Source organism: Dipodomys merriami, unplaced genomic scaffold (assembly GCF_024711535.1).
Source record: "Dipodomys merriami isolate MVZ:Mamm:240054 unplaced genomic scaffold, mDipMer1.0.p SCAF_55, whole genome shotgun sequence".
Lineage (NCBI taxonomy): Eukaryota > Metazoa > Chordata > Mammalia > Rodentia > Heteromyidae > Dipodomys > Dipodomys merriami.
In genome coordinates, this window is record NW_027206124.1 from 6,452,546 (window position 1) to 6,505,473 (window position 52,928).

Below are 52,928 nucleotides of genomic sequence, written 5' to 3' on the forward strand. Positions count from 1 at the left end.
AATGGCATCATGACCTCAAAAAGCATGCCGAGTTCAAGCAGACGACACATTACATGTTGTACATGTTTTTTGTGGTTACAGTAACATATTACCACAAACTTAATTGCTTAACACAAATGTATCACTTAGAAGTCAAAATGAAATGAGTCTATTGGACTAATATCACATTAACAGCTTCTTCCTGAAGCTGAGAGGTTTCCATGACTTTCCCGCCTTTTCCAGGCTCCTTAATCTCGTCTTCAGGCTTCCCCTTTCTGATTCCATGATCACACCGCCTGCTCCGATCATAATCCTTTGGCCTCCCCTTAACTCCTTGTTGGGGTGTGGAGGGGCACTTGACTAACCCAGGATCATCTCCACACCTCAACATCATTCACTCACCCTCCTCGTCTCTTTTATCCCGGATAGATTCATTTGCACTAGGAATTAGGACCTACACAACCGGCAGTGTTTGTTTTGAGGGTTTATTACTTTGTCCTTCAGTGTTCCGTTTACGTAAAGTTTTTTTTTTTTTTGCGGGGGGTGGGGGGTCTGGTCGTGGGGCCTGAACTCTGGGCCTGGGCGCTGTCCCTCAGCTCTTCAGCTCAAGGCTAGCGCTCTACCACTTGAGCCACAGCGCCACTTCCGGCTTTTTTTTTTCTGCTTATGTGGTGCTGAGGAATCAAACCCAGGGCCTCAGGCATGCAAGGCAAGCGCTCTACCACTGAGCCACCTTCCCAGCCCTTACGTAAAGTTTTGAGAAAAGGTAAACGATCGAGGCACAGGATCTCAGTTGTTCTGCGCTGAATGTAGACAGGGATTAAAAACCGATGCCAGGCGGACAGCAGAGCCCGGAGACTCGGGTGACCCACCAGCGCGCCGGAAGTGGGGCTGGGGCTCCCAGTGGTAGGGAAGCTGGCTTTGAGGGGAAGAGGTCGGGGACGGCGCCCAGGCCAGGAGTTCAAGCTCGGAGCAACAACCCCCAAACCCGAAAAGTAAGGCGGTGCACGCCCGGCGCGGGCCCGCCCCGGAGCAGGAGACACCGCCGCGAAGGCTCGCCAGGACCCGGCTTGCAAGCCGGAGGCACGGCGGGCCGGGAGCCTCCCGACGCCCGGCACCGGGCGTGGAGGGCAGGGGGCGGAGCGCGCACGGCGGGCGGGGTCCTCCACGCTCCCCGCCGGGCGGCCCCCGCGCCGGGCGGACGCGGACGCGGAGCGAAGTAGTGGTGCTCGCTGGCTCGAAGGCTGAGGTCTGAGGCCCGGGTCTGAAGTCAGTCCGGGCAGAGTCCGAGACTCAGCTCCATGACGCTTAGAAGCCAGACGTGGAGGGAGGGGCCCGGCGCGGCCACTGTCTCTCGTCAGAACGGCCGAGGGCCCGTGCCGGCCGCGCAGCTCGCGCCCGGGCCCGAGCCCCGAACCTCCCGCGGTACCCGGATCTGTCGCTCCCCGGAAGTCCCGCCCGTGGGCTCGGGCTGCTTCTGGCCCGCGCGTGCGTCTTCTGAACGACACGGTCGGCGCAGGCGCACTCGACGCCGCGCCGCAGCTGGCGCTCCTCCGGCGCTAGGGGGCGCACGCGGCCGTCACGGGGCCGCTTCCGCCAGTGGCGGCCGCTGGCGTGCTCGAGGCGAGTTCAGCGAGCACCCGCGTTCCCCAGCAACGCGCCGCTATCGCGATGGAGGCGCTGGAGAGCGCCCGGCCTCGGCCGGCCGGTGGCGACCCGGACCCTACCGGGCCCGCTTCCTCGGGCCGCGCAGCGCAGGCCCCGGCGGCGCCTTGGGAGCGCTTCTCGGCCTGGCTGGAGTGCGTGTGCGTGGTCACTTTCGACCTGGAGCTGGGCCAGGCGCTGGAGGTGAGCGGACTGGGCCTGCCTCCCCTTCCCCGCCCCTCCCCTCCCCTCCCGGCGCCCCTCCCAGCGCCCGCCCCTCCTCCTCCCCTCCCGGCGCCCCTCCCGGCGCCCTGCCCCGCCCCGCCCCTCCCCTCCCCTCCCGGCGTCCCTCCCCTTCCCTTCCTCCTCCCCTCCCGGCGCCCTGCCCTGCCCCGCCCCGCCCCTCCCCTCCCCTCCCGGCGTCTCTCCCCTTCCCTTCCTCCTCCCCTCCCGGCGCCCTTCCTCGCCCCTCCCCTCCCGGCGCTCCTCCCAGCGCCCCGCCCCTCCCCTCCCGGCGCCCTTCCCGTCCTTCCCCTTCCCAGCCCCTCCCGGCGCCCCGCCTCGCCCCTCCCGGCGCCCCTCCCCTCCCGGCGCCCCGCCTCGCCCCTCCCGGCGCCCCTCCCCTCCCGGCGCCCCGCCTCGCCCCTCCCGGCACCCCTCCCCTTCCCTGCCCCTCCTCCCTTCCCCTCCCCTCCCCTTCTCTGCCCCCCCTCTGGTGCCCCACCCATCTTCCTCCATGCGCGCCCCTGGCACATGCTGCCCTCGAGCTGCCCCTTCCCCCCTGCCCAGCGAGGAGCGTGGACTCTTGGTTAACCCCTCTGTCGGTTATGGGTCTCGAACTCAGACCCGGGCGCCTCCCGGAGCCCCTTTGCACTGACAGCCAGTGCTCTGCCACTTGAGCCACAGTGCCACTTCCTGTTTTCTGGTGTTTTATTGAAGATAAGAGTCTCAGGGACTTTCCTGCCTGGGCTGGCTTTGAACTGCGGTCCTCAGATCTCAGCCTACTGAGTAGCTAGGATGACAAGCTGTTGTCCTCTTTCTTTGCCTGTTCTTCCTCTTCCTTTTTCCTGTTCCCTCCTTCGGAAAGGGAACCCTTCCTCAGGGCTCCTGGAGTGCTCCCCAGGCAAAGAAAGGAAAGGCACCTGGGCAGCAGGACTTGTGTGTCCGAGGCTGTGCCGTGGAGACCGGTGTCTGTCCTCAGTGCTCCATCTAGCCTCCTACGGTCACCCCCACACCTCCACTCCACATCTCATGGGCAAGACAGTCCCTGCAACAAGAATCTTAAAGCCATTGTCTGCTGCAGTTTCCAGTGCCACTCCATGTTCATTGTCCTCCAGCGCTCAGCCTTGATGGCTCTCCTTCTAATCGCTGTCAACCCGGCTTGGTTCCTGTGTTTCCTTTTCTCTCTTGGGCATATGGTCACAAGTTGCATGCAGCTGGGTCTGGCCTGAGGTTTTTAGTATGGTGTTCCCAAGACCTACAGCCTTCAGCCCACTCACCTACAGACATGACTTTTCTTCTTCCAGGTATAGATGAAAACTCCAGTCTGGTGTGTCTCAATCCCAGTACCTGGGAGGGTGACTCTGGGAGGATTGTGAGTTCTAGGACAGCCTGAGCTATATGGGGAGACCATAAAAGAGAAGAAGAAGAGGGAGGGAAAGTTGGGGCAGGGAGAACTACAGGCTTAGAGTTAGAGGCCTGGGCAAGGATAATCTGTGTGTTGTGAAGAACCGTTACCCAAACCAGCTTGACCCACAAAGGGGAGGTCCGCAGTAGGGCTCTAGAGGTAGTTTTCCCCAGTCTGTCAGAGGGACTGCCGAGCGTCTGAGAGGTTATAAATACCCCATTACTATCGTTGGCCCAGGTAAGACCGAAGCCACCGTGGAGAAAGCCAGTGCAGCTTGGTTGGGAGATGTTAAGGCCCCGATGACCTCTGAGATTCCAGGAGAATCCTGAAATCTTCTAGAGAGAAAAGTGTTATTGCAACAAGGACTCCAAGGCTCCTGGCATGGTGCTCCAGTGCTTTGCATAAGACCTCATCCTAAGCCGGGCACCGGTGGCTCATGCCTGTAATCCTACTACTCAGGAGGCTGAGATCTGAAAATTGTGGTTTGATATAAGCCCAAGCAGAAAAGTCCAAGATTCTTATCTCCTATTAACCAACAAAAAGGCAGAAGTAGAGTCATGGCACAAGTAATGTCTGACTGAAAATAGAAGAGCTGGATTTTCATGTTATCTTCCATAGTCAGTCTGCCAGGATAGTACCAATCATAATCTCTGGAATACAGTAGGAACATGAGGAAAGAAGACACAGGGATAATTTAGTGTCTTGGGACCCAGGGGTTGCTAGACCACACCTTAAAATCTATTGTCTAGAAATACTTTTTCTGAGCAAAGGTCACCATGTCTGTCTTACTCATAGGTAACTGAGCGGCCTGGAGCAGTGACATACATATACAGGCTGTCTCAAGTGAGAAACAATAAGACTTTATGGCAGAAAAGCCAGTGAGAATGGAAGACACTGAGTTCAAGCTCCAGTACTGACACAAGAAAACTGAAGCACATCTTTCCCACTCAGTCCAGAGGCTTACATGCCAATCTCCTCTGGAGACACTTCTATATATAACCAGAAGTAGTGCTCTACTAGTTTCCTAAACATTCCTTAATCCAGTCAAGCTGATACTTCAAATTAACTATCATGCCCCCTTAGCCTTGTGAATGTGCTTTTGCATGTTCCACAGATACAAATGTACTTGTGAGGATTTGTTACCAGCCAGATATTGAAAAGCAGAACAAGATGTGATGCTGTGGCTCAAGTGTAGAGTGCTAGCCTTGAGCTGAAGACCTGAGGGCCAGCTCCCAGGCCCAGAGTTCAGGCCCCACAACTGGCAAAAAAAAAAAAAAAAAAAAAAAAAAAAAGAAAAAAGCAGAAGGAACCAGAACAGATATTCCTTTGTTTTTTTGTTTGTTTGTTTGTTTTTGGTTCCAATACTCGGATTTGAACTTAGGGCCTGGGCACTGACTCTTAGCTTTTTCACTCAAGGCTGACACTGTTGCTTGAGCCACTAATCCACTTCTGGCTTTTTGGTGGCTAATTGGAGATAAAAGAGTCCCACAGACTTTCCTCCTCAGATCTTAGCCTTCTGAGTAGCTAGAATTACAGTTGTGAACTACTAGCACTCAGCTGAGTTCCCACCTTAAAAAGGCTTAGCAAGGGCTGGGAAAGTGGCTCAGTGGTAGAGCGCTTGCCTGGCATGCCTGAGGCCCTGGGTTAGATTCCTCAGCACCACATAAGCAAAAAGAAAAAAGCTGGAAGTGGCACTGTGGCTCAAGTGGTAGAGAGCTAGCCTTGAGCTGAAGAGCTGAGGGACAGCGCCCAGGCCCAGAGTTCAGGCCTACGACCGGACCCCCCCCCCAAAAAAAAAAGGCTTAGTAAACTGCTGAAAAGATAAAATAAGACTCAGTAGCTAGCCTAAACTAAAGACAAATCTGCTGTTTCAGTAGAAAAGATTGTTTATCCAGGGCATAACAACCCAGCCTTCCTGAGGGCTCTGCTACTCCAGAAGGCTTGTTTCAGCCTGGCAGAGCCTGCACCCTAGACGTTGGCCAGTCAGTGAGAAGGAAGACCATATGTAAAAACACCAAGTAGGTTCCAGGCACAGCCTCTTCTTGGAAGAGCCAGGCTAGGAGACTATAGGCCTACTGCCTGTTCAGCTTCCTATAGGGAAATCCATTAAGGCTTATGTGCTTAGTTGTCTGTTTAAGCGAGCTGTAAACTCCCCAGGGCTGTAGGGTCTATCCAGCTGATCATTGGGAAGAGAAGAGGTGGGGTAGTCAACAAAAGCAAGTTGTGGCAGAGATGTGAAGACCATCTGGCCAAAGAGGTGGTGGGGAGTTAGGGTTAGCCAAGCAGTCTCTGTGCCCACTCCAGGCTATGAGCTCTCAGACTGCCCTGCTGATGCTATAGAGAATGGAGCTGCCTGGACTGGTAGAGGCAGGGAGGGCCCAGACTGGCCACAGGCTGAGGTGGCAAGACTTGGTCAGGTAGCCATGTGAAAGGAGCTGAGAAACCCACCCAACTGTGCCAGCCTCCCTAGAGATGGGCCATGGAGGCAAAGGAGGAACAGAGTCTCTAATGGAGGGAAAACAGTACATAATAAGAGAGTGGGGACGGGTACCAGTGGCTCACATCTGTAATCCTAGCTACTCAGGAGGCTGAGAGCTGAGGATCACGGTTCGAAGCCAGCCTGGGCAGGAAAGTCTGTGAGACTCTTATCTCCAATAAACCACTAGAAAATCAGAAGTGGCGCTGTGGCTCAAGTGGTAGAGTGGTTGCCTTGAGCTGAAGAGTGCAAGGACAGCGCCCAAGCCCAGAGTTCGAACCCCATGACCCACACACACAAAAAAAAGAGTGGGATGCTGGGTGGGGGCCAGGAGAAGGTGCTTCAGACATGCACCTGTGGCCCCTGCTTGGACACATTCCCCCAATGGTATTACATCAGGAAAACGCAGTATCACCGGGCACTCTGTCTTCCCTTGCAGCTGGTGTACCCAAGTGACTTCCAGCTCACTGACAAGGAGGTAGGTCCTGGCCCTCTTGGGAGTAGATGTACCCCAGGAGTGAGCTGACTCTCACTGGGCTCTGTGTGTTTCAGAAAAGCAGCATCTGCTACCTGTCCTTTCCTGATTCTCATTCAGGTAGGTGACCCCACACTTCCTGGACTGTCTGCGGGCTCTGATGGGCAAGAGGAGGGGAGGTAAAGCCCAGGGCAACGACATCAGTGCCACCACAGATACATAGAGCACTGGTGGGATGGGTCTCCACTCAGCAAAGACACCTGGAGCCCCATGCTAGCGTCCTCTACAGGACTCTTTCCCCCTGACCCCTACAATATCAGGAGAGGCTCCCGGCCCTAATGAAGGTGGTGTCGGGCTGCCTCCTTCCCAGGCTGCCTCATGAAGGTGGTGTCGGGCTGCCTCCTTCCCAGGCTGCCTTGGAGACACTCAGTTCAGTTTTCGAATGCGCCAGTGTGGAGGGCGAAGGAGTCCCTGGCATGCCGATGACAGGAACTACAACAGCAAGGCCCCTGTGGCGCTGCAGGTGAGTGTGGGTGACCTCTCTGGCCTGCCCTTCTACCCTGCTCCTTTGGGCCTTTCAAAGCTCCTAAACCTTGAGTGACAGGAGAGGTGTTGAGGGAGGGCATCCTACGGGGTCACCAATTGTTGAAAGCCCTGCCACTGCTAGTGTTGCACCGGGGAAGTTCACTGTGCATGGGCTTGCCAGTTTCAGAGTCTCTTGGAATTGTTCTTCCTTGGTTGGCTCCCTGACCCCCTCCCTGGCTCGATACCTATAGGGTGAATAATGAGCAGATGCCTGCAGGGCCTTCCCGGCTCCTGCCCTAGCCTCCCTTCCGTATGTCAGTTGTGTCAGGACAGGCTTTTCTTTCTTTTTCTTCTTTTTTTTTTTTTTGGTCAGTCATGGGCTTGAACTCTGGGCCTGGGCACTGTCCCTCAGTTCTTCAGCTAGTGTCTACCACTTGAGCCACAGCACCATTTCCGGTTTTCTGGTGGTTTATTGAAGATAAGAGTCTCATGGACTTGGCTTCCTGGGCTGGCTTTGAACCACAATCCTCAGATCTCAGCCTCCTGAGTAACTAGGATTACAGGTGTGAGCCACTGGTGCCTGGCTAGGACAGGTTTCTAGAGAGGTGTTGCCCACGTTCTGAGGAAAGGACCTTACACCCAACCCTGGGAGGGCCTTCAAGCCTGCAGTGAGGACACGCCCTAGAGCACAGGGGCAGCCGCTCCTGGGTTTCTGCATCTCCAGGCTTCAGTCTTCAGCAGTCCATTTGTCACCACTGGCCCCACGCCTGCAGGTAGGCTTGGGTGGGGCATGCTAATACTGCACTCCTTCCAGAGGGAGACAGCACACTACCTTGGCTACGTGTACTTCAGGCAGGTGAAGGACAGCTCTGTGAAGAGGGGCTACTTCCAGAAGGTGAGGGGCCTGCCACTGTTGGGTGGCTATGGAGAGGTGGGAACTGGCAGGCAGCGGACAGTGGGGTTGGCTAGGAACCCTGCACCTCCAGGAATCCCCACCCTCTGTGGTGTTCTGGGCCACAGAGCCATCTCCACAGTCTCCTTGCAGGCCCTTCCTTGAGAGCCATCTGTTCTAGACCTTGGACAGCCCTCCTCCTCCTCACTGCTCAGTGGCCTCTCATACTATCAGGGTTAGGAAAATTTCAGTTTGGAACTTAGGCACTGAAGGCCAAAAGCTACTTGGCCACTAAGAAGGTCATTCTAGAAACCATAAATTTCCTTCTGAAGGCCCCAGTCTAGCTCCACCCTGTTGTCATCTGGAAGTTTCCCCTACCTTAGGACACAGGCATTGGGCTTTCCCGTCTCATCCTGCTGGAGTCTGAGTTGGCCACTCTGAGGGTTGGTGGGATGTACTGTCTGGGCCAATTGTGTGTAAGTGTGCCATCAGAGGCACTCTAGGACCTTGAGTGGCAGAGGGTAACATCTGGAGCTTCATACTCTAACTGGACTTGTGTTAACACAGTCTTTGGTGTTGGTGTCCCGCTTGCCCTTTGTCCGGCTGTTCCAGTCACTGCTAAACCTGGTTGCTCCTGAGTACTTCGAGAAGCTAGCACCCTGTCTGGAAGCAGGTGAGCTACTGTTCACGTGGTCATTGTAGTGTTAATACACAGCTTCTCTTTGAGGAGGGCTCCTGACTTTGGCCACTTGTATCCACAGTTTGTAATGAGATTGACCAATGGCCAGCCCCTGTTCCTGGGCAGACCCTGAATCTACCTGTCATGGGAGTTGTCATACAGGTAAGAGCCAGCTGAGGAACTAGTACTACTTGGAAAGTGCTCAGACACACTCTGCTCCCCTAGCAGCTGCATTTCTTCCTCCCAGGTGCGCATCCCTTCTAAGGTGGATGGTCCAGAATCCAGTCCTCCAAAGCAGTGTGACCAAGAGGTGGGTGATGGGGCAGAGGGAGCCGGACTCTGCCTGAGTGCTGCTCCTGGGCTGTATGGTACCTCCCCATCTCCCCTGCTCAAGACAGGCAGACAGAAAGGCAGAGCGGCAGTGCCTGTAAGCTGCAGAACCTGTGCTGCGTGGAGGGGAACGGCATGGGGCATGGGGCATGGGGTATGGGTATAAGGTTTTCCTCAGGTGCAAACTTCAACCTCCATCTTGATCTACTCTCCTTCCATCTGACAGAACCTCCTGCCAGCCCCCACGGTCCTTGCCAGTGTGCATGAACTGGACCTGTTCAGGTAAGCCCTGTGTGGTGTTCATGCTACTTTGGAGAAACCAACCAAAGGCTAGGTGTCTGTGTGTCATGCGGGATGGGGCTGCCAAGAGAGGAGCCCATCATGTGGAGTAACTCTTGGGTCAGTCCTTTGAGAGGCAGTTCTGCAGAGAGGAAATCCAGGCACAGTGTCAGAGTAGGAGGGAATTACTACACATGAAGAGACATTTGCTGCCTGAGCTGTCCCTCTCTGCCTCTTCGAGGGAGCCTGGGCCTTGAGCTTCTCGTGTCCCATGATGGGCCCCACAAGCCAGAGCCGTAGTTTGTGGGGGAGCTTTCAGGAGAACATCAAGGGTCTGGGTGGGAAGCCCCTGTCAGGGTTTTGGGGCTGCAGCATAATTGCCAGCCCTCACAGTCGAGGTCCAGGAAAACCCCGTTCTCAGGGCTTTAGGTGGTCTGTTGGAGACAGGATGGCTGATGAGTGTCCTGCTGCCGGAAGCGTCAGCCCTGCCTGAGTTCCCACTGCCCTGGCCACTCTAGGTGCTTCCAGCCTGTGCTGGCCCACGTGCAGATGCTGTGGGAGCTCATGCTTCTTGGGGAGCCCCTAGTGGTTCTGGCACCCTCACCTGACATGTCTTCAGAGCTGGTGCTGGCCCTAACAAGGTATGCACCTCACCGCTGGCCCATCCTGGCTGGACTGGCTGCCCCACCCTAACCTGTCCCTGCCTCCCTACAGCTGCCTGCAACCCCTCAAGTTCTGCTGTGACTTCCGCCCCTACTTCACCGTCCATGACAGCGAGTTCAAGGAGCTCACAACACGCACACAGGCCCCGTAAGTGCACAGCCTCCCCACCCACCCTCCCACACCAACTCCCAGCCTCTCTGCTTCTTCTCTCTCTCTTTCTCTCTCTCTCTCTCTCTAGACCAAACGTGGTCCTGGGAGTCACAAACCCTTTCTTTATCAAAACACTCCAGCACTGGCCCCATGTCCTCCGCATCGGGGAGCCCAAGATGTCAGGTGAGGGGTCCGGGTACCCTTGAAGCCTTACCTGACTTGGAGTTTTGTGGGGGGGCCTGAGCCCTATGATCTATGACCTCCTAGCTATAGACAGGACCAGAGCCATGGCACTGAGGCCTGGCCACTGGGTATGTTTCACAGGGGACCTTCCTAAGCAGATCAAGCTGAAAAAGCCCTCAAGACTCAAGACCCTGGACACCAAGCCAGGTCCATGCTCTTCTAGGGCTGAAGCCCTCTCTGCTGTGGAGAAGCCCATCTTGCACTTGGTGGATCGGTCACCTGGCAGGGACAGCCAGCCTTCCTGACCCCTCCTCCTCCTACTCAGAGCCCCCCACCCCCCACCCAGGAGTAGAATAGGGATTGTTGTCTGTTTTTTCTGTCAGTCGTGGGGCCTGAACTCTGGGCCTGGGTGCTGTCCCTCAGCTCTTCAGCTCAAGACTAGCACTCTACCACTTGAGCCACAGCGCCACTTCTGGCTTTTTTCTTTTTGCTTATGTGGTGCTGAGGAATCGAACCCAGGGCCTCAGGCATGCAAGGCAAGCGCTCTACCACTGAGCCACCTTCCCAGCCCCAGACTGTTGTCTTTAGCAGGCACATTGAATCTGGGGTTGGGCCGAGGTATAGGCTTGGCCAAAGGAGTGGAGCTTAGACAGCTATCCTCACCTGTCAGTAGAGCTGTGAGACTGGGGAGGCAGGCCTGGGGGGCTGCTACAGCTCTGACCTCCCGACAGGTCTTTACACCTCGTTCACGGCCCACCTCCACCGGGACAAGGCACTGCTCAAACGGTTGCTCAAGGTACAGTCTGTTGGGGCCTGGCCCTGGGCATGTGGTGCCATCCATTGGCTGTGCTCATCCTCTGCCTCTTCCTGCAGGGGGTTCATAAGAAACGTCCTTGGGATGCACAGAGCGCCCTGCTGAGGCAGCGCCTCCTGGAGCTCACTCAGAGCTTCATCATTCCCCTGGTAAGGCCTGGCAGGGCATCGTGTCAGCAGAGGCCGGGGGGGGGGGGGGAGGGAAGGGGGGGCGCAGTCAGTGTCAGCAGCAGCAGGGACAGTAGGGGCCCAGGCCCAGGTCCAGGTCCAGGCTTATCCTCCTCCCTGCCCACAGGAGCACTACATGACCAGTCTCATGCCACTGCAGAAGAACATCACACCCTGGAAGGTGGAGTCTTTCGGGGTCTGAGGGCAGATTCCCTCCCTATCACGGGGGGAGGGGGGAAGGGGGGCGGCGGAGGGGGGCTGTGATACGGAGCCATAGAGCTTTTACCAGGTGTCCCTTATAGGGTATAAAACAGATAGGGGCTCTGACAGAACCCATGGAGGGGTTTGGTACCTCCTACCTGGGTCAAACCTCCAGAGATTTGTCCCGTGAGGGGTGGGCAGGGATCATTAGACACATCCTGTGTGGAAGGACCTAGTTGGATGAGGGACAAAGCCTTCAACTGTGTTCCCAAGCACTAGGATTCACCTAGCCTCTCTGGCCTTTGTAGACTCCCCCCCAGATCCGTCCCTTCCGCCAGGATGAATTCCTGCGTAGTCTGGAGCATGCTGGACCCCAGCTCACCTGCATCCTCAAGGGCGACTGGCTAGGCCTGTACAGGTGGGGAGATGGCGGGTGCAGACTCTGAGGCTGCTCCTTGGCCTACTGGGTCGATTATAGCTGCCTCTCACTACTTACAGACGGTTTTTTAAGTCACCCCATTTTGATGGCTGGTACCGGCAGCGGCACAAAGAGATGGCTCAGAAGCTGGAAGCCTTGCATCTGGAGGCAATTTGTGAGGCGGTGAGGGAGGACAAGAGGGGGATGGGCATTGGCCAAGGGTAGGGAGGGTATCTGAGTGTGGAGAACCCAGAAATGTCCTCAGAAAAGGACAAACACTGGCTCATGCCTGTAACCCTAGCTACTCAGGAGTATTATGGCTAAGGCCTTCCTGGGTAAATTAATCGTGAGACTATGGGGCATGGAATTATGTGCCTGTTATCCTAGCTATTCAGAATGTTTGAGTAGGAGGATCACTCTCCAGGCCCACCCAGCCAAAACACAAGACCTGACTTGAAAATTAATGGGAGGGGGGCTGGGAAGGTGGCTCAGTGGTAGAGCACTTGCCTTGCATGCCTGTGGCCCTGGGTTCGATTCCTCAGCACCATATAAGCAAAAAGAAAAAAGCCGGAAGTGGCTCTGTGGTTCAAGTGGTAGAGCACTAGCCTTGAGCTGAAGAGCTAAGGGACAGCGCCCAGGCCCAGAGTTCAGGCCCCAGGACCGACAGGAAAAAAAAAAAAGAAAAAAGGTCAATGGGATGGGGAGCATGATTCAAATGCCTGGCCCCTCCCACTTTCCCTGCAGAACATCGAGTCCTGGATGAAGGACAAGTCGGAGGTGGAGGTTGTGGACCTGGTCTTGAAACTTAGGGAGAAGCTGGTGAGAGGCCTCCCCATCCTACCCACCCAACACCCACCTGCCCCTGCTTTAGCACAGTGCCCCTGACGGCCATTGCCCCTCCAGGTGCGGGCACAGTGCCACCAGCTCCCTGTGAAGGAGGTAACACTACAGCGGGCACAGCTGTACATCAAGACTGTCATCTGCTCCCTGCCCAAGGACCTGCAGGCTGTACTATGCCCTCCCTAGGATTCAATCCCAAGGACATGGGCTGGCCAGGCCTCCCTGTCCCCTGTGGGGTGGGCTTCTGCCAAGTGCGAGCTCCGAGCCTTGGCTCCCTAACCAGGCTGTGGTCTCCTCCCAGCACCACCTGTGTCCCCACAGTAAACATGACATTTGGAACTGCAGCCTGTTCCCCGTTGGGAGATTCTGTCCTGGCAGAGCTTGGCCCTTCTTGGGCCTTACCATTCCCTCCACTGCCATTGCCCTGGGGTAGAGGTGGGCTGTGAGCCTTCAGTGATGCGGACACACTCAACATGCCCCTGCTGGCGCCCATCTGTCTACATACCACGCCTTGTGTTTGGTGTGTCCTTTAGCCCAACAAGCTACCCAGCCTAGGATGGAGGAGGCAGCTTCCAGGGCTGATCCCTCCCCCCCCCCCAACCCCAGCCTAGGCTAGGGCAGGAGAAGACTTTGCTTACAGTCACTTGGGAGGGCACTGGCTGACTGGTGAGGACCTCAGTCCCCACTGCACTGGTTTGCTGGGGAGGGGAACAGGGAGTGGTGTGGTGCCTGGCACTCCTGCTGGGCGAGCAGGCTCAGCCTGTCTGGCGGTGGGGGAAGGGTTCCCCTGCATGGCTCTGATCCTTTCCTGGAACACCCCCCCTCTGGACACCAGATGCATACATTCCATTCTGGCTAAGAGGTATACCAGCTGTCTCTCTTTCCCCCAAACCTGAGGGGTTTATGTTCTGACTTTACCTTGCCTCCCTGGCCCCCACTAGCACAGTATGAGTGATAAGGGTCCTCCTGGGTGCCACTTCAAGGTGTATGCTCATCAGTTCTTCCAAGCCTGGCACAGTGAGGTTCACTGTTGACACCACACAGCACTGTCTAGACCTGAGAGGGATGTGCATTGCGGTGTGGGCCCAGAACTGCAGGCAAGCCAGCTAAGTATGATCTGCTGTGAACTTGTGGGTAGGTCTTCTGACCACTCAGACCCTCAGCTCCTCATCTGAAAGATGAGACCATGCCCCAGCACAGGCGCAAGGTGTGATGGGTATTGTAGACTAGGCTCTGGGCCCTGTTGAAGGGGTTGCTGGCAACGTGGTCTGATGAAGCCTCCTTACAGTACTGTGGTATCCTGTCCTGGGTTCCTGGGTCCTTGGATGGTGACCTCAAGTGAGGAGAGGTAGATGGAACACTGCCTGACCTTCCATACCAGGTCTGGATGAGTCCTCCAAGCAGGGTGAGGGTGCCGCTCCAGTGTTCTCATAACCTGATGACTTGTTACCCTGACTTGGGCCGAGGACAGCCTGTTGCTGTGTCCATTTTGCAAGTGAGCTAGATCAGTCCAATGCTGGTCCAAGGATGTGTCTGCAGGTAGATGGCAGAGTGGTGGGTGGAGGCGGAACCCCAGCTCCAGGCAGCACACCCATGACCATCTGGCCCAGAAGTGTCAGCCTCTTCACCAGGGCTGCTGCTTTTTTTTTCTTCCAGTCCTGGGGTTTGAACTCAGGGCCTGAGCACTGTCCCTGAGCTTCTTTTTGCCACTGAGCCACAGTGCCACTTCCAGTTTTTTCTGTGTATGTGGTACTGAGGAAGGAACCCAGGGCTTCATGCATGCTAGGCAAGCACTCTACACTGAGCCACATTTCTTGATTGGCTTTTTCACTCAGAGTTGGCACTCAGCTGGAACACTAGGGCTACAGGGATGGTGGAATTCTGGCTGACACACAAAAGCCTGGCTTTGGTGTGCCCAGCCTGAGATAGCGCAGCCCCTGAAGATCTCCAGCCCATGGTTACAATTGTGATTCCATCCTGGAAGGGCCTTGAAAAGCTGGAGGACCTGCAGGGAAGCCTCCACAAAGCAGGGACGTTGGCTTCGAAGGTGTACAGCCAGATCCCTGAAGGCTACTGGATCCTGTCAGCAGGCCATCCTCAGGACACAGGGTGGGCCTTGAGACAGATTCTTTTGAGGCAAGGTAATAACTGCCCCAGTACAATCTAAGATGGAAACATGCAGAAGTACAGGGACCTTTTCTCCTAAAGTTAACAGTCCCTCTGTCTGAGGACGTCTTCCAAAGAAGTTGTCCAGGTGAGCCAGTGGCTCACGCCTGTCATCCTAGCTACTCAGGAGGCTGAGATCTGAGGATCACAGTTCAAAGCCAGCCTGGACAAGGAAAGTACATGAGACTTATTCCCAATAAACCACCAGAAAACCGGAAGTGGTGCTGTGGCTCAAGCAGTAGAGTGCTCACCTTGAGCTGAAGAGCTGAGGGACAGCGCCCAGGCCCAGAGTTCAAGACCTATGACTGACCAAAAGAAAATAAGAAGTTGTCCAGGCTGTCAGGATGGCCCAGTGGTCTAAGACTCCAGACTCAAATTCTGACTTCCCAGAGGAACTGTCCAGGCTTCTGGGCACTGCACAGCTTGGGTCTCTGTTCCACCTCCTGCACTCCCAGGATCAGCTCAGCTCTGAGTGCTAGCTCTGTTGCTAGTAGTTTGGTATCCGGCCCCAGCGGCTCCTGCACCAGGTCCCGGAGAAGGGGAGGAATGGGCTCCTGGAGCTAGAGGGCCCCGTAGGCAGGACACCTGGCGGACAGAAGCTGATTAGCGCCGGAGCCCTGGTGGCCTCTGTGGTGAGGGAGGCAGCCCGGAGGTGGAGGAGGGCGGGTGGAGGTCAGGAGGCTCATCCTCCAGCTGTCTGCGGACAGCGGACAGAGGCCTTCCCACACCCAGGCACTCTTCCAGCGCGGTCCTCGGTCCTCGGGGCTCAGCCTCCCTGCTCCTGGTCAATGTTTAAACCAAAGTCCCGGGAGGGGTTTAGGCGGAGGGAGAGGAGGAGCGGACGGTCTGCTGAGAGGGGCCCGGGGCCCGGGACCCCGCGGGCCCGCAGCGCCGCCAGTCGGCTTCCCATGCGGGGAAGGCGGGAGGCGACCCCGGCCCGGCCAGGCCCGGCGGGGCGACCCGGGGCTCCCCGCGGCGAGGCGGGCGGGGCGGGCCAGGGACCGCCGGGAAGGGGGACTGGAGGGCGGGAGGGCGCGCCCGCCCCTCCCCCTGCTCCCGCCCTCCCCTTTTTCCCACCCCCTCTCCCTCCCTCTCCTCCCCTCCCCCTTCTCCCCGCCCCCCGCCCTCACTCCCCCCATCCCCGCCCTCCCTCCTCCCGGCGGGGGCGGGGCCGCTCGGCTCCCGCGCTCCGGCCCCTCCTTGGCCACACAAAGGCCCGTCTCCATGGCAGCGGCGCGGGCCGGAGCGCGGCGCAGAGCGCGGCCCGGGCGCCATCGAGCCTCGGCGGCCGACGAGCAGGTACGGCGCTCGGGGACAGGGCCCGCGGGCGCGGGGCGGGGGCCGGGGTCGCCGTCCGTCCCGCCGCCGGGCCGGGCCCGCCGCGCCGGGGTCCCGGGCCGCCCGTCCGCGCGGCTGGGCCCCGCGCGCCTTGGGCTGGCGGCCCGGCCGCTCCCCGGAAGACGTCGGGCCTCGTCCAGCCTCGACCCTTCCTTCGGCCCCCTCCCCTCCTCTTCTGCCCGAAACGGCGCCCCTAGGGGCGCGCGCTCCGGCCCGGTGGCACCGGCGCAGCCTGGCCGACGCGGGGCTTTCCCGGGCCGGGCCTCAGCAGTCAGCCTCACCCCGGAGGCCGGGAGCAGGGGTGGAGAGGGCCCGGCCCCCGGCCCCAGACCCAGACCCCCAGGTCCCGGGCCCCAGACCCCCCAGGTCCGCGGCCGCAGACCCCCGGTCCCCCCTGGCGTGGCGCCCGCGGCCCCGGGCCTGGGAAAGGGTGCTCAGCGCTGGCGCTGGGCACCCACCTGCTGGTCCCTCCCCCCGCGTGCCTTCTGGAAGTCTTCGTGGATGGGTTCTCGCAGCCTCTTTGTGGTCGGGCTCCCGGGCTCCAGGGGTCTGCCTGTCTTCTCGAGGGGGTCCTCGTCGTTTCTTGCCACGTCATTTGACTTCGTCCAGGTCTTTGGGAAAGGGGTGGTGGTGTCTGTGGCCACTGTGGTGATGGCGATTAGGAGTGGGGTGAGGCCAGGCGGCCAGCCAGTGGAACATTCTGGGGACGGGGTCTCTTGAGGCCTTCAGTTGCCCGGAAGGCCCCACTTAGATGTCTAAAGTTAGTCATTGTGCGGGGACTGTAAGGCTGAGCCCTCCCAGAACTGCCTACCCCACTCACCCCTGGAAGAGTGGGAGGGCCGGGCAGCCCAGAGCTGGAGCCGCACAACAGACCCTGCTCCCAGAAGATACCTGGCCCCGGGAGGGGGGGTACCTCAAAGTCAAGACACCTGTGGAAGAGTCCTCATCCCTTTATTGTGTGTAGAGATGGGGGTCCCTGGGAAGATAGGGTGCACGACTGGAGCATTTCTTGTGGTGCCAGTTCTTCTGGTGTAGCATAGAAATTACTAGAAATGAGCCAGGCACTGGTGCCTCACGCCTGTAATCATAGCAGTTTAGGAGGCTTAGAGCTGAGGATCACCGTTCAAAGCCAGCCCAAATAAGAAAAGCTGTGAGACTCACAGCAATGTTGTGACTTAAAGTGGTAGAGCGCTAGCTTTCAGCAAAAAGAGCTCGGGAACGGTGCCCTGGCTCAGAGTTCAAGCCCCTAGGAACTACAAAAAAAAAGAAATTACTAGAAAAGATGAAGGGAAAAGCAGGTAGACCTGCAGGCAGGTAGGATCCACACCCCCTCTTCTCTCACCTCCATTCACCCACTCGTGCCTAGTGGGGAAAGGCCTGGGTCTGGGCCTGGGTTCCTGGCCTCAGGAGCTGAGGGAAGTTATTGAGAAAAACAAGGGTTTGGAATGTGGGTCCCCCCTCCCCCGCCGGCGGCCTGCCAGGAAGGAATTATTTTGGATTATCCAGCCGTGTCCAGCCACCCCAGGAGGAGCCCAGCCACCCCAGGAGGAGCCGTGGGAGTGGAGGGATCCACTTCCGGCTGTGGGTTGGGAGCCCTGGAAGGGAGGGGCCGACAAGTCTGTACAGCTCCCAGGACTGCTCAGACCAGTCAGGGGCAGGGTGGAGAAGGCCCCACGGTTCCCTGCAGGCCCTACTGCCCCTGGAGTAGGCCTGGCACCTCCGAGGGGAGCATGGTCCCAGGGTGATCTGGACCCAGCCGGGGGACCCTTTTCTCCCCTAGAATCTTTGGTAAAGATTGAGGCCACTCTGTACATCCAGGTTCAAGGACACACTTTGGATGAGTTGCATTCCAGGTTGGCATGGATATGGGTCAGGCTGATTGGGCATATCCCAGAGGTCTCCAAGTTGAACCCTAGGTCACCTTCCAGCCCAGGCCTTCCATTGGGAGGTGGGATTGGTCAGAACACAGAGATGGGCCCTCTGCGAAGTTGTGTAGGGTATTGCTGGGTTGGCCGCCTGGGTCTCTGCCCTGTGCCACCATGTGCCCAGAAGCCTACATGGAGACCACACTGGGGAGGCAGAGCTGGTAACTAAGGTCCAAGTGCAGGAAGCACAGAGGCTTGGCCCTGGCCCAGACTAGTGGAGCAGAAAAGATTGGACGGGAAGGCACCGGGGTGGGCTGGCAGCCTGGAGCAGGGTCCATATGGCACAGGCACCGGTCCCCTTCCCCCCACCAGGACTCTGGCTGTCCTGGGAACATCACTGCGTCCTGTTCTCTGCCGGGTACCCACAGCCTGGGACTGACGCTGGTGGTGCCCCAGAGACTTGGAGTAGGGACAGTAGCATTGGTGGAAGAAGCTTCTATCACCCCTCCCCTTGCCGTGCTTCTGAGCCAGGCCGGGTTCCCCCTGGGAGGGCTGTACTAAGTCAGGTTTGGCAGTCCTTGAATACATCACTCCCCAGGGTCTCTGGTTGAATCCCATCCTGTCTTCCTTCTGCCTTGCTCTCAAGAGTGTAGGGAAGAAGCTTTTCCTTCTGTCTGTGGTCTCCTGTAACAGAATTTGCCTGAGATGGCTGGCAAGAAGTAGATGAGCTGACTAAAACTCAAGCACAGGCCTGGCCAGTTCATGGAGGGGCTGAAGCAGTCCCCCACCCTCACAGCCCTTTGAGGTGGATGCTGGGTCAGTGAGTGGTGATTGGACAGGGGTAAGAGCCCCTCCCTCAGGGCTAATAGCTCCTTGTGTTTAGAGCAGGGTGTTAGGAGAGGTGGGGCTGTCCCAAGATTAATTACAGACGAGGAAGAGTGGACTGGCACCCAAGGCCCCCCCTTTTCCTCTTTCCAGACCACACATGGGTCCCCTGTCTCCTTCCTCTTCATGGTTTCACATCCTCTGCCCATGCGTCTGTTCCCTGCCCCCCAGCTTGCAGGCACCTTTCCCCTCTGCTGACCCAGCCTTCCCTTGTCCAGGGTGGCCTGGAGCAAGGCCCCAGCACCGCCGCCCTTGGCCTTTCTGCCGTCTTTTTGTCAGGTAGTAGAACATTGGAAGGCTGGGCCTGTGTTCCTGACTCTTGAACCTTCCTTACTACTCTCTGTGGAATTTGTGAACTTGTGACAATGACTGGACTCAGAGCTCCAAGTCCAGGTGGCTAGTGAGGGTGGAAACAGGCTATTCACAGAGGCCAAGGGCCGATCGGGCTAATCTAGATTTGGAGCTGATCCTGAAACCCTTGTAGCTCACCCCCACCCCCCACCTTCTAGCCCACTCCCTTCCCCCACCAACCCCCCTCCCCCCCTTCCCGAGCCTGGCCCATCTGACTCCACTGTGCCCAGCAGCCTTCCCTGGAGTAGACTTGAGTGCACACCTGAGCCGCCTGGGGCAGCTACCCACTATAGCCTATGTGCAAGAGGGCCTCCACCTGAACAGGGGTTAGAGTGCCTGGGCTCAGGGCCTAGGCTTAGTGCTCAGACACTTTTCTTCAGCTTCCTGAGGTCGCCAGGCTTCTGAAACCCAGCAGTTCCCCATTCTGGTGCCAGTTGGGTCCTGACTCTGAGCCTTAAGGCAAGAAAGGGAGGCCCCGTGGGTACAACTCTAGTTCTGCCTTCACCTCTGCCGTGAGCCCAGCAGCCTGGCCTCCGGCATATCCTGTCTGGGTGCAGGGGCTGGGCACCTGGAATAGGCCCTGGGCCCCTGTGGCACAACTGGCTGGCAGTTCCCATGTGGGGCCCTGAGTGAGCAGACAGATCTCTGCACCTGAGGCCGCCCTAGCTGTAAGAGGAAGAAAGGATAATGCCTGGATGTCACCTGTGTGACACAGCCTTTGAAGGTTGTGACCCCTGGCCGGTGAAGGATGTCTGCTCCTGAGGCTGGAGTGGCTCTGAGTCAGTATGCCTCCTTTGCAAGGCCATATTGGCTCGTTTGTCAGATTGGCGTCCACCTGTCCTGTCCGTGTCTGGTACATGGGGTTGAGTACCCCCAGGCAGCTGCTGGGACTCAGTCCTGCTCCCTCTGCTTCCGAGCTGGTTGCTGAGGCTGAGGCAATCTTCAGAAGTGACCGGAAAGGTTTTGTGTGATTGGCAGATGCCCTGCTAAGCCCCTTGCCTCATTCTTGGCAGTGCCCTAATCTTGAACCTAAGCAAGTGCTGGAGTCTGAGAACAGCCATAAGCATAAGAGAGCAGATTTGTCTTGGGGTAGAGGAGGAACCAAGGAGGCGTGAAACGTGAGGTTCAGAGGCCAAGGGCCTATGCCTGGAAAATGACACCTTCCCTGGGGGAGGGAGATAATACCCCTGCTGGGGCCTGCCCGTCCAGCCTCACACACTGGACACTAGGGCATGTCTTCCTGCCCACCAAGTGGGATAAGCTATTTTTTGTTGTTTTTCTTAAACGTATTTTTTTATTGTAAAAATACTGTACAGAGGGGTTACAATTACATGGGCAAGACAATGAGTACATTTCTTATCAAGCATTGTACCTCCTCCTTTGTTTCCCCTTCCCATCCCTTCGCATCCTCCCCGTCCCCCCCACCAAAGTTGTAAAGTTCGCTTTTTGACATAAGGACTTGTACAAGGGATAAGCTATTTTAAGTTGAGTTTGGCAAGGGTGAGTAGCAGGTGGTGGTAGGGAGGGGCTCCCTAGGCAGGCTAGGGGTGTGAAGGGGCTTGGCCATTCCATCTTGGCATTGGCATCAGGCTTGACGTGGAGGAACACCATGCGAGTCCTCAGGATGGGGGTGGCGGCACAAGACTCAAGCGGGGTCTCTCCTGCCCAGCAGTGCCCCATCGAGCACCAGCTCCACCTTTCCCAAGTTTAGCATCTAGACCTGGAGCCCCCGAGGCCTCCATGGAGCCAGATCTTAGTTTGTCCAAGCTCCTGGCCATACTGAACGGACAGCTGATTAGAGGAAGGGACTGGGCTCCATCCTGGGCAGGAAGACCAGTGATGCACCCACTCCACCACTCCCCAAACACCAGCATTGCCTCCACTCCGAGGTGGGTGTTTCCTCCTTGTGTGCTTACCCAATAGGGCCTTACCTACTGTTTAATTATCAGACCAGACTCTAGACCAGAGATTCACTAGGGTGAATTGCCAGCGACAAGGACTGCCCACTTTTGCCACACAACTCCTCTATCCAGACCACTCTTGCTTGTCCAGTTCTGACAAGCTACTTAGCCCTCAGGGCCTCTGGGTTGACTCAGTAGTGGCCCGTGTACACATTTCCCCCCCCCCAGGCTCTCATCCCCCCCCTTGTTGCCCTGCAGTGAGGTAGAACCCCTGCTGGGGGCACATGCACTCAGCTTCTGGGCCAGTGTGTGTCCACACACGTGGTCACGTGTGAGTGGTGGCTGGCACCCAGGCTTGGCAAGGCGCCCAAACTAATTGCAGGGTTCGTCTGTGATTGGGGAGGCGGGCTGGGGTGACCACAGAGGCGCTGACAGGCTGACAGGGAGATTACAGGCCTTGCTAGTCTATCCAGCCCCCATACCCACTCCCACCCCTGCTTATTGGGACCAGGGAGGGGGCTCCGGGTAGATCCAGTCCTGAGCCATCTGTAGCCTATATAAGGTTCAGACTGCTATGGCCAGTAGCATCCTGCCGGGACCTGGTCTCCACACAAACTGCTTTTGGAGGGGCTGGAAAGGTGGCTCAGTGGTAGAACACTTGCTTTGCATGCCTGTGGCCCTGAGTTCCATTCCTCAGCACCACATAAGCAAAAAGAAAAAAAGCCGGAAGTGGCACTGTAGCTCAAGTGGTAGAGCGCTAGCCTTGAGCTGAAGAGCTGAGGGACAGCGCCCAGGCCCCATTACCGGACCCCCCCCTCCAAAAAAAAAAAAACAAAAAACCAGCTTTTGGAGAGTGAGCCTGGGAAAGGGATGAGATGAGGGCAGGAAGACGCGTCAGGGCTGGTACTCAGGGTCTTCCAAGCCCCTGGGGCAGGCCCCTCTGAGGCTGGGCAGCTGTCAGAACATTCCTGGTCCTGTTAACCTGGCGGTGGTGACGGTTTTTTAGTGACTAAGTTATGTATTAACTCATAACTACTAATTATGTCCTCAATTATATATTTTTTTAAATTTTTATTTAAAATTAAAACTCTGGGCCTGGGCGCTGTCCCTCAGCTCTTCAGCTCAAGGCTAGCACTTGAGCCACAGCACCACTTCTGGCTTTTTCTGCTTATGTGGTGCTGAGGAATCGAACTCAGGGCCTCACGAGTGCAAGGCAAGCGCTCTACCACTGAGCCACCTTCCCAGCCCCTCAGTTATAATTTTTATGCCCTCAGTGCACCGCGCAGTGGGGGTCTTGGCAAGATGGAGGGTCACATGCTCCAGAGCAATGAATGGAGGGGGCTGTGAGGAACAAGAAGTGCAGGGTCCGGGCGCGGGGTCCACACCTGCACTCCGGAAGCCGAGGCCCGCGGTTAGAGTCTCTCGCGCTCCCTGTCTGTCTGTCTCCCTCTGTCTCTCTCCCTCTCTCTGTTTCTCTGTGTCTCCCCCCGTCTCTCTCTCCCTCTGTCTCTCTCCCTCTCTCTCTCTCCCCCTCCCTCTCTGTCTGTCTGTCTGTCTGTCTCTGTGTCTGTGTCTCTGCCTCTCCCCCCTCTCCCCCTCTCCCTCAGCCTCCGCCGTGGCTAGCCGAGAGGGGCGGGGCTCGGCGGCCGCGTGGAGGCCCCGGTGGGGAGGCCCCGGTGGGGAGCCCCGGGGTGGCTCGGGCGGCGCGGACGGCGGCCCCGGGCCCTCGGGCCCCACCCTGCACCTGGGCCGGCTGCCGCCCCTCCCCGGTCCCGGCGGCCGGTCGTGAACTCCAGCGCTGGCGCAGGTGGGTCCCGCGGAGCCGCTCCCGGGGCGGGGCGGGGCGGGGCGGGGCGGCTCCCCAGCCCCCCCCCCCGTCCTCCCCCGCCCCGCCCCGCACGGCCCCTTACCGCCGCGACGCCCCACCCGCACGGCCCCTTACCGCCGCCCCGCCCCGCACGGCCCCTTACCGCCGCGACGCCCCACCCGCACGGCCGCCGCCGCCCCGCCCCGCACGGCCCCTTACCGCCGCGACGCCCCACCCGCACGGCCCCTTACCGCCCCGCCGCCCCGCCCCGCCCCGCACGGCCGCCGCCGCCCCCTGCGGCTTGGCGGCCGATTTGCATGGTCGTCATCCAGCCGACTCTGCTCTCCGGCGAGGGGGGGACGATGGGGGAAGGCTTGGAGGCCCTCCGCCCTCTACACCCCCACCCCGGCCTGGACTACCCCGACCCCCCCACCCCAACCCCGCCTGGATGGCCTCCAATCCCCCCACATACACCCCGGCCTGGACGGCCCCGACCCCCCCCACACACACACCCCGGCCTGGATGGCCCCGACCCCCCCACCCCAACCCCGCCTGGATGGCCTCCAATCCCCCCACATACACCCCGGCCTGGACGGCCCCACCCCCTCACCCCAACCCCTCCTGGATGGCCTCCAATCCCCCCACATACACCCCGGCCTGGACGGCCCCGACCCCCCCCCACACACCCCGGCCTGGACGGCCCCGACCCCCCCACCCCAACCCCGCCTGGATGGCCTCCAATCCCCCCACATACACCCCGGCCTGGACGGCCCCACCCCCTCACCCCAACCCCTCCTGGATGGCCTCCAATCCCCCCACATACACCCCGGCCTGGACGGCCCTGACCCCCCCCCCACACACACACCCCGGCCTGGACAGCCCCACCCCCTCACCCCCACCCCATCCCCCTCGTGAACGCAAGCCCGCATTGGTGCTGCCCTTGGCGGCCCTCCAGTGGGCCTGCTTCCCTGCACCGTCTCGGCTGACCGGGGTTGACCGTGCTGGGCCCTTCACATCCTACGGTCATCTAGTTGGGCCCCAGGCTTACCAGGGCTGGGCACAGCAGGCACACCCTAACCCCAGCTGCCCAGAAGGGTTGGAGGCCTGCAAAGCCAGCAAGACCTAGCAAAAGAAGTACCAAACAGCTGTAGGCTCTCACCTGCAAGCCCAGCTACTCAGGAGGCTGAGATCCCAGGATCAAGGATCAAAGCCAGCCCGGTCAGGAAAGTCCCTGAAACTCTAGCTCCATTTAACTACCAGAAAACCGGAAGTGGCACTGTGGCTCAAAGTGGTAGAGCACTTGCCTTGAGCACAAAAGCTCACAGTCCTGGGTCCAGTCCCCACTACTGGGAGACTGGGGTGGGTGGGACAGGAAAAAGAAACTACTCAGAGTCTGTGTTTGTCTGAGATACTGACAGGGAAAGAACTCCAACTCTACCCAGGAACCCTGACCTGTGGGACTGCCCTTTGGGGAGCTGGGCCTGACTGCCCCAGCCGTGATGTCTACCTAGAATGGGGCTTTTTCCCTTTCCCTGGCCAGGGCGGGAGTAGAAGCCAGGGCCAGCCTCGTGAGAGCGTGCGTCTCAGGTGGAAAGGGGGAACTTGAGGAGGAGACCATAGGGCACCCAGCTGGGGAAGGCCTCTGGTTGGTCTCCGGACTCCCATTCTCAAGGTTCAAGGTTTGGGGCTGCTACAGGACAAATATGCGTTCAGCCCCCTCTAATACTCTCCCAGGCGCTTTCCTCAGGCCCTGGTCAAACCGTGTTCACAGAGATCCCTTTAGTGAAGGTCATAGAGGACCAGTGACGGTTCCACAGGGATGGTGAGGGAGGGCATCCGAGGAATGGACAGGAATCTCCTAGATCTCTGAGGCAGGATGTTTTGTTTGTTTGGGGGGGGGGGGTGTCTGTCGTGGGGCCTGAACTCTGGGCCTAGGCACTGTCCCTCAGCTCTTCAGCTCAAGGCAAGCATTCTACCACTTGAGCCACAGCGCCACTTCCAGTTTTCAGGTGGTTTATTGGAGATAAGAGTCTCATGGACTTTCCTGCCCAGGCTGGCTTTGAACTGTGATCCTCAGCTCTCAGCCTCCTGAGGAGCTAGGATTACAGGCGCCCGGCTTAGGATCTGTTATTATTTCCAATCTACACATGGGAAGCTGAAGCACAAAGCGTCTTCGTAAGTAGTGTCCACAGTCCAGCCAGAAAGTGGCAGGGCTGGGATTTATTTATTTATTTTTTGGGTCCAATCGTGGGGCCTGAACTCTAGGCCTGGGCACTGACCCTCAGCTCCTCAGCTCAAGGATAGTGTTCTACCACTTGAGCCACAGCGTCACTTCAGGCCTTTTTCTTTTTGCTTATGTGGTGCTGAGGAATCAAACCCAGGGCCTCATGCATGCAAGGCAAGCGCTTTACCACTGAGCCACCTTCCCAGCCCCAGGGCTGAGATTTAAACCCAGCAGTCTGGCTGCAGAACCGGGGTCTTGGGGATCTGGGACTGAGGTGGGGACACAGTCACTTGGGCCAGGTGTTGGGGGTGGTTTGCTGTTGTTTAGGATCATGGACATTCAGGAGAGAAGTCTTCATCTGGGGTACGGGAGGGACACTCCTGGGAGCAGAAGATGACAGGATGGAAGCAGTAGGCCAGGGCTTGGCAGGACCCTGGCTTTATTGTCTAGGAAGCTTTGAGCCAGAGGATCCTGATAGTTGGGAGACATGGCAGCAGGGAACAGCCTGCCTCCTGCCTTCAGGAGAGTCTGGTGGTGGGCCCTGCCTGGTCAGTGGGTCATTTGGTCAGGCCTCTGTGCAGTGTGGCCCTGAGGGCAGGCCTGGTGGAGGTGGACATGAGGGAAAGTTTGGCCTGCCTGCCTGTGGCAGACTCCCCAGTGAGCTGGGCCCAGCCCATCTTCCATGAGAAGTTGGGGGACGGAGGCTGAGGGAGCAGCCCCTAAAGACAGAGAAGCTGTGAGGTAACAGTGGCCGAGAATGTCCGTGGGCTGCAGGCTTTCTCAGGAGCTGTTTCTTCCCAGGAAGGCCTGGATCTGCCCTGTAGTCTTGCAGCTGCTGCAGTTTAGAAGAGCAGCCCATGAGCTTGTCTCACCAAGGCTGTGCTTACTACAGAGGGAAGGGATGCCCTCTGTCCCATGCCTGTCCCTTGCCCCTTGTATCTCAAGCACCCCAACCCTTGGGCAGGTTAACCCTTTCCCACTCAGCCTCACTGCACGTTGGTAGCTGTCTTGCCCCTGCTGGCCAGCCTGTGTCCTGTGCTGTAGGTAGGTGGGGACCATGAAGGGATTCTGCCAAATAGGACACAGGGCAGGTCCTGACGAGGTGGATGGGGCCCTGGGTTCGGAGAGAAGGTGTCAGGGTGCTTTACCAGCCCAGAAAAGCTATGAGCAGACCTGTAGGGCCCAGACCAAGGCGTGAGGCCCAAGTCTTGGGGCAGAGCAGAGCCAAAGAATGTGGGCTGAGGAAAGGCAATAGGCCTTTTTTTCTCCCTTCCAGTCATGGGGCTGGAACTCTGGGCTGGGGTGCTGTCCCTGGACTCCTTTTGCTCAAGGCTAGCACTCTACCACTTGAGCCATACAGCACCACTTCCGGCTTTTTCTGTGATTAATTGGAGATGAGTCTCATGGGCTGGCTTTGAACGGCAGTCCTCAGATCTCAGCTTCCTGAGTAGCTAGGATTACAGTGTGAGCCACCAGCACCCAGCCCAGCCGCAGTAGGCTTTAGATACATCATTTTTTTAAAAATTTGGACAAGTAATAATCAGATGCATTCTTAAACTTGCTATTAACAAATAGCAAGTAAAGTAGCCATCTCCCAAAGTTCACTACTATTTCTTTCTTTCTTTTCTTTTTTTTTTTTTTTTTTTTTTGGTCCGGTCATAGGGCCTGAACTCTGAGCCTGGGCGCTGTCCCTCAGCTCTTCAGCTCAAGGCTAGCGCTCTACCACTTGAGCCACAGCGCCACTTCTGGCTTTTTTCTATTTGCTTATGTGGTGCTGAGGAATTGAACCCAGGGCCTCATGCATGCAAGGCAAGCGCTCTACCACTGAGCCACCTTCCCAGCCCAGTTCACTACTATTTCATGCTGGGTTGAAGGCTCCAAGGTCAGCATCAACTTGATAGAGGTGGACATGGTAGTCTGCAGGGTCATCACAGACCACACACCTCTATCTACTGTGACATTTTTTCAGTGTCTTGGGGTGTGTGTGTGTGTGTGTGTGTGTGTGTGTATGCGCGCACGCGTGTGCGCGTGTTTGTGCGTGTGTGTGCACTGCGCTACATGGTTGCCTAGCAACAACCACTCCTCGGTTGTTCCCTACAGAAACCCAGCTGAGAAGTACCCTTGGCCTGTGCTTCCCTATGGGCATGGATGGACTATGTTTCTAGAATGAGAGGATACAATAGCATGTGCTGCTGAGTGCTACAGTATAACATTCCAGGCTTTTTCAGCAATGGATTAATTTAGTTCCTACACACCCCTAAGGATAATTCACCATTCACTGTCTCCATTTCACAGATGGGGAAGTGAGGCACAGAGGAATTAAGTAACTTTCCAAGGTCACCTAGCTACTAAGTAGAAGTGTGGGGTCAAGAGTATGCCTGTTTTTCAGAAAGCAGTTCTAATCAAAGTAATAAATATGCCTGGTTCTAAAAGGCAGATAGTGCCAAAAGACATAATGGGAAGTAGCGTAAGTGGCTGAAATCCTAGATAATCAGGAGCCTGAGATCATGAGGATCATGGTTCAAAGGAAAATCAAGCCTAGGGCTTGCGCATGCGCACACATACACATGCTGCCTTCCACAGGAGAGTTAACAGCATTCCAGGCACCTTCTAGAAAGATCAGATGAATGAGTTTGCTTTAGAGGCTGGACTAGAGGATTGGAGGTATCTGAAGAAAAACCATTAGTGAGTTGGGAGTGGGCAAAGGCCAGATGGGATCCTGTGGGCTGTCCTTCCTGACAACAAGGAGCAGAGGACAAGGAGGAAGCTGCCCAGGTCACCACTGTCTTCCTTTGCTTCCTAGAGAGTCCTGATGCCAGCCTGGAGCAGAGACTGAGCAGAGCTACTGGATCGTTGGTGAGCAGGTGTCTGGGACTATACAGAAGGACTGCAAATTATCCTCTGTAGTGTCCTTAAGACTCTGGGTACACCCCTTTGTGACCTCTCTCATGCCTGGTCTGGATGGATGGACAAATGATTAGATAGGAGAGCTCAGAGGGCAGGAGTGCCGTACCCAGGCTCAGGGTGACCTTCCTGCTTGTGACCTTGAGACACCCCAGTTCTGTGAGGCCAGGTCTTGCTCACGCGGCTAGATGCCAGGGCACTAGGTTCTAGAATGACAGGGCTGAGATCTAGGGAGGGGGCTGTCCAGACATTTCCGGGCCAGTTTGTGTGGCTTCTGGAAAGTGCAGGAGGAAGGCTGTCTAGTGCCTGGAGGAAATCCCCACTAGCCTGCAAGTAGGGGTCTGAGACTTAGTTCAAAACAGGAAGCTCCCGCTTCTGTCCTCCCATTCCAGGAACAGCAGTGGCAGGAAGATCAGCCTGGACCCGCTGCCCCGGAGCGCTGCACTGGGTCAGGTGCTGCCCTTTGCTCTGGGGCCTGGCCAGGCAGGTTGCCCAAGGCCTTGTTTGCCCAGGAAGTAGGGGAGAGCCTGCAAGGCCTAGCCTCCTAGATAGCACAGGATTAGCTCTAATCCATACTCCACAGAGTGGGTTGGGGGCTGCATGGTATCTGGGTTAGTTTTATTATCATTAGCAGAATCTAGTCAAGTTTTCCTTTATGCCAGTAGATGGTATTGAGCAACTTAGGTGTGTGGTCCTCCAGCTTGGAGAGTTGGGGCCCCCCAGGGAGGCGAGACCAACTCTGATTCCTTTCCCTGGTGGTCCCTTTCTCCTTGGATATTAGCTCCAGGCACTAGAGGGTGTGTCCTGGGGGGGGGCCTGGTGTATGATTAGAGAAGGTGCTAACTGACAGTTTTTCTGAAGAGGGCAGACCCAGGCTCCTGGGTTAGTGAGCTCTGGTTCAAGTTCTGGCTTTGAGCCAGAAGAGGGTTTGGGTGGAGGCTGACAGGCCTGCACCAGCCCGAATGGCTCAGCCCCTGTCCACCCACACCCCGCTGGCCCCCTCCCTCCACCCTCTCTCTGGCTGAGAACATTCCATTCATTCCAGACTCCTGGAGCTGCAGGCAACCAGGAAGGTTTTGCTGGCCTTGATGGCCCAGGTGGGACACTGGGTGGATTAGGGGGTGGGGCCAGACATAGAGGGCTCCTGGAGACCTTGGTGGTGAGGAGCCCCATGGCCTGCACCCCCTTAGACAGTGGACTCTTGGGGTCTGGGCTTGTGGGCACTCAGGAAACAGGTCTTTGAGGTATACAAGGGAGGCTGCCAGCTTCCAAGCGTTCTGCACAGAACCACACCTGCTGGGGCTGGGCTGCCAGGTTCTGACCCCACCGGTCCTGAGAGCCCCTCCCCCCAAGCCAGTCGCAAGGTCACTTTGCAGAAGGGCCTGAACAGCCTGCCAACTCTTCTAAAGACAAGCATCCCACCCCTTCCCGCTCGGACCCACGCCTGCTAGACAAAACTAGAGTCCCTCTGAGCTCCAGGCCGTCCTCCCCTGATCCCAGCTCTGTACCTCCCTCCACTCCCTGGACTAGCAGCGGAGCTGCAGAGGAAGGATTGCGCCCCACATGGCCCAAGGGTAGTAAAAGGCTGGTGAGGTGTTCTTGTCTCAAAGCCAGTCTTCCCCAGCCTGGCCACCTTCATCTTAGTGAGGCCCGGGGACACCCTAGCTCTTCACTTCCCTCCTCCACACTTCCCATAGGACACATTCTCCTTTGCTTGGCACTGCCTAGCCACTGCTGCCTCCACCAGGGAGTTCAGTGTTCCTGTGCCCACTCTTTTGGACATCTTCCAATTGGCCAGTGGGTGTGCAGGATCATGGGCATGTGGGCTGGGTCAGAACCGAGCAGTCCATCCTGAGCAGGTTTGGTTCTATGCAGAAGTAATAGTTGTCAAGTCACTAAAGCACACATAGTGCCTCTCCTGTGGGGATGCACGGGCAGAGGCTTTGTCTGCAGAGTGTTTCTTCCCCAGTTAAACTGAGAATAGCAGAGGGAAGCAGAATGGAAATGGAGGAAGGCATTGGCCTGGTTGGAGGCCCTCCGGGGCCTGAGCAGAGCAGACACAGTCCTCTGGGGCCTGAGCAGAGTAGACACAGTCTCCTGGGGGATGCAAACATGGGGGTGGGGGAGGACAAATAGGAAATGTAGAGGTTCATTTTAAGCTACCATCTCATCCCAACCTACTTAGCCCTAGAGTTATTTCCCCCTCTATGCATGAGTTTCTTCACCTGAGAAATAATCCAAAGCAGAAAGTCTATGGGGAGGCTCCTGTCAGCCTAGGTCATTGGACAGTGGAAAAGTTTCTAAATCTTTTTCCTATACTTAAATTTGGTGTGCACATGACGCTAAGCGCAGGGCCAGCGCTACTCCCTAGCTTTTTCCACTCAAGACTGATACTCAGCCACTTGAGCCACAACTCCACTTCTGGCTTTTTGATGGTTAGTTGGAGGTAGGAGTCTCAGATTTGTCTGTCAGGGCTGGTTTCAAATCTCCAATCTTAGCCCTCTGATTAGCTAGGATTGTAGGCGTGAGCCACCAACAAAGTGAGGAAGAGTAGGAACTCCATTGATTCAGAGTAATGTTTTGGGAAGGACTCTGGTGGTTTACACCCATGATCCTAGTGACTCAGGAGGCTGAGGTCTGAGGATTGTAGTTTGAAGCCAACCTGGGCAAGAAAGTCCTAAGATTCTTGACTCCAGTTAACCGCCAAAAGCACCCCAGATCTAAGTGCAAGTCCCAGTATCAGCACACATATACAAAACAAAAACAGAAAAGGTCTTGTGTCAGGGCCCAGAAGGCTCCAGGGAAGCAGTGGCTGGGAGGCTGGAGGTAGGCCAGCCTGGACCGGGAGCTCACAGCCCATCTGCCTGCAGTAGCAAGTCTGGCCTCTGTTTTACCTCAGGCTATATCAGGTGTCCTGTCAGAAGTAGAGCCAGTGCGTGGTCTACCTGTTTGTTATAATCCAGGGTCTGTTGGCCTGGGCCTATTCCCTGGCGCTTGAGGTCCAGGACCAATGCCTTGGACCACCTGGACTTTTTTTTTTTTTTTTGGTTCCTGTCGTGGGGCCTGAACTCTGGGCCTGGGCGCTGTCCCTCAGCTCTTCAGCTCAAGGATAGTGCTCTACCATTTGAGCCACAGAGCCACTTCCGGCTTTTTTCTTTTTGCTTATGTGGTGCTGAGGAATCGAACCCAGGGTCTCAGGCATGTAAGGCAAGCGCTCTACCACTGAGCCACCTTCCCAGCCCCCCACCTGTACTTCTTGAGATCCAAGGAGGCACTGGATGGGCACCATGTGTGTGGAGGTATACTGTAGGTTCTTGGGGTCACTAGGGACCACTTAATGAATACCCTGTGTGTGGAGATGTATTACATCACCTCAAGCGCTAGACTACAAGTTTTCCCAGATGATTCTATAGCAGCGGGTGATTAAACTAGAGGGTGAAGTTCTTGAGAACTAGGAAGTGACTCCTTGCCAGGGGAGCAGGCGGGTAGGAAGGTAAGAAAAGGCAGAGGGATTGGGCGGGGCTCCCTTGACCATTCTCTCTTCTTACAGAGCTCCTGGAGCAATGGCTCTGCCTTTCTGGGCCCTGACCCTCCTGGGTCTGCTGGGCCTGGGCGCAAGCCTGCGGCCCCGCAAACTGGACTTCTTCCGTAGCGACACGGAGCTGAACCACCTGGTTGTGGATGAGGTCACGGGGGTGGTGTATGTGGGGGCCGTGAACGTGCTCTACCAGCTGAGTGCTGACCTGCGTCTCCAGCAGCAGGCAGTTACAGGCCCTGCCCTGGACAACAAGAAGTGCACACCGCCCATCGAGGCTAGCCAGTGTCATGAGGCGGTGCCCACCGACAACGTCAACCAGCTGCTGCTGCTAGACCCGCCCGGGAAGCGCCTGGTTGAGTGTGGCAGCCTCTTCAAGGGCATCTGTGCCCTGCGTGCCCTGAGCAACGTCTCCCTGCGCCTCTTCTATGAGGACAGCAGCGGGGAGAAGTCCTTTGTGGCCAGCAATGATGAGTGTGTGGCCACAGTAGGCCTGGTGAGCTCTACTCGCCCTGGTGGTGAGCGGGTGCTGTTTGTGGGCAAAGGCAACGGACCCCATGACAATGGCATCATCGTGAGCACCCGCCTGTTGAACCGGACGGAGGGCAGGGAGGCCTTTGAGGCCTACTCGGACCACACCACCTTCAAGGCTGGCTACCTCTCCACCAACACACAGCAGTTTGTGGCAGCCTTTGAAGATGGGCCCTATGTCTTCTTCATCTTCAACCAGCAGGACAAGCACCCTGCTCGGAACCGCACCCTGCTGGCGCGCATGTGCAAAGACGATCCCTCCTACTACTCTTACGTGGAGATGGACTTGCAGTGCCGAGACCCCAGTGACCCTCAGGGCCTGGCCTTTGGTGTCTGCCTTGCAGCCTCTGTGACAGTGCCTGGCGCTGATAGAGTCCTCTATGCCGTCTTTAGCCGGGACGGCTGGAGCAGCGCGGGCCCTGGGGCTGGCCTCTGCCTGTTCCCGCTGGGTGAGGTCCACGACAAAATGGAAGCCAACCGGAACACTTGCTACACGGGCATGCGGGAGGCCAGCCACGACACCTTCTACAAACCGTTCCATGGCGAGATCCAGTGTGGGCGCCACGTGCTAGTATGTCTCCTGTCCTTGTACCTTTGCCCCCTTCCCTTCTGCCTGTGCCTGTGCTCCTCGATCGGGTGTGGAGCAGCACCAGGCTTCAATGAATAGATGCCCACTTTGGGTGTGTTGGTCTGCGCTGGTGCCACAGTGCCCGAGCCGGGCACTGATACGTGGCAGGGAGTGCGGTTCTTGGGGATATGTGTGGGACTACCTGTTTGGGATGGTAGTGCCCTGTCCCCACCATCCTCAGAGCTCAGTATCCCCTGCTGAAACTGACCTCCTGACCCCCAGGGTGCCAGCGAGAACTTCCCCTGTGGCTCAGAACACCTGCCCTACCCGCTGGGCAGCCGGGACGGGCTCACCGCCACAGCCCTGCTGCAGCGCGGAGGCCTCAATTTCACCGCTGTAACAGTAACTGCTGAGAACAATCACACCATCGCTTTCCTGGGCACCTCTGATGGCCGGATCCTCAAGGTAAAGCCCTGGGCTGAGCACATTGGCTTACCCTGGGAATACCAGCTGCCAGGGAGGAATAGTTAGGGTTATGGTCTGATGCTTCCAAGCAAACTAAAATAAAACTGAGCACCAGTGACTCACAGCTTTAATCCTAGCTACTCAGGAAGCTGATATCTGAGGACTGCGGTTCAAAGCCAGACTGGGACCCAGACTGGGCAGGAAAATCCGTGAGGCTCTTAACTCCAATAAGCTATAAATAAGCTGGGAGTGGCTCTCTGGCTCAAGTGGTAGAGGGGCTAGCCTTGAGCAAAAGAGCTCAGGGACAGTGCCCAGGCCCTGAGTTCAAGCCCCAGGTTTGGCACAAAATAAAAGAAAAATAATACAGAGAAGACGGGGACCTGCCCAGCAAGTAGGAAACCGAGTTCAGACTCTAGCACTACCAAAACAAATAAGGGAGGTCTCGAGTCTGGACAGGGAGTCTGTTGGCATGGGGTGGCACCTGCGTGCCAGCACGGGCCCTGCCCCCATGCACCCACCCTGGCATCCACAGGTTTACCTTGCCCCAGATGGCACCTCTGCGGAGTATGGCTCTATCCTCGTGGAGATCAACAAGAGAATCAAGCAGGACCTGGTACTGTCTGGAGACCTGACTAGCCTGTATGCCATGACCCAGGACAAGGTGAGGCTGGAGGCCTTCCCGGAGGTGTCTGTGCTCCGGGCTTGGTGGGCCCCGTGGTCTTCGACCCGGCCCAGCCCATGTCTCCAGCCCAGGTCCTGCAGCACCGTTCCCGTCTCTGCATCCCTGTTGGTTTTTATCGGCTGTGTGTCTTGACAGTATTGCAGGAGGGTGGGGGGTCTTGTGAGCTCTGTCACTGGGGAGTGTGGGGAAAGCCGAGAGTCTGAGGGAGGGGCCTTTCTTTCTGGGCTGTGTCTCCCCAGGTGTTCCGGCTCCCGGTGCAGGAGTGTCTGAGCTACCAAACCTGTGAACAGTGCCGCGACTCCCAGGATCCCTACTGCGGGTGGTGTGTCATAGAGGGCCGGTGAGTACTGCCCTCACCCTGGGGGCCTTGAGCACTGGCCACTGACAGGGCAGGAGGGTGGGCACAGCCGCACCCTGGGGGAACAAGACCTTAGCCTAAGGGTGCTGGGTTGCCCTCTGTCTTCACAGGTGCACCAGAAGGATTGAGTGCCCACGGGCCGCAGAGACTGGCCATTGGTTATGGAGCCGAGACAAGATCTGCGTGGCCATCACGGATGCCCAGCCACAGAACATGAGCCGGCGAGCCCAGGGAGAGGTGGGTGGCAGGGGATGGGCAAGGGCTGGGCTGAGGTTGCTGCCGCTGACTTGGTGGGCACCTCTGCAGGGGCTTTCCAGAGGGGTGGAATCAGGTTCTGGAAGATGGTCTGGGATGTTGGCTGGCCCGTGGAGGGCCTGCTGGGAAAGAGGGAAAGGCAGAAGGACTCCGTGTGAGCCACTCACGCCTCCCGCAGGTACAGCTGACGGTCAGCCCCCTCCCTACCCTGACCCCAGAGGACGAATTGCTGTGCCATTTTGGTGACTCGCCAACACACCCTGCCGGCGTGGAAGGGGAGGTGGTCGTCTGTTACTCCCCCAGCAACATACCTCTGACACCGCCGGGCCAGGGTAAGCGAGGCACCGCTGCTCTCCTGCACACAGCCCTGCCCTTGTGTACGGTCTGCCGGGGCCATGCTGGGGCCAGTTCTGGAGTTCAGGCTGCTCTCAGGGGTGAGGCTGTGCAGCAGAGGCGCAGTGCCCCTGCCCGGAGAGACGGCCCTGACCCCGTCATGACTTTCAGCACCCTGTTCCACTTAACCAGGGGTTGGGGCACCAGGGCCCAGGTGCTGTCCTCCACGCAGCTGCTCTCTGCCCCTCCCTGAACTGGGACAGGTAGGGCTGCCCAAAGGCCGGCGTCCTGAATGTGTCCCCTGAGAACTGGGGGTGGCCAGGGCCCCACACTGACGTGGGAAGGGGCCTGGCAGGTCTTCACACTCAGACTTCTAGGAGCCACAGCTCCCCGCACTCAGGCACAGGGAGGGGCTGCAAAGGCAGACGGGCCCCTGGGGAGAAACACAAGCCACGTCTGACGCAGGCAGCAGGCCCCGCCCAGCTCCACTGCAGTCATTCCACACCAGGCCCTTGGGCCTAAAGCCACACCTGTTCTCAGCCTGTGGGGGGGAGAGCTGGCCCTAGGGAAGGCCTATCTCTTGATCCTGGCTGCCTCCCGACACAGCCCCTGCCTGTCCTCCGCAGACCATGTGACTGTGAACATCCAGCTCCTCTTCAAACAGGGCAGCATCTTCCTCACCTCCCACCAGTACCCCTTCTACGACTGCCCAGCGGCCATGAGTCTGGTGGAGAACCTGCCGTGAGTCTCACGCTGCCTTTAGAGCACCTCCCTCCCCGCCCGCCCAGACTCAGGTGTCACTCAGTCCTCTCCCCAGGTGCATCTCCTGTGCCAGCAACCGCTGGGCGTGCCAGTGGGACCTGCGCTACCACGAGTGCCGGGAGGCCTCCCCCAACCCCGAGGACGGCATCATTCGTGCCCACATGGTGTGTGGCATGCCACACGCCACAAGTTGTGACCGTGTGGTGAGGACTGGAGCTGGGGCGGGAGGGAGGCTGGCTGCTCCACCTGACTAGCTTTTCTTTCTCCCAGGAGGACAATTGTCCCCAGTTCCTGGACCCCAGCCCTCTGGTCATCCCCATGAACTATGAAACAGAAGTGACCTTCCAGGGCAAGAACTTGGACACAGTGAAGGTGGGAGGGAGACCTGGGTCTCCAGGGGAGGAGGGCTCCTGGAGCCGTGCCCTCCCTCCCCTCAGCACCTAGCTTGGGGCGACCAGAGTCAGGAGGTGGAGGAGGGAGGGAGGAGTAGGACCTGAGCCAGGTGGAGCTGTGGAAGGCAGGCTGGGCAGTTACGCTTTGGTCTGGATCGGGTGGTGTGGCTCCCCGGGGACAGGCACAGGGGGGCTTGGGGGCCCGAGGTCCCACAGGAGCACTGAGGGTGGAGCTGATGTGTGCAGAATGTACTGAGCACACTGTCTGCAGGGCTCTACCCTGCACGTGGGCAGCGACCTGATGAAGTTCGAGGAGCCGGTGACGATGCAGGAGCCTGGGACCTTCTTCTTCCGGACCCCAAAGGTACAGCCACAGGGCCGGCAGACTAGGCTGCTGATGTCCTGGCTCCAGGATAGGAGGGAGGGCAGGAAGCAGGTGCCACCTCTGCCTGTGTCACTTCCACTGGAGAATTCAGGCCTCCCCTTGGGTGTCTGGGTAGTGAAGACCTGACTCTCGCTCCTGGCGGCCATGCCAACTCTCAGTACGGGGACTCCGCGGCTGTCGGGTAGTCATAGTCATAGTGACTCCCATTTCCTGTCCCCAGCTATCCTATGATGCCAATGAGACACTGCCTCTTCACCTATACATCAAGTCCCACGGCAAGAACATTGACAGCAAGCTCCAAGGTGGGTGGTGCCTGGCACGGGTGGCCCACGCCTGGGGCAGGCCGTTGGCTGACGTCTCTCTCCTCGACAGTGACCCTCTACAACTGCTCCTTTGGCCGCAGTGACTGCAGCCTGTGTCTGGCGGCAGACCCCGCCTACAGGTGCGTGTGGTGCCGAGGGCAGAATAGGTGTGTGTATGAAGCACTGTGCAGCAATTCCACCTCGGAGTGCCCGCCTCCCGTCATCACCAAGGTGAGTCCTGCTGCAGCCCGGGCCAGGCCCCGTCCGTGCTCCCGGCTGTCCTAGACTCCCGGTCACTGGGCTCTTCTGGTTTCAGATCCAGCCAGAGACAGGCCCCCTGGGCGGGGGCATCCGTGTCACCATCCTGGGGTCCAATTTGGGTGTCAGAGCGGATGATGTCAAGAGCATTACTGTAGCTGGCCAGAACTGTGCCTTTGAGCCAGAGCAGTACTCGGTGTCCACCCGGTGAGTGGACGGCCCTCAGGTTGCAACAGCCCTTGATGGGAGGGGCCTGGGGTTCCAGAGTCTGGGAGCTGGGTGGATGGAGGCCAAGGCTGACGAACTCTGGAACCGCAGTGCTCACACCCATGTGTGCAAGAGCCAGCAGGGTTCTGTCTCTGACCAGGATCGTGTGTGCCGTCGAGGCCGCCCAGGCCCCCTTCACCGGGGGCATTGAGGTGGACGTCAACGGGAAACTTGGCCATTCGCCCCCCAGTGTCCAGTTTACCTACCAAGTAAGTGCTTTGGCTAGACTTGCAGATTGGAAGTCATGAGTCTGGCCTCTGCCACTGACCCCTGCGTGGATGGAAGGGCCTCTGAGCTCTAATTTCATCCGGTGGAGATGTGAGTCCAAGAGCCATGGGCCGAGCCCTGGCCCTGACCTGGGCACGCCCCGCTCTTTCAGCAGCCCCAGCCCCTCAGCGTGGAGCCAAAGCAGGGGCCACAGGCAGGTGGCACTACACTGACCATCGATGGCACCCACCTGGACACAGGTTCCAAGGAGGATGTGCGGGTGACCCTCAACGACGTCCCTTGTGAAGTGTGGGTGTCACCACAGCTGCTGAATCCAGCTGGCTCTGGCTCAGGGGGGTCGGGGGAGGGGGCCGTGAAGGGGGGCGGGGTGGGGGCCGAGAAGGGGGACGGAGGGGGGAGCACTCGTACCAAGCCAGCCTGCCTGGAAACGGACAGAGGAGCCAGCCTGGTGCGCTGGCCTGAGGCTGAGGTGGGTACTGACCGGCACCTTCTGCCCTAGGGTAAAGTTTGGGGAGCAGCTGCAGTGTGTCACAGGGCCTCAGCCCACTCCAGGCCAGGTGGCTGTAGAGATCTCCTATGGAGGCTCCCACGTGTCCAACCATGGTGTCTCCTTTACCTACTGTGAGAATCCGGTGCTACGGGCCTTTGAGCCTCTGCGGAGCTTTGTGAGGTAGGGCTCCTTCCCTCCTGGCAGTGGCCCTTCAGCCCCTCACCCCACAGGTGCCCAGCCCCTCACCAGAGCCATCTGTGACCTGGCCGGGCGACTGGAGCAGGGTCTCCTGGGCTCTCCCGTCTCTGGGGGCAGGCGTGGGGCAGGGTGCGCTCCAGACCCCCAGGCTCTCCCGTCTCTGGGGGCAGGCGTGGGGCAGGGTCCGCTCCAGACCCCCTGGCTCTCCCGTCTCTGGGGGCAGGTGTGGGGCAGGGTCCGCTCCAGACCCCCGGACTCTTCCCTCATCTCTGACGTGTCACATGCTCCAAGTATGCCCCCCCTCCACTGCATTCCGTGCTGACTGGCACTCGTGGGAACAGGTGCGGCCCAGCCTCCAGGGCCTCCTGCTGGAGCTGGCTAGACGCCTCTCTGTGCTCTCTCCTCCCCAGCGGTGGTCGCAGCATCACCATCACGGGCCAGGGCTTTGGCCTCATCCAGAAGTTTGCCATGGTTGTCATCGCTGAGCCTCTGCAGTCCTGGCGGCGGCGGCGGGAGGCCGGACCCCTGCAGCCCATGACGGTCAGACCTGGTGTGGGCTGGGGTCAGTGAGAATACATTCCTGTCTGCGCCAAGGAGCCTGATGACCCGGATCCATTCCGTAGGTCACCGGCACTGAGTACACCTTCTACAACGACACCAAGGTCGTCTTCTTGTCCCCTGCTGTCCCCGAGGAACCCGAGGCCTACAACCTAACGGCACTGATACAGATGGATGGGCACCGCGCCCTGCTCAGGACCGAAGCCGGTGCCTTTGAGTATGTGGCGGACCCCACCTTTGAAAACTTCACAGGTGGTGTCAAGAAGCAGGTCAACAAACTCATCCATGCCAAGGTGAGGGTGGCTGGAATGCCAGGAGGCCGGCGCCCTGTGTCCCCATGGCTAAGAGCCCCTTGTGGTCACACCGACTTCTGCCAACTCTTCCCATCCCAGGGCACCAACTTAAACAAGGCAATGACGCTGCAGGAGGCCGAGGCGTTTGTGGGAGCTGAGCGCTGCATCATGAAGACGCTCACGGAGACAGACCTATACTGTGAGCCCCCCGAGGCTCAGCCACCCCCAAAGCGGCGGCAGAGGCGAGACACCACACACAACCTGCCGGAGTTCATAGTGCGTGAGGGCGGGTGGGCGGAGGTGGGGCCCGTCCACCGCATGGGGCCCCTTGGGGGTAGCCACACTGCCTGCCCTGTTCCCTCGCACAGGTGAAGTTTGGCTCCCGGGAATGGGTGCTGGGCCGTGTGGAGTACGACACCCGTGTAAGCGACGTGCCGCTTGGCCTCATCCTGCCACTGGTCATTGTGCCCATGGTGGCCGTGATCGCCGTGTCCATCTACTGCTACTGGTGAGCCCTCCCCGGGCAGGCAGCCACCCACCGTTCTGCGCTCTGATCACACCTGCAGTTCAAAGCTGACAGGCAGAGCTTCCTAAATTGGGGTTCCCCAGTGGCAGAACCAGGGACCCAAGAGCCTCTGCCCCCTAGGAGGAAGAGCCAGCAGGCCGAGCGAGAGTATGAGAAGATAAAGTCCCAGCTGGAAGGTTTGGAGGAGAGCGTGCGTGATCGCTGCAAGAAAGAGTTCACAGGTAGGTCCAGCCAGGGCAGCCAGGCTCTTGGTGGTGGTGCCTGGGTTCCCTCAGGGCAGCAGGGCTGAATGTCCGCCGAGGGATGGGGCCGGGCAGGGGCAGCCATGGGCGGCCTGGAACACCCTCCACCTTCTCTCCCACGCCCCCAGACCTGATGATCGAGATGGAAGACCAGACAAACGACGTGCATGAGGCGGGCATCCCCACGCTGGACTACAAGACCTACACTGATCGCGTCTTCTTCCTGCCTTCCAAGGATGGTGACAAGGATGTCATGATCACCGGCAAGCTGGACATCCCAGAGTCCAGGCGGCCCATCGTGGAGCAGGCCCTCTACCAGTTCTCTAACCTCCTCAACAGCAAGTCCTTTCTCATCAACGTGAGTGCCTGAGGAGACGAGGGAGGGAGGGGTCCTGGCAAGTGTCTGAAAGGCTCTGACCGGCTGGCCCCACAGTTTATTCACACCCTAGAAAGCCAGCGGGAGTTCTCCGCCCGGGCTAAGGTCTACTTCGCATCACTGCTGACGGTGGCGCTGCATGGGAAACTGGAGTACTACACAGACATCATGCGCACGCTCTTCCTGGAGCTCATGGAGCAGTATGTGGTGGCCAAGAACCCCAAGCTGATGCTGCGCAGGTGTGGGACTCGGGCGGGCGGGCGGGTGGGCGGGCAGCGCAGGGCCTTGGCTGAGAGGTGACAGGAGGAGGCCCACGGTCCTGCAGTCTCTGCTGGTTTCTTAGTCACGGTGATCGGCACCTTGCTAGGCGAGGGTCTCACCACCTGTGTGCCTACCTGGGCGTCCTAATGGATTCCCAGGGCCTAGCTGGGAGGCCGGACCCTGTCAGCCCTTGGAGAGCTGACAAGCCTTTTACCCCCAGGTCTGAGACCGTGGTAGAGAGAATGCTGTCCAACTGGATGTCTATCTGTCTGTACCAGTACCTCAAGGTGGGCCTCTCTCTGGGATCAAGGGTGGGGTAAGGGGATGCTGTCCTGCACGCACGCCCGGTCAGTGTCCCGGCATGAGACTGGCCCTGCTGGACGGGTGGTGGTCTTGCCCCGGTGCGGTCCCAGGCCTGCCCCTCACACAGCCCTGTGCTGCTCAGGACAGTGCAGGGGAGCCTTTGTACAAGCTTTTCAAGGCCATCAAGCATCAGGTGGAGAAAGGGCCAGTGGATGCCGTGCAGAAGAAGGCCAAGTACACCCTCAACGACACGGGGCTGCTGGGGGATGATGTCGAGTATGCACCCCTGGTAAGCCAGCAACCTGAGCTCCCCACACCGGGGGGCGGGGGGCGGTGTGCAGGTAGTCCCGGGCACTCTGGGGGGCAGGGGCGGTGTGCAGGGGGTCCCGGGCACTCTGGAGGGTGGGGGGCGGTGTTCAGGTGTTCCCAGGCACTCTGGAGGGCAGGGCACAGTGTTCAGGTGGTCCCAGGCACTCTGGAGGGCGGGGGGCGGTGTTCACGTGGTCCCAGGCACTCTGGAGGGCAGAGGCACAGTGTTCAGGTGGTCCCAGGCACTCTGGGGGGCAGGGACAGTGTTCACGTGGTCCCAGGCACTCTGGGGGGCAGGGGCACAGTGTTCAGGTGGTCACGGGCACTCTGGGGGGCAGGGGCACAGTGTTCAGGTGGTCCCGGGCACTCTGGGGGGCAGGGGTGGTATTCAGGTGGTCCCAGGCACTCTGGGGGTCAAGGGGAATAGGTAGGGGGTAGTAAGCATCCTGACCAAGAGCCTGCTGCCCCCTCAGGACTCCATCCTGCTGCAGTGTGTGGTGGTTAGCTGAGTGCACGTGTGTGGCGGTTGTGGGTCCCATGTGTGGGCTCTCTTAAGCTGGTGTGGCATGGTGTGAGCCGACAGCCCCTCATCTGCATGGAGCTTGTAGTCCTGGATGGCTCCCGGGGCAGAGATCCCCCCATCCACGGCTGCTATCCTGTGCCCCTTGGCAGACGGTGAGCGTCATCATCCAGGATGAAGGAATCGACGCCATCCCCGTCAAAGTCCTCAACTGCGACACCATCTCCCAGGTCAAGGAAAAGATCATCGACCAGGTGTACCGCACGCAGCCATGCTCCTGCTGGCCTAAGCCGGACAGCGTGGTCCTCGGTGAGTGCGTCCCTGCCCAGGGAGGGGTCCCGCGCCGCCGTTCCTCCACACCAGGGGTCACACAGCGGCAGCGAGAGGGTGCTGGAGGTAGGGCTGCCCGTGCCCCGGGCTTCTGGAAACGGGTTGTGTCCTGCAGAGTGGCGTCCTGGGTCCACAGCCCAGATTCTTTCCGACCTGGATCTGACTTCCCAGCGGGAGGGCCGGTGGAAGCGGATCAACACCCTCATGCACTACAACGTGAGTGTCCCGTGGCTGGGCGGGGGTCAGGTGCCCACAGCGGGACCGCCGTCCCTTCTCACGTGTCTCTCTTCAGGTCCGAGATGGAGCCACCCTCATCCTATCCAAGGTGGGGGTCTCTCAGCAGCCAGAGGACAGCCAGCAAGACCTGCCCGGGGAACGTGAGTTCTGGCCTCCTGCCCAGTCCCTGGCAGCTCTTCCAGGGCGGTGTTCATGCTCTGCTGCCACCTGGGGGGTGGGCACTGCTGGGCCAGCATGGAACCGGCCTCAGGTGCCAGACTACAGTCCTCGCCCAGCTGGGTCTCTGGGCCGAGACTTGGTCCCCAGCCCTGTCCCCCCACAGGCCACGCCCTCCTGGAGGAAGAGAACCGGGTGTGGCACCTGGTGCGGCCCACCGACGAGGTGGACGAGGGCAAGTCCAAACGTGGCAGTGTGAAGGAGAAGGAGCGGACCAAGGCCATCACTGAGATCTACCTGACAAGGCTACTCTCAGTCAAGGTGGGTGGGATCCGTCCACCTCCGCAGGGGTCCTCGTCGGGGGCCGCCGCAGGTCACGCCAAGCCTCTTCTCCACAGGGCACCCTGCAGCAGTTCGTGGACAACTTCTTCCAGAGTGTGCTGGCACCTGGGCATGCGGTGCCGCCTGCAGTCAAGTACTTCTTCGACTTCCTGGATGAGCAAGCAGAGAAGCACGACATCAGAGATGAGGACACAATCCACATCTGGAAGACCAACAGGTAAGGCTGCCCTTCCGCTCCCTGCCCCCCTTCGCGCCACCCCGCCCCACCTCCCCTTACTCTGTTGCCCTGCCAGTTTACCACTGCGGTTCTGGGTGAACATCCTCAAAAACCCACATTTCATCTTCGATGTGCACGTCCACGAGGTGGTGGACGCCTCGCTGTCCGTCATCGCACAGACCTTCATGGATGCCTGCACCCGCACAGAGCATAAACTGAGCCGGGTGAGTGGGGCTTGGGGCACCGTGGGGGAGGGAGAAGCTAGGCCAGCCGCTGCGTGGCGTGGGGGGTCTGAACTGGACCGTGTTCGTAGGGTGACCTGGGAAGCCCTGGCTAGGGAATACTTGTCTGACTGAGGCTAAAGCTCGGGACAGAGGCAGGTGGAAGGTGACAGGCGTGGGCCGAGTCGAAAGAGGTCCTCAGGGCCTCGACCGCCTTTGCTGCCTCCTTTGAGACCTCCCCTCATTCAGATAGAGAAAGGGAGTTTTTGCCACATAATACAAGTGTACACCTGGGCCCTGTATTTTAAGGTGGCTTATAGCTATGACCTTAGGAGGCTGAGATCTGGAGGTCACAGTTCAAAGCCAGCCTGGGCAGGAAAGTCCACGAGACTCTTTTTTTTGTGGGGGGGGTCTGCTCGTGGGCCTGAACTCTGGGCCTGGGCGCTGTCCCTCAGCTCTTCAGCTCAAGGCTAGCGCTCTACCACTTGAGCCACAGCGCCACTCCTGGCTTTTTCTTTTTTCTGCTTATGTGGTGCTGAGGAATCAAACCCAGGGCCTCAGGCATGCAAGGCAAGCACTCTACCACTGAGCCACCTTCCCAGCCCCTCCACGAGACTATTTCCAATTAACCACCAAAAAGCTCGAAGTGGAGTTGTGGCTCAAATGGTAGAAGGACTAGCCTTGAGCTGAAGGGCTGAGGGACAGCACCCAGGCCCAGAGTTCAAGCCCTGATACTGGCACCAAAAAAAAAAAAAAAAGGTTTCTTGAACGCTTTAGGAGCCTGGGCAGGCCTCACTGCTCACTTTTGGAACCCTGAGTGCTGATTGGCTCAGTATCTTTCCTTGGCTTCATTTTCCACAGGACTCTCCTAGCAATAAACTGCTGTATGCCAAGGAGATCTCTACCTATAAGAAGATGGTGGAGGAGTAAGTGCCATCCAGCCCTATACCAGACCTGGGTGCCACTCCACCCCTCTGGAGGGAGGTCTGGAGAACAGCTGATTGTCCCTGGGAAACCCCCAACCCTGGCCTTTCCTGCTGCCCCCTACTGGCCCTCTCTGACTCTCTGCCCTACAGTTACTACAAGGGCATCCGACAGATGGTGCAGGTCAGCGATCAGGACATGAATACACACTTGGCAGAGATTTCCCGGGTAAGGTTGCCTAGGCCCTGGGCAGGGGTGGCACCTTGCAGATGACAAGCATGAGCTGGCTGGGCGGGCGGGTAGGTCAGGAGAGCCTGTGTTGCTGCACACGGGGAGAGGTATGCACACTCCCAGGTGGTAGGCAGTGAGCAGTCGGTGCTGTGAGACATGGCCGAGAGGCTGCTGTGTGTGCAGGTGCTCCGAGTGTGGGATTGCTGGGCACAGCCCTGCACTCACCTCTGTGATAGCACCCACACTGAGCCACACTGCAGCCTGCTGCTCGGGGCAGGGTCACACTGCTCCTCCTGTACCGAGTGACACTCTTGTCCTCCAGGCACACACCGACTCACTGAATACACTCGTAGCCCTGCATCAGCTCTACCAGTACACACAGAAGTACTACGATGAGGTGAGTCTGAGTCCCTGGAGTGGGGTTCTGGGAATCCCCTTCCCTCCCCACCTCTGCCCTGTGATCATCAGCGTCTCCCCCAGCCCCCGCTTGATCTGATGGGCATCCCAGATCAACACCCCCCCTCCGTGATCTGACAGTTCCCCTCAGATCAACGCCCCCCCCAATCTGACTGTTCCCCCCCAGATCATCAACACCCTCCCCCGCCATGATCTGACAGTTCCCCTCAGATCATTAATGCCCCACCCCTCCACCCCTTCCCCGTGATCTGACAGTTCCCCCAGATCATCAACACCCTCCCCCCACCCCCGTGCCGTGATCTGACAGTTCCCCTCAGATCATCAGCACCCTCCCCCCCTCGATCTGACTGTTCCCCTCAGATCATCAACACCCTCCCCCCACCCCCGTGCCGTGATCTGACAGTTCCCCTCAGATCATCAACCCCCCCTCCCCCCGTGATCTGACTGTTCCCCTCAGATCATCAACGCCCTAGAGGAGGACCCTGCAGCCCAGAAGATGCAGCTGGCCTTCCGCCTGCAGCAGATCGCTGCAGCACTGGAGAACAAGGTTACCGACCTCTAACCTCTGACCGCAGCGCTGCCTCAGAGCACAGGTGTGTGGTGTCCCCCTGGCATCAGGCAGCCCCTGGGTGTAGGGCCGCATAAGTGATCTCTGGCCTCTCTTCTCTCCACAGCACAGAACATGCCCTGGGCATCTGGAGGGGTGCAGCGGGCTCACTTCCTGCTATAGACTGTAGTGTCCTTCCTGAGCAATACTGCCCGGGCACCACGCCAGCAGCTCCCTCCTGTGGCACCAGCATCGGGCGTCTCTGTGTCGTCTCCTGAGCGACTTGCAAACGTGCCTTACACAACCACGCCAGGCCGCTGGGGGCAGTGGCGCCTCAGCCCCCCTCCCTGTGCACCAGCAGCCTCCTCAGCTTCCCTGGGTTTGGTCTTGGGTGGGCTCTGGGTACCTGCAGCCCCCAGGGAAAGTACCTGGACTGAGTGCCTGTCTGCCAGATAGAAGGAGGAGGAGAAGCGGTACGATGCCTTCCTGACCTCACCTGGCTCCCAGTGGGGTGCAGGCATTCAGGTGGACTCAGGGGCCGCTGGCCCCACCTTAAAGGTCAAACTGGACGTCAGACGTCGGGGCTCAGTGGCTGGGGGCCCAGCAGACTGGTCTCAGCCTGTCAGACAGGTTGCCTCGAAGGCCCCGTCCAGGTCTGGGGTGCGGGGGCAGCTCCGCCAGGGCCGTCCACCCCTTTTTGTAAATCGTGTTGATTGTACATCCAATACAACTGTCTTTTTCACTCTGCTGGTTGGCTGTGTTCCTTCGGAGGCGGCCTGGGGTTCCTGCCTGCGTGTGTGTCACTGGCTCCGCTGGGGATCAGGGGCCGTCTGTGGCGACAGAAGCTGGAGTGTGAGAGCCGTCCTGATCTTGTACTTTCCACACAGTTCCTGGGGTAAGGGCAGGAGGTAGCCCTCAGGGCACACGTTTCATGAACCCTGTGACATACAGGTCCTGTCGGCGTGGTAGGGCAGCCCTGGATCTCGGGGCCGTGAAGCCAGCTTCCTCTAATGGCACAACCTGCTCCAAGATGAGACAGGGCACGAGGCTCGTGACTGAGAGGCACTGTAGCTACTGAGAGCCAGAGGGGGGTGGTCCAGTCCCTGGCACAGCAGCAGGTCCAGGACAGTGCCATACGGGTATGAGCTGGCGGCTAGCTGGTGTGTACACGCATGCTTGAGGGCTGGGACTCGTATATTCAGACCCAAGCTCCACTGTGTGCCAGGCGTTTGGAACCCAGCAGCAAACTAGACAGATGTTTGGTCTCCAAGGACACCCATCTGAGCAGGAGGGACTGGTGTTCTACAGCGGAAATGTCTAGCTTCATTCTGGACCTGATGCTGTCATCTTTGGGGCCCATTTGCCTGAACTGTTTCTCAGTGCACTGACATCATCTGATGGCTGGGGAGACTTGATAGGTTCAGCAATGAGTCTGAATCTCTTCTTCACTGGGTGGCGCCACTGAAGCTGCATGAACATAGGCAGCTTCCTACCCCCAAGAAAGTGCAGCTGATATGGCAGAACAGAGACCTCTGCAGTGACACAGGTCGCCCGCTTCCCAGAGATCTGACTGACTGAGGCTTCAGTAACTCAGAAGGAGTCTGGGGGGTTAGTCCGGGAGGCTGAGCCCTGGGTCTCTGGCCTAGAGGCCTGGACTCCAGGTTGAACCCCTGTGTTAGACCACCCTTACCCCTTCCCCACAGACAGTCACTAAGGAGCCACAGATGCTGTGGAGATGGTGGTGGAGGGAGACTGGTGGTCTAATGGTTCCCAGGTGGGGTCTCCATCCTTAGTCCCAACCCCTGTGAGAACTGATATCTGTGTGGTAGGATATAAGGCTTGTTCTTACACAGGGCCAGCTAAGGGTAGAAGCTTTGCCTCTAGGCTGGCAGTAGTCCTAGCTACTCAGGAGGCTGAAATCTGAGGATTCCGGTTCAAAGCCAGCCTAGGCAGGAAAGTCCTTACCTACCTCCTGTTAACTACCAAAAAAGCTGGAAATGGAGCTGTGGCTCAAGTGGTAGAGCACTAGCCTTGAACACGAAAGCTCAGGGAGCTGGACGCTGGTGGCTCAAACCTGTAATCCTAGCTACTCAGGAGGCTGAGATCTGAGGATCACGGTTCAAAGCCAGCACAGGCAGGAAAGTTCATGAGACTCTTATCTCCAATAAACCACTAGAAAACAGGAAGTGGTAGAGCACTTGCCTTGAGCTGAAGAGAGCAGGGACAGCGCCCAGGCCCAGAGTTCAAGCTCTACGACTGGCAAAAAAAAGTAGAAAGCTCAAGAACAGTGTCCAGGCCTTGAGTTCAAGTCCCAGGACCAACACACACACACAATTTAAAAAATCCTTGTACAGTATTTTCACAACAAAAATTTATTTAAAAACATCCTGTGCCTCAGGAGTGCATGGTGGCAAGCCAACCTTGAGTGGGCAGCATGCCAGTGGACCTACAGGTGATGTCCTTTGTCCCTCCTCCCACTTTCCTCCCAGTGTGTGGGATAGAGAGGCAGGAAGGGGCTCTGGGAAACTTTGATGACCTTTCCACAATCACCCCCTTGTGCTAGGTTTGTCTTCCAGGGAGTGCATTCTGCCTACAGGTAGAGGGGGGGAGGGGGGAGCTGACCCTTGGAAGGCTGTCATAGCTATGTGGGGGGGAAGGGGGTAGGAGGGGGATGGACAATGGTGGGCAGTGGACATGAGAGGAGGGATGGGACCGATGCTTGTGGTGAGTCACAGCAGAGGGTGGAGGAGGCCATATTCAGCTGCCCCCTGCCGCGGGCTTTTGTCCCTCTTGCCTGGGTATGTCCACCTTCCTGCTTTATCTCCTGGCCTCTGTTGGTGCCACCCCAGGCCTTTTCTGACCCTACTCAGAAGGGACCTCCAGCACCTGAAACGCTAGTGGCCACTAAACAGTGCCCACCTCCCCCACCCCCCCAGGCACACGGGGGTTCCGAGGGCAGACCCAGAAGACTTGGCCACCATGGCATGAGATCTGGGCCCGCTTGGCCCTGCTTCTGGCAATGTTCAGCTCGTGCAAGGTTCAGGCAGAGGATAGGAGGTGACCAGGGCTCTGGCCACCCCCCTTCCTACTCGGGTGGTGCTGAGCCCTACATCCAGTGCAAGGCCAGGACTGGCAGGTTGCCCTGAGAACAGCCCAGCCACAACACGGACAGCGAGTGCTCCCCTCCCAGCCACGCCAAGGCTCCCGCTGCCCAGGCCCCCCTCCGCCTCCTTGGCCTTTACTGAAGCTCCATTAACTACACATAAACCCTCAGTCCACCCCAGGAAAAGGTGGGGGCCTCCCTTGGGGAAACCAGGCAGGGGCCAGGGCCATCCTCAGGCTCTCACAGTGGCCTCTAGACCCACTGAAGCTCAATGAGAACTGGGGGGCGGAAGCCAATGTGCCAGGCTGACCCACCCCACACAGGGTGGAGGTTCACAGACTGTCAGGCTGGTCCTATGCTGGTCTGCTTTAATTTGGTAGTCAAGTTTTATTGTTTTGTGGTACATTATAATACATTGTAACACACTTTGTGGTTGTGAGGGCCAGCTGGATCCAGGAAAGAGCTCCAGCACTGAGTTAATTTTTAGTTTAAAATGTATTTCGCCAGACACCAGTAGCTCACACCTATAATCCTAGCTACTCAGTTGGCTGAGATCTAAGGATCATGGTTCAAGGCCAGCCAGCAGGAACATCTGAGAGACTCTTAACTCCAATTAAACCACCAGAAAATCAGAAGTGGTGCTGTGGCTCAGGTGGTAGAGCGCTTGGCTTGAGCTGAAGAGCTCAGGGACAGCGCCCAGGCCCTCCCGGGTTCAAGCCTCAGGGCCACAAAAATACACAGAAAACGTCCTCTGCCTTCCAGAACCCTGGGGGCAGTGCTGCCCCAACTCCTGCTCACTTTGAAGTGAGGATCAAAGGGCACAGGGTGCAGGACCGAGAGGCCATGGGAGCAGGACCCGGCCAGCCACAGAAGAACACTGGGCTCACGTCTGCAGAACACTGGGGCCTGCAGGGCCTGCGTGTCCCAGTGCAGGGAGGGGAGGGAGGACAAGGAGGACAGGGAGGGCAGGGAGGGTAGGGAGGGCAGTGACAGTGGCCCCAGAGAGGACTCAAGTGGGGCTGCCTCGCGGATACAGTGCTCTCCCCCAACACCGGCCTGCAGCCCCCTCCACTGGACACCACGTCCCCACCTGTGAACACCGCCCCCCCCCGTGGACACCGCGCACCTCCCCGTGGACACCGCACACCAACCCCCGTGGACACCGTGCCCCCCCCCTGCGAACACGACAGCCCCAGCTGTGGATGGCTGGGTGGGGCGAGGCATGGACAGCGAGGCGTGGATGGAGGCGAGGCGTGGACGGAGGCGGGGCGTGGACGGCCGGGTCCCACTGTCCTTCCTGGAGCCCCATGCTGCGGCTGCGCCCTGTCCCCAGCGGTGCAGCCCCAGCTGGGAGGGGACTTCTCAGAGCCAGGGAGTCCCGTGGGGGGGAAGGCCCACGGGGGGGCTGGAGGCCTGTGGGGGGAGGAGCCCCGCGGGGGGGGGGGGAGGCCCAGGCTCGGGCCAGGCTCACCCTACCCCTCCACTCACCGCCCCACAGTGCTCCTAGGACACCCAGCTGTCCACAAAGCGGGCGGTGAAGAAGCCAGCGTGCCGCTGCCAGAGAGCTCAGGGAAAGCCGGGCTGTCCAGATACCTGAAGGGTGAGCAGCAGAGGGAGACCCTGGGGCGGCCTGGCCAGGGACAAAGCTCCAGACTGCCTGCCCTTCCTCCCTGCCCAGCTCCTCGGGCTTCTGGACGTCCTCACACCAGCCATGTCCACCGAGGATGCCAACGAAGTATAAGTGGCTGGGAAGAGGGGGCCGGAGCCACTGGAGGGGCCGGCTGGGCCCTGTCCTGACCCCTGGCCCCACCATAGGTACCTGGTGACCGTCTTGAAGGACACAGACCTGAACACTGTCAAGTGCCAGGTGCCAAGTGACGCACGCATGCCGTTCCTCGTTCACCAGCTGCTGCGTGGCTCAAGGTGTCCCCTCAGGGTCACCAAGTCTCCCTTTCCCTGCAGCACGTCCACTCTGTGGGGATCATCCACCGGGTAGGAGCTGCCACAGGGGAGGTGAGGGGCGGGCGGGGCAGCTGCCTGTGCTCGCGTCCCATCCACCCTGCAGGACTTGAACACTGGGGAGCTGATGTCAGCCTTGAGGACAGGAAGGCTGGGAGCACACATGGATGTGGGCGTGGACATGGAGATCTCTCCCCTGGGCCTCGCTCCAGAGCTGAAGATCCCCTGCCCGCACTCTGCTCCCGTGTGCTCTGCAGCAGATCTGGGCATTAGCTTCCATTTCTCCTCCCAGAAAGGAAGTGACCAAGTAATCTCCAGGACAGAAGCTGCTTGGAGATGGGGCTGTGGCTCTTCTGAGGAGTCTCTTCAGGGGCCTAGGGAGGCTTGATGTCAAGTGCCTGCACAAAGAGTGCATGATAAAGGGGAGTTGCCTCTTGATTTTGTGTCCTGGCTACCTGGAAAGGGTGGCCCCATCTCTGTACTTCACACATCTCCAGCACCTTCAACCTTGGCACTGGTTCCTTGGTCTCCCAGTGAGACCAGCAGCTGGCTTCTGGCATCTCACTGTCTCTGAAGGGTCTGAGAGTGGATAAAGCCAGAAGGGGTCGAGGTTCATGGGAACAGGGCATGCAAGGCACTCACACACAGAGATCCCAGATGCCCTGCACGCAGGTTTCAGTAGACAGGCTCAACTCTTAGCCCAGACCCTCCTCTCAATCAAGGCACTCCTTTGGGTACCTCTGCAAGCGAAAGCCTGCCTTTCCCCAGGGCCTGGTCAGGATGGGGGAATGCCTTTCCTTCCTGGGTAAGGTACAAAGGGGCCACTGTAACCAGGGATCCATCCAGTTGCCATTACTACAGCTTACAGATGATGCCCTCTCCCTGGCCTGGTGCCATGGCTTATGCCTGCAATCCAAGCTACTCTGGAGGCTGAGAACTGAGGATCAGTTTGAAGCCAGCCCAGGCAGGAAAGTTCATGAGGCTTTTGTTGTTGTTGTTTTTGCTAGGGCTTGAACTTGGGCCTGGGTGCTGTCCCTGAGCTCCTTTCGCTCAAGACTAGTGCCCTACCACTAGAGCCTCAGTTCCACTTCCAGCTTATTCTGTGATTAATTGGAGATAAAAGTCTTGGACTGGGAGTGGGAAGGTGGCTCAGTGGTAGAGTGCTTGCCTTGCATGCATGAGGCCCTGGGTTCGATTCTTCAGCACTGCATAAACAGAAAAGGCCAGAAGTGGCTTGAGTGATAGAACACTAGCCTTGAGCTGAAGAACTCAGGGACAGTGTGCCCAGGCCTAGAGTTCAAGCCCCATGACCAACTTTCCTGCCTGGGCTGGGTTCAAACCAAGATCCTCAGATCTCAACCTTCTGAGTATCACCAGACAATCATCTCCAATAAACTGCCAAAGGAGCCATAAGTGAAGCTGTGGCTCAATTGGTAAGAGTGTTATCCTTGAGCAGAAAAGCTCTTGGACAGCTCCCATTCCCAGAGTTCAAGCTCCAGGGACACGCACGCACACACACACAAACATCCTTTCCGTGAGTGCTAGACAACCAAGTGGTCTAGTGAGAAGCCCTGGAGAGGAATCCAGTGTTTGGGAGTAGAGCATGAGAGCAAAATGCTTCTGGAGCCTGGTCGGACACTGGACCCATGGCCCTCCCACAGCATAAGGGTGAGGAGAGCAGCTGGGGGCTTGGGGAGGGGTCGGTGACAGCATAGGGCACAAGAGGCACCGGGTTCAGCCACCTCTGCGCATATCACCAGCCCGGGCAAGTGCCCGGCCGCTCGCAGCAGCCCCGGTGTAAAGCTGTTCTGGCTGGCCTTAGGCTGCTGATTCATGGCTGGCAGGCGGGGCACAGAGGGCCGGCAGGGGTCCCATGGATCCTGTTACCCACCAGCAGAACAAGAGCCTGGGCAGACCTGGGTCCTTCAGCTGTGGGACAGGGCTGGAGTTTGCCCTCCAGGAGCATTTGGGCCAGAACTGGGCCAGATAGTAAAGAGGATGCCCAAATGAGGGGCCAGGCGGAAGGCCAAAGCAGGACCTGCCTTCACCCTGAGGACAGACACACTGGGCAATGGTGCCTAGGACTTTGAAGGACAGCTGGGCAGGGGTGAGAGGGTGTCAGCCTCTGCAGGTACGTGAAGCAGACACCCCAGGTGCCAGGTGGGGCCAGAGGGTTGAAGCACAAGAGCAGTCCCCTGGGCTCCTGGGCACTGAAGCTGAGAGACAATGGCCACAGAACTGAGGTTGGGCAACCGGGAGCTACTCAGGAGGCTGCCATCTGAGGATCTAGTTTTGAGGCCGCTTGGGCAAAAAAGTTTGTTAGAGTCTTAACCCCATTTAACTACCAAAAAAAAAAAAAAAACCTCAAACAAAGCTAGAAGCGGAGCTGTGGCTCAAGCGGTAAAGCACTGGTTTTGAGCACAGAAGGTCAGGAACAGCACCCAGGCCCTAAGTTTAAGTCCCAGGACTCTCACAAAGTAAAAGAATGAGGTTGGGTATAGACAGACACCTCCTCCCCCGCCCCACAAACGTCCAGACGGAGCCTTCTGAGTGGGGTTGCCAGGTGGCTAGGCACCCTGGGAGGGCGGCCGGATCAAGAGGCCCTGATTAGCCCTCGGTGGTGGGAAGGGCGGGGGATCCGCAGGGGGGTCCGCAGGCAGCGGGGGGGGGGGGGGGGCCGCAGAGCGGCCGGGCGCAGGAGGTGGGGCACAGGGGGGGTGCAAGCCGGTGTCGCAGGCGGCGGGGGCAGAGGGGGGGCGCAGGCCGGCAGGGCACAGGGTGGGGTGTAGGCGGCGGGGCACAGGCCAGCTGTGGGGGTGCACAGGCGGCGGGGCGCAGGGGGGGGTGCACAGACCGGCGGGGTACAGGGCAGGGTGCAGGAGGGGCGCAGGTGGCGGGGCGCAGGGGGGGTGCGCAGGCGGCGGGGCGCAGGGCGCAGAGGCGGGGGCGCAGGCCGGCCAGGCACAGGGGAGGGGCGCAGAGGGGGGCGCAGGCCGGCGGGGTACAGGGCAGGGTGCAGGAGGGGGCAGGCCGGCGGGGCGCGGGGGGGGGGGGCGCAGGCCGG

The 52,928-nt window shown here is 58.6% G+C and overlaps 2 protein-coding genes across 4 annotated transcripts; both read left to right on the plus strand.

The window, feature by feature from the left end:
* Nucleotides 1-1,565: 1,565 nt before the first annotated feature.
* On the plus strand, nucleotides 1,566-13,067 carry Dennd6b (DENN domain containing 6B). Of its 3 annotated transcripts, none has more exons than XM_069999770.1 (20): nucleotides 1,566-1,827; nucleotides 6,166-6,204; nucleotides 6,279-6,321; nucleotides 6,612-6,724; nucleotides 7,541-7,621; nucleotides 8,186-8,291; nucleotides 8,380-8,459; nucleotides 8,545-8,724; nucleotides 8,854-8,909; nucleotides 9,425-9,547; nucleotides 9,621-9,716; nucleotides 9,808-9,902; nucleotides 10,044-10,109; nucleotides 10,634-10,698; nucleotides 10,776-10,865; nucleotides 11,011-11,064; nucleotides 11,393-11,502; nucleotides 11,583-11,685; nucleotides 12,247-12,321; nucleotides 12,406-13,067. In XM_069999770.1, the coding sequence occupies exons 1-20, from the start codon at nucleotides 1,651-1,653 to the stop codon at nucleotides 12,526-12,528; spliced, it is 1,875 nt and encodes a 624-aa protein (XP_069855871.1). In that variant the 5' UTR covers nucleotides 1,566-1,650; the 3' UTR covers nucleotides 12,529-13,067. The 3 variants fall into 3 exon arrangements, with proteins under 3 accessions (XP_069855871.1, XP_069855873.1, XP_069855872.1); XM_069999772.1 differs by having other exon boundaries at nucleotides 8,545-8,607; nucleotides 12,406-13,065; XM_069999771.1 differs by lacking the exon at nucleotides 10,044-10,109.
* Nucleotides 13,068-15,713: 2,646 nt separating this feature from the next.
* On the plus strand, nucleotides 15,714-45,544 carry Plxnb2 (plexin B2). Its single transcript, XM_069999773.1, has 38 exons — nucleotides 15,714-15,807; nucleotides 27,683-27,735; nucleotides 31,334-32,420; nucleotides 32,700-32,882; nucleotides 33,415-33,543; nucleotides 33,804-33,904; nucleotides 34,033-34,159; nucleotides 34,356-34,509; nucleotides 35,137-35,251; nucleotides 35,328-35,436; nucleotides 35,543-35,644; nucleotides 35,936-36,028; nucleotides 36,270-36,351; nucleotides 36,422-36,582; nucleotides 36,668-36,816; nucleotides 36,977-37,085; nucleotides 37,256-37,392; nucleotides 37,604-37,774; nucleotides 38,203-38,332; nucleotides 38,416-38,643; nucleotides 38,743-38,919; nucleotides 39,012-39,151; nucleotides 39,290-39,390; nucleotides 39,540-39,769; nucleotides 39,845-40,026; nucleotides 40,269-40,335; nucleotides 40,494-40,640; nucleotides 41,333-41,489; nucleotides 41,626-41,726; nucleotides 41,803-41,887; nucleotides 42,070-42,224; nucleotides 42,302-42,462; nucleotides 42,539-42,686; nucleotides 43,545-43,609; nucleotides 43,760-43,835; nucleotides 44,161-44,235; nucleotides 44,713-44,848; nucleotides 44,930-45,544. The coding sequence occupies exons 3-37, from the start codon at nucleotides 31,347-31,349 to the stop codon at nucleotides 44,815-44,817; spliced, it is 5,526 nt and encodes a 1,841-aa protein (XP_069855874.1). The 5' UTR covers nucleotides 15,714-15,807; nucleotides 27,683-27,735; nucleotides 31,334-31,346; the 3' UTR covers nucleotides 44,818-44,848; nucleotides 44,930-45,544.
* Nucleotides 45,545-52,928: the final 7,384 nt, after the last annotated feature.

Coding starts and splice junctions, on each gene's coding strand:
- Dennd6b (XM_069999770.1), top strand. CDS start 1,651: ATGGAGGCGCTGGAGAGCGCCCGGCCTCGGCCGGCCGGTGGCGACCCG. Junction 8,725..8,853: donor AAGGCAGAGCGGCAGTGCCT/GTAAGCTGCAGA, acceptor TCCATCTGACAG/AACCTCCTGCCAGCCCCCAC. Junction 11,065..11,392: donor AGAACATCACACCCTGGAAG/GTGGAGTCTTTC, acceptor TGGCCTTTGTAG/ACTCCCCCCCAGATCCGTCC.
- Plxnb2 (XM_069999773.1), top strand. CDS start 31,347: ATGGCTCTGCCTTTCTGGGCCCTGACCCTCCTGGGTCTGCTGGGCCTG. Junction 38,644..38,742: donor ACAAACTCATCCATGCCAAG/GTGAGGGTGGCT, acceptor TTCCCATCCCAG/GGCACCAACTTAAACAAGGC. Junction 39,770..39,844: donor GCAAGTCCTTTCTCATCAAC/GTGAGTGCCTGA, acceptor CTGGCCCCACAG/TTTATTCACACCCTAGAAAG.